Genomic DNA, 72,089 nt, shown 5'->3' with positions numbered 1-72,089 from the left:
TCAACGATCTTCTTCTGCTTCTCAATCCTGTCTCTGATCTCTCTGTTCCTCTCTCCGCCCCAGTGGGAGAGGCTCTGTCTACACTGACTGATCGCATCAGCTAAGCTCGGACTCTGATCACCACTCAGGCCCGTCCCCCAAGCTCTACGGATCCGCTCGTCACACTCAGGCTCACCTATCCAAGACTCCTCAAAGAAGAAACGCCTCGGTCTCCTGCTCCGCCGGCGATCTCTGGATCCCGCTGTAAGTAGAAGAAGCGGTCTATGATCCGAACTCCAGAACCTCAAGTGTCGAACAGTGGCCGAAGGGAAGAGATCACTCCACTCGTGACTCGCAAGGCATCTGTCTAGACGCTCCTCTATATCTCCTCTGCGCCAGGTGAAAAGGGTCTCCCTTGAAACCTAAGTCGTGGATGTCGCAATCCAAAATCATCTCTCTGAAAGCAGATAACTGGCCGGGACCTCTGTCTCTGCCTCCTCTAATCTCAGAGTTGGAGGCAACTTCGTTCATGTCACCCCCAACTAACCAAGGACCCGTACAAGAGCTCCGGAGGCTACGAAGAAGCTCCCAAGTATGCATCCTCTGGGCGCTCACTGGAACCCCGTAGATCCCCACAAATCTCCATCTCTCACCTAACTCGCTAATCAGATCTCCCTCAATGTGAAATCTCGAAAATGTCCCGAGTAGGAATCTCACAGGCTCTTTCCAAAGTAACATCAAGCCTCAACTCCTACCAAGACAGTCCACCGTCAAACAACCATCGAAACCCAACAACACTCTCACCCTTTCAGTCCCCTCTTGCTGTAGTCTAGTCTCCGAAAGAAAAATAAAATCGGGACTATGGTCTCGAACGTGAGCAAGGAGGGCTGACCTCGTCCCGGGGTTACCCAACCCCTGGACGTTCCACATAACGCCTATCATTGCGTTCGGCGGCCCTCGCTCTCGAGGGACGCCGCTCTCTCATCAGTAATTACTAAGGTCGAATCCAGAGAACTAGAAACTCCCAAAGTACGAGTAACAGAAAAAAGGTCATGTGACAGAAAGAACGTCACTAACCCTTAGTTCTTGAGAATCGGAGAAGAGTCTCTATCCCCTAGGGCTGGTGAAGCTGAAAAAAAAGTCTCTGTGTCCTATATCACACTGTAATAAATGAGTTTGAGAGGGGATAGGTGGATTTACCGAAGAGTCCGTCGAGGCGAGGAGGGGGAAGCTCAAGTTCCTAGGAGGGAGACTCCCTGAGAGGCGCGCCATTTTCTTCAGGTTTCCCGGTCCGCCCCGATCGTTCTCCAAAGGCCCCACGTGATCATCTCCACCCGGACCCGCTAAAATCAAGCTCATCTCTGTCCCCTTATCCAGGGTAGGAAGCTTCCTCTTGCCCAGTTGCCTATCATCCGAGGATGAGCGCACCGTCGCATCCGGGCCGCGTCGGGTTTTGCCCCCCGCTTCGAAAAGGCGCGCCATTCTCTTGACATTGCCAATTCTGAGATGCTCTCCGGACTCCCTCTTCCCCGAACCTGTCTCGCCTCCATCACTCGAGGTGGGCCCCGGCGTAACACCCGTATTAGCAATTAAATCAGCCCCCATCTGGGAGGTAGAGGCTGAATCCAACTTGGGCCCAATTGGCATAAATCCAGGCCCACGGGGAGGAGGGCCTTCCAGAATAGAGGAGGTAATAGGCGTGGCCCCCACTAACTTCCTTTGACCCGGAGACTTGGAGAAAGCCTCACTCTTCACCTCGCGCCTCACGCTCAAAAAGGGCTTATCCTTCACAGCGCATTTTTTATTCTGAAAAGCAACCCCCCCCTGCTTTCTCCAGATCACAAATGGAGGTACTGAATTCCCCAGATCCCGGGAATGTACCAGCTTATCTTTGCCAAATCTGGGGAGACACATCACTTCCCAACGGTCTACTGTGCACAGAAACCGACGCAAGCCCAGTCGCCGGATTTTCCTCCGCCTGGTCCATCCCCTTCGTCGAAGTCGGAGTGGTCGGAGTTTCAGCTCGCGTCGTCGCCTTCGGCTTCGACGACTCCATCGCGGTCTGAGTTTCGGTCGGAGCCGCCTCCTTCGTCAGCAGCATCTCCGTCGAGGTCGGTGATTCAGCCTGGGTCGTCGCCGTTGTCTGCAGTGGCTCCTCCGTGGGAATCGCTTCCCCCGCCTGGTGCATCTTCTCACCAGACCGACGTCGATCTGGGTGGGTTTCTTCGTGGGAGTCGCAGCCTCCAGCCAGCGACGTCGCCGTCATCTGCATCGGCTTCTTCCCGATCTGGGCCACCGTCTCCGGGGGAGCTCTGGTGTTAGAGTGGGTCCTTCTTCGCCGCCGGGGAGTGGGGGCTCCGCTTCCAGCCGTTGGGACCTCAGCCCCATCGGGGGCTGGGTCATTGGCGCTTGAACCGCTATCCCCATCGACGTCCATCTCCACCGTGCCCGGAGCTTTCGGGACCTTCTCCATCGGGGGTTGACGTGTTCCTTGGCCGCCTTATTCGGCGGAGTAGGAGAATGAGCATTCATCGTGGGAGTCGGAGAATTCCCCAGCCCAGCCCATCCCATCACCGACGATCCGCCACACCCCTTAAACGATATTGTGCTTCCGACCGTTCTGTTTGGAGCTTCCCCTCGAAGCCAAGCTCCGAACCTCAAGGTTTCAGACTCACCACTTTCCTCATTCTTTAACTGACAGTCAGAGATGCTATGCCCAAGGTTTCCACAAAAATAGCAAAAGTCTGGGAGTTTTTCAAATCTGAAACCCACCCATGTCTTCTCCGGTCCGATTGTAACGTGGATTCCCTTGGCGAGCGGTTTTCCGATGTCGATCGCCACCCGAGCCCGGATAAACTCCTCCCGGATTCTGTTGTCCTTATCTTTATCAATCCTGATCACACGCCTAATACGTTTTCCCAACAGTTCGCCCATTTTCACCGATCGATTCCTCATCAGAATTCCATGCATTTGGACCCAGAACTCCACGAATCTGAATTCGTCCCCTTCATCGTCTTTCATACTCGGGTCACTTAACACCACCAGAGATTTGTCAAATGTCCAGGGACCTGACTCCCAGACTCGTTTCTTATCCGCCTCGAGCTCGAACTTAAAACAAAAGCCTCCCCCCTCGTAGTCATTAATCTCGAGCTTCCCCTTGGGTCTCCAGATTTCGGCCAAGACAGTTTTGAGAGCATTACGGTTGAAAGATTTTCTTCTCAACAGCTTACCTAGAAGACAACCTGAGAGATCCACCGTAGTGCTTGCACATTCTTCCTCATCAAGAATGAGATTCTGCCCCTCTTCCTCATCACCAATGTCTAGTTCAGACCATTTGTCACATAAACCCTCCATGGAAATCGCTCAAGAAGGGCCACAGTGAGAGAACCTCTGACTCGGGAGAGCGGAGAGAATTGCTAAACTTTTAAATTAGAGCTAATGTTAGTGTTTCAAAATGTTATATATACATAGAGCAAATGCAATCACATATTTCACACGTTGTCATGCTTGCTTCCATTGAACGACAGGGTTTGAACATATGTAGTGTCGTCTGCTATGTGTGAAAACGACAATTATTCTTGTCAACCCCTTGAAATGGAACAAAATGGAAAGAAAAAAAAATGGGTAATTGGACATGCTTGTCCCATTTTCTTAAGCAATAGATATTCATGCCTTATTCCAAGTTTTTTTTTTTCCTTTCAAATCAATGTCTTTTTTAGTATAAAATTATATGTAAATACGTTGGCACCTTTAGGACAAAAACATGATATATAAAAGTCTACCGTCACTAAAGAAGGGACAAATGATGTCATTTTTTTTTCTTGTGAGAATGGAACAAAATGGGGAAAAGATGGAGATTTGGACAGAGTTGTCCTATTTTTTTGAGCTGCAATTTGATATATATGGTTTTAGTTTGTTGTTTGGGCATATACGTAGTCCCTTTATTTACTGCCGTTCAATTTTTTTTTTTTTTTTTTTTTTTTTTTTTTTTTATGTTCAATAGTATATTTTAAAATATAACATTTAATGATGCTTTTAAATACGCATTAAATTATAATTTTGAAGCATTCAGCTTAATTTGCATTAAAAAAATAAATTAACGTAACCTAATTAATGAAAATAAATTATTACCATTAATACATAAAAAAAAGCTCATTACAAAATACCACGTTCATACAATAATGACATATTGATGAGGTAGCTCAGATGAATAAATAAAACTAATTCAAATACACACACACACGCACACAAACCACATTATTCCACACTTTGATCATCAACATATCTCTCACTACTCACCACACTTAAATCACATATTCTTAATTGTTTCAACAAATAGCCTCAAAATCAACCCGATGCTCAAGGATGAGATGGGCTCTTAGGGCTTGAGAAAAATGGATGCTTGAAAAAGGGATGCTTGAAAAATGGATGCTTCTTGAAGACCGGAGTCGGCTCTTCACTAGGCTTCTTAGGGCCGTGATCCTCCGGAGCCGGTTGAGGCTTGGGCTCGGACTTTTTCGGCTTGGGCTTAGGCTTGTTGTCATCATCGCACCCGGGATCGGGATGAGGCTTAGACTCGGACTTAGACTCGGACTTGGGCTTAGGCTTGGGCTTGTCGTCTTCGTGATTGCCACCGGGATTCGGATGAGGCTTTGGCTCGGGATTTGAGGGTTTGTTTTTGTGGAAAAATGAAAAATGGTGTTTTTTGAAGATTGATGAGATCTCTTTGAACGTCTCTTCCTCTTTCACATCCTTTGAGGTTGTAGTCTCTTTTGTAACATTATACATGCAAAAAGAAAAAGAAAAAAAGGAGAGAGATAATGAGTAGTTATAAAAGACCTAGTGACTAAATTTTAGAAAATTGTATGAATATAATAAAAAAAAATTATATGTACCTGTAAAAGTAGCATAAGAGAGGCTGATCATAAGAGAGAACAAAAGTAGTCCCAAAAGTGCTTGGACATGCTTCTCCCACTTTCTTAAGCAATAGGTATCCATGCCTTATTCCAAGTTTTTTTTCTTTCAAATCAATGTCTTTTTTAGTATAAAATTATATGTAAATACGTTGACATCTTTAGGACCAAAAACATGAAAAATATATAAAAGCCTAGCGTCATTAAAGAAGGGACAAATGATGTCACTTTTTTTCTTGTGAGAATGGAACAAAATGGGGAAAGATGGAGATTCAATACTAATACATATCTGTATAATTCTATTATTCTATAGTTTATTATTGTATTATTATTATCATTATTATTATTCACATACATTAAAATAGGCAAGCAGAAGCTGAACCATAGCTTATATAATAAAATTAAGGTAGTTATGAAATATTATAGAACAAATACGTACGGTAATTACAGAAGTTTATATATTTTATTGACATTTAAGAAACAACTATTTCAAAAAAAGGTATACATGAATTTTTTTTCAGAAATTGGCCGGTGGCCCAGACCACCCTCAGAGTGAACGTGGGTCCACTGGACCAATACTTAAACCAGATCCCAAACCTCACAACTCAGTGTTTCCTAAGATCAAGACCCCTTGTTGATCTTCACAACACACAACAATGTCAATCTCTCTCTCTCTCTCTCTCTCTCTCTCTCTCTCTCTCTCTCTCTCTCTCTCTCTCTCTCTTTCTCTCTCTCTCTCTCTCTCTCTAGATCACTTTTCTTCAAAGTACAAGTTTATGATATGAAACACTAAGTAACCCGTGCTGTGTTTATATACTCACACATACACGGTTACAAGAAATACAAGAAATAAGAACTATAGAAGAACGACTCTAACTAACTCCAATTAACACTGACTTAGAGCGACGGCGTTGTCTCTTGACGACGCATGGCTCTCACACTTAATAATGCCATCTTTAGTTCTACGTATTCTTACACCATTCCTGCAGCTGATAATAGAAATAAACAACAAAATGAGTTAATGCCATTCATCAATATAGGAATAACATTATTGGATTAATAAATATGGAAGATTTACCAACACTAGGGTTATATGGATGGATGATATAACAGTAATTTAAATATATATGCAATACTATGATATACACCCTAAAGGTACGCACGGAAAATGAAGTTTAGATTTTTTTTTAAATTTTTTATGATTGGAATCAAATGGGAGGTTAAGCAAAGTCAGACAGAATCATCAACAGAAGCTTGAAAGGCGGAGTAAGTTAAAAATCCATGACGTTAGATTGAAGTAATAGTATTGATGAGAAGATTGCGATATTTATAATACCAACACTTACGACACTATACCTGATGAAAGATACAAGAAAGCCGCGACCAGTAAGAAAAACAATAAGCCCACCAGTAGCGCCAAACGGAAAAGTGGCATCGAACGAGAAACTTCTGCACGTGACATTTTCCTTGAATCAGAGGTAGAACTGGTTCCTCTGCGCGACCATTTTGTTTCATTAAATCGCGGGAGATAAAACTGAGGATGTTCATAATAAGCGTTTGAAGAATTTGGTGTGACTGGTTCTGGAAATCGGCTAGCCCATGCCCAACCAACATTTTCCACTTCTGCCGAGCTCGCGGAATGCTCCGAATCACCGTCCTCGCTGCCAATCAAAGGAAAACAATCATCCAAATCGCTCACTAAAACCAGAAATATCCGAAGCTCTAACGGGTGCCCGCTATTTTCCGCTTTGTCCCATTCTTCCATCATGTCTTGCAGGTCCTCGTCGCAAAACACGGAGACTAGGCGAGGTCTTCCCCGGGAAGCAGATATTTGATGACGTGTTCTTCGTTATTGCACATCGAAGAGGTCTTTTCGGTGAGTTCTCGCCACGACACGTCTTTCCTTATAGGGACAGTTCGGGTCTTGCCTCCAACATATTCGAGCTTCCCGTCGCTAGCCCGAGGTAAGACCTTACCGCCATAGCTGAAACGAACCTTCGTCGTCCTTGTTTCCCGTGACGAGCTGGCTCCGGAAGAATTATAGCCATGGCTAAGCCCTCTGTTGTTGATGCTCTCGAAGCCCGACAATACTCGTGGCACCGGATCCATGGACGTCGAGTAGATAATTCTGTCCCCTCGGGAAGACGAGTTTGCTCTTCCTAATTCTGTACCTCTCTCTCTTGTTGAAATATCAGTCTCAGATTCAATTTCAGACGAATGTGATTCCGTTTTCCTTATTCCCATTATTTGGAAATTAATTGCAGGCTGGTATATACAGGACAGGATTTTTGAGATGTAAGTCAGCGCATATGGAATTTCAGTTCAAGGTCAACCCAAAATTATTCGATCTAAACCAGTGCATAAACTATCATTACTCCTACTATTATCAGATCAATAGCCAGAAAAAATTTCCATAATTTAATGAACACGCATGTGACATGTCCTTCCTTCACTAGAACCCTATTCTAAATGGAGCTACAAGTTCATGCAGCTTAACCAATTTCAACACTGTTTCAAAAAAAAAAAAAAAAAAATCTTTTTCATTTCTAAATGACATTAAATTTCAGACCTTTTTTTCAATCAAATTTGCAACTGCATGGACGAAAATAATCACGAAAATAATCGCAAGCAAATATGATCAGTTCATCACAGCACATAAAATGATAATAAATAAAAAAACGCTAAGAAAAAATTGGAAACCTCTGACCCCAAAAAACAAGCAAATCAATATAAGTTATTTTCAAGTACCTGAAACAAAACGAAATGCTATATTTTCTTGCCCGAAAAAAAAATACTGGATCGTTGATCTGTAGCTAGCAAGAAAGCCAAAAATGAAAGTCAGAACAAAATAAAATGCCGAGAATGATTTATTGATGATGAGTCGTTGACTGATCGGTTAAATTAATGTTTCTTCCTCAGCTTCTTATAAATTGCAAAATTACATTTTTTTTTCTTCCTCTTATTATCAAGCAAAAATTAGTCTTTAAGGCTATGTTTAAGTGAATGTCTCAAAAAGTATTATTTTTCTTTTTCAGAATAGACAATTTTTTTTAATTTTATTGGCTGATTATATTCTAAATTAATGGATAATTTCAATTTAGCTACCCAAAATTCAAAAATAGGTGTTATACTTTAAAGATATGTAAATTTGCATAGATAAGCTATATCGCAAAAATAAAAAAGTATACTTGTTATTTTAAACAGCTGTTTTAGACAAACAGGAAGGAAACAAATTATTATTTTAATTTTAAATATATATTATTTTTCAGTTGGGAACTTTCAAAACCGCTCGTCCAAATCAATTCTGATTAGGAAACGAATAATAAAAAAATTCGATTAAATTTAAAACTGGTTAACTGTGATTAGCCTAAACAAAATTATATTAGTCAACCGTTTACCACTAATTCCTGTTAATGATTAAACAAAATTTGCTACAAATTTGTTGGTTAACAAATACCGAATCAAATTAATAATGCTGAGATCATGCTGTTGAAAAACTAAAATATTTGAGACAGGGATGAAAATTGATCTACGAAATAAGACTCTGCAAGCATTATTTAACTAATTATTCGGGTAAGCCTGTATGTTTCGCTACCTTGGTGGAAGATCTTCAATTTTTAGATTCATGCACATATTATTTAAGAGTTTCTTAATGACTCCGGGTCAAATAAAATTATATGTTCTAGTGATGTGAAATAATTGTGAACTCTTATTTTATTTTTGTGTGGATTAAATCGATTAAGAGAGTATTCTTGCCATTAAAGTACTGGTTAAAGAAAATTTCTTCTATATCTATTTAGTATGCCCCGCGCGTTGTTGTGCAATAATTAATATATTTTAGTCTGGAGAAAATAGTATGGAGAAAATAGTATATGAAGATGTGTTTAAAAATATTTAGGTTTGAGAAAAATGTATTTAAAATTTTTTAGAAACATTTTTATCTTCCTGTTAAAAAAAAAATCGATACGAATGAGCACTATTTGTGTTTAGGGTCCAATATTTTTTTTTAAGATATTTTAATTAAAAAAAATATTGAACAGTAAATATTTTGTGAGTAAATGTCATTCTTCTATCTTATCTATATAATATAATAAGCAATAATACTTACTTACTATTCATAGACTATTCCTTTTTGTTTTTAACCAATCTTAACTCGACACGTCACTTAAATGAATTATCTTTTTTGTAAATTTTTTTTTTTAAAGCGGTCGTTGATATAACCCTAAAACGAGGCAACATACGAGCTATTAACAAAATGGAATGCTATTAAACGTTTTGGCTTTTGGCTCATAGTCATTTATAAGTATGAATTTTCCATAAATCTCATTTATTGTGCTGAATTTTCCATAAATCTCATTTACTGTGCGGTTTTTTGACATTATATACAAAAACGGAAAGCCTTTGAATAGAATTTATTAATCTCCGTGCCTCTTCAAAACGTTTTGGTTCAGTCTGCTATATTAAGTGTAAAAGCTTTCCTAAACACGTTGTGGTGTCTCAACTGAGTCTTCGTCGACGACATTAATTCAGGCCTAGAGAGACCGAAAGAGAGAGAGAATCCAAGATTGAAGAATAAGATTCGTCGGATTTCATTTATCTCAAAGGTATTTGTTGAAGTATTTATGTGTAATTCCAAGTCTTTAGGCATTCGATATAATCTCTTCCGGTAGATTAAAGTTATTGTTATTTCATTCCTTGTATTTAGGAGTTGTTGGTTGTTATTATCTTGTATATATACTCTACCGTTCATTAATAAAGATTAGATCAATTCCTTCTTCCTTCTCTGATCTCAATTACGTTCATGGTATTAGAGCATGACCAAATACGGTAAAAACATGCAAGGTCTCACCTCTACCTCACAGAAATCACCACAATTCCTCAACCATCGCCCACCACAAACTTTGACCACTTCTCTACTCAAATCACCAACCACAAACTAAATGGCCAAAATTATCTTCAATGGTCACAATCAGTTCTTATGTTCATCTGTGGAAAGAGCAAAGATGAGTTCCTCAATATATATTAGTTTGCATAAAACAAAGTGTGACTAAATTATATGACGGTTTCATACATTATATATTCTCAGCGTTTTTGAAGCAAACTACAGTGAACCGACGCACAAAAAACAAGATATTGAGAAGACTTTGCTCTTTCAGAAGCTCGAAACCTGCCCTGAGGATGTGAATACTGGTGAGCGAATTTACACGTACGGGATTTGATCGAACTGATTCTATAATTTTTATCTACAGTTATTTTAGACTGGTTAATTAAACATCAGGGACCTCCATCATTAATTGCTCGAGTATCGCAAGCGTAAAACACCGAAATAAAAAAACAACAAAGTCGGTTTCAAGCTCTCTAGTAAGAACCCTTCTCCCATTGTATGAGCTTTCGCTTATCTTCACATAGAAGAGGTTGGATTCGAGTACGATGAAGATGTTGATGTGAGTTTGCAGTCGGTGAGCGAGCTTCTTCAGCGGGGCAACAAGCGGCCGAGGTGCTAATTCATGAACTTCGTTTCCTTCATGCAATGCTAACTGGTAAGTTTTAGTCGGATCGAGCGATATATAAAAAGACCCGAAATTTCTCTCAAGAGATTTTAACCTTTATATGTTGTTATCTGGCGAATACAGAAATTACAGAGCACAAGTTGAAGATCTCAACGTGTGAAAAAAAATGTTAGCTTTAGTATAGGACTGTTGGAAAGAGAGCGTGTGTAAAAGAAGATAATGGAAAGTTGTTGAATCAGCTATATAGATTTTGATTGCATCCTAGGAGTACTTGACTGCTGTAATTGCTACCTAAACTTGCTTAGTTTATTTTTTTCATCTATAAATTTTGTTTTTCTGAGAGGAAGAAAAAAGAAGTCATCCATTTTTCCGCTGGTTTGACCCCATTTTGTTTACCATTGTTTAGCTTAACTCATTTATGTATGATTCATTTTTCTTGTTGTTGTGTCTTTGATCCTGTTCAAGCCGATCTGTGCTAACTATCGAGAAACACATAAATAGCTTGAATTGCAAGCAACACACGCTAACACATTCAAGAACAGAAAACAAGCGAAAAAGACTAAGATAAGGACTCAGCGATTTTATCCTGGTTCGGTCTTCAATTGACCTACGTCCAGCCTTGGGGTTTCTTCACTATCAATGAGATCAAAACGTCTCTTGGAGATATTACAGATTACAAGTACTTCGAGAAATCTCTCAACTGTTCTTTGATCTCACAGCCTTTCTCTCTCTCTCAATACTTTCTCTCTCTACAAAAGTGTCTCTCAGAAAAACAGAATGAAAAATTACATTTGATGAAGCCAAGTCTAACTCTATTTAAAGACGCCAAGCGAGATAACTTCATGTGCACGTCATCAAGATCCAATGGTAGAATTTGCAGCAGATGTGCTAAAACCGATGCAGAACCTTCTCTTGAGCAGCTCGTTTTGTTTACAGCCTTTTAAGAAACAGTTTAAAACAAAACGTGCAGTTCACGCAAGCACCAAACCAGCTCGCTCAACTCCTCAGCTCGCAGCTCGCTCAGCTCCTCAGCTCGCTCAACTCCTCAGCTGACAGCTCGCTCAGCTCCTCAGCTCGCTCAACTCCTCAGCTCGCAGCTCGCTCAGCTCCTCAGCTCGCTCAACTCCTCAGCTCGCAGCTCGCTCAACTCGCTCAAGCTAGGATTAGATCACTTCATAACAATTCTCCACCTTGATCTAAGACTTCTCAAATCATCTAGATCAAAACCCCTTGTCCATTTACTCTTCTTTTTCACAGCTTCCAACATTGACTATCTTCAGACAATGTTGAAACTTTGTTGCTGTTAGAGACTTTGTCATCATCTCAGCCGGGTTGTTTTCAGTAGCAATCTTCATCACATTAACTCCACCTGAGTTAATCACGTCTCTTACAAAATGAAGCTTCACATCAATGTGCTTTGATCTCTCATGAAAGACCTGGTGCTTGGCTAAATGTAGGGCACTTTGACTGTCACTGAACACAGTCACTTGCTTTTGATTGTAGCCTAGCTCTGTCAGCAAGCCCTTCATCCAGAGTGCCTCCTTAACAGCCTCTGTGATAGCCATGTATTCAGCTTCTGTGGTAGACAAGGCAACCACAGATTGAAGTGTAGACTTCCAGCTCACAACTCCTCCACAAACTGTGAATATATAACTGTTGTCAATGGTGCCCACAAGAAGAGTTGTAATCTATATTTTGTACATTTGATGTAATAAAGTCTCATGAAGACTCTTGCTTGTAATTTTCTATTCATTCATTAATAAAGTTGAAACGTTCATTCATTCTTTCTTTGTTTGAAGCTTTATGATAAAACCTTAGTCTTTTAGTCCATAAACAAACTTAACAACTTACGAAGAGACAAATGTAGATTTGAATGAACAAACTCTTCGTAGTTTGCTTAAAACGATATATTCGCAATCTAAGGGTCAAAGAACTATTGACCTTAGTATGATTGTTAGAAGAATCTATGATGTCTGGTTATGAGGCATTGAGAGTTGGAGACTCTATAGTTCTTCTAGGTATCTTCCGAAGGTACTGAATTGACCAGTGCACTTCTAGAGACAAGATAAGAACAAACCATTTAACCTCTTATGTCTCGAAGTCACTACGTATGAATTGCATCATGCTTACCTTAATCCTGAAATGAGACATGCCATTACACAGCTTAGTATTCTCATTTGAGAAAGTCAGAGTTCGGGCTCACTATGTGATTCCGAACAGGGCCTATTGGTGAAGTACTAAGTTGTGAGTATGTCATGAGTAACTTTGTGAAGTTCTCATAGATATGGAATTCATGTACAAGATTGCTGAAATGCAATGTATGTCAGCTCATGCTTTGTTCCTTGGAGTGTGAATAAATGAACTGGCCAGTGTCCAAATTGAGTCCTGACTTTTTTTTGGATGAAACAATGTGACTTGTTAGCTCCTCGTCAATACATTGTTTCTAACTTATTCACAAGCGACAAAGGAGTTGAGGAAATAACAGCTAGAAGGGTAAAATGGTAATTTAGTAAATCCCGACTAGTTGATGACATTTATGAAGGGTAGCATAGATAATATTCAGTGGATCCACTCATCATAATTATGTCGAATTCTTGAGTAGAAAATAAATTCATTTGAACCGAGAGATTTTCAGTGTCAACTCTTTAGTGGAGTCAGTTTGCATTAAGCTAAACTTGGAAAAGGTTTGTGAAATTTTGAGTCCAAGTGTTTAGCTCAAGCTTTGTTCATTTGGGTCCATGAGGTCACTGTCACGAATCACATTGATAGGAATAGTTAAACTGGAAGCTAAGTCAAAACAAGAACGAAAATAGTCAAAAGGGTATTTTTGTCTTTTGAGACAAAGGATGAAATGAAAGTCAATAAATTTTTTGGCAAGTTCATTTGATGACTTAATGTCACTCGGCCATGACTTGATCATTGGGCCTTGTGAATTAATTTCGATTCATAAGAATTTTATTGAAAATTCTAAATGGGCCTTTTCTTATGTTGTCATGAACAAGTGAAGAAAATTCTAGAAGCCTTTTCTAGACATAATGGGCGCCCAACATACCCATAGGAAGAGAGAATATTTTGTGCATAAATGTATCAAGATACTTGCCAAAAGAAAAAGAGGAAACAAATTTGCATAAGGATGCTTAAGGGAATTCGGCCAAGTAGAGTCAAGGCAAGGCAAGGAACAAAAAAGGAAACAAATCCAAGCCTTCTAGAAGGCTGCCTTGGCCGTGTGACTTAAGTGGGAAAGAGGCAATATTTGCTCATGAATATGTGATATTCTATAGAAGAGGAAACTACCTTATTGAAGGTAAAACCTCTCTTATAAATAGGAGCCTCATTCCACACATTTCATTCATCCAAGTTTAAGAGATTTGAGAGACTCTCTCTCTAGAACTTTGGCCGAAACTCCTCTCTCTCTCTAGTTTATTTTCGATTTTTCTTGTTTTGGCACCTAGGTCCTCACTCGACCTAGTGTTTAGCTCTGCGACTTCAAGACTCGTTCTTAAGTCGTAGTGTTTAAAAGTGCCCATTCCTTTATTTCGAGTGATTTAGTGATAGAAACTTTCGTGGTTGCTCGAGGTGCCGAGGAAAGAAAGAGAGACGTGCTGCGAGGGGAGACGAGCGTTGCAAACTTTCCAAAAGCTTCTTCAAAGTTCAAGCGTCAAGAAAAGTTAGTAAACTTCTTAGCTCATATTAGTTTTTTAATTACTTGTACTTGCTCTTTTGTCTAGGTTAGTAAAAAACTGTTTTTACTTGTAAAAGAAAATTTTTAAAATTTCGCCGCTTCCCGAAGCGTTAATTTTTTTTCTTAAACCCTAGATCGATTCCAACAATAACCAGTAAGAGACTTTCTGGTGTCTATACTCCCAGCATAGTCCGAGTCTACATAGCCTTGTACCTGCACACTATCAGACACACAGTTACCATAAACAAGACCATAATCCATTGTACCTTTCAAGTATCTCAGAACCCATTTGACTGCACTCCAATGTTCTCTTCCTGGATCAGACATGAATCTACTGACCAGGCTTATTGCATAAGCTAGATCAAGTCTTGAGCAAATCATGGAGAACATCAAACTTCCAACTGCACTTGCATAAGGTATTTTTGCCATGAATCTCTTGTCTTCATCAGTAACCGGACTCTGATCAGCAGTGAGTTTGTAATGATTTGCCATAGGGGTAATTACTGGCTTTGATGACCCTGCTTCAAATCTGTTTAGAACCTTTGACTGATAATTCTTTTGATAAAGCCAAAGCTTCTGAGCTTTCCTGTCCCTTTTGATCTCCATTCCCAGTATCCTAGTTGCAGGACCTAAATCCTTCATTTTGAATCTCTCTTTGAGCTGAGATTTCAACCTGCATACTTCTGATTTATCTGGACATACAAGTAACAAATCATCTACATATAATAACAGATAAATCATGACATTATTGGATACTTTCTTGTAGTAGACACACCAATCATATTCACTCCTTATATATTGGTGCTGAATCATGAAGTCATCAAATTTCAGATACCATTGCCTTGGAGACTGTTTCAAACCATAGAGTAATTTGTGTAGTAGACAGACTTTTGACTTGGCATCTCCAACTTCATGACCTTCTGGTTGTTACATGTAGATGTCTTCCTCTAGGTCACCATACAAGAAGGCTGTTGTAACATCCATTTGCTCTAACTCCCAGTTGAAATGAGCTACAAGAGCCAAGATTGTTCTTATGGATCTGTGCTTGACTACTGGAGAATAAATCTCATTGTAGTCAATGCCCTCTTGCTGTGAGTAACCTTTGGCCACCAATCTGGCTTTGAATCTTGGCTTCTCAACACCAGGTATCCCTTCTTTGACTTTGAAGATCCATTTGGATCCAATGATCTTCTTTCCTGCTGGTTTGTTCACGACTGTCCAGGTGTGGTTTAGTTTTAGAGAGTTCAACTCTTCTGCCATAGCTGATTTCCACATGTCTTTGTTCTTGCTTTGACAGGCTTCATAGAAGTTTCTTGGCTCTTCATCTAGGATTTCTGAACCTGTCATGTAAGCATATGCAGTAAGATCAAAACCAAACCTTTGAGTGGGTCTGGGGACTCTCCTCTCCCTGTCTCTAACAAGGTTGTAGTCTTGTTGATTTTGAACTGCATTCCTTGGTTCATCATGTGGTTCCTGGTCAGCTCCACCTGGATTCTGAACTTCATCTTCATGCTCAATCACATGTTCAACTGGCTGTTGTTCTTGAGCAGGTTGGTTTGTGTCTTGAGCATTTTCTGGTTGAAGCTCCACTTCAATCTGATCATTATTGATGTGGTCTTGTGACACAAAACTGTCTTGTTCTGAAGACTCTTTTCTATTATGAAAATCTTCTTCATTGAACACTACATCCCTGCTGATGATGCATTTTCTTTGTCCTGGTTCTGTACACCAGAGCTTGTATCCCTTGATCCCATCTGGATATCCCACAAAGATGCATTTGATTGCCTTGTGATCTAACTTTCCCTGTTTCACATGAGCATAAGCAGTACATCCAAACACTCTCAATTTTGAATAGTTAGACTTATGACCAGACCAAACTTCCATTGGTGTTTTCAAGTCTATAGCAGTGGATGGGCATCTGTTTATTAGGTAACATGCTGTTTTGACTGCCTCAGCCCAGAAAGAATGAGGTAGTTTAGCATGTGATAGCATACATCTTACTCTATCAAGAATGGTTCTGTTGATCCTCTTAGCCAGGCCATTTTGCTATGGGGTATGAACAACAGTATGATGTCTTTGAATTCCTTCAATCCTACAAAATTCATTGAAGATATCTGCACAATACTCAAGTCCATTGTCAGTTCTAAGACACTTTACCTTTTTACCTGTTTGATTTTCCACAACAGTCTTCCAAACCTTGAAGGTGTCATAAGTCTCTGACTTGTGCTTCAAGATATAGACCCATACTCTTCTTGAGAAGTCATCAATGATTGACATGTAATATTTGCTCCCTCCATGAGAGACTATTCTTGAGGAACCCCAAAGATCTGAGTGGATGTAGTCTAGAATGCCTTCAGTTCTATGTGTGGCTTTGCTGAACTTGGCTCTTACTGTTTTCCCATAAACACAGTCTTCACAGAATTTCAACTTTCCTAGGGATTGTCCCTCAAAACAGCCTTTCTTCTCAAGTTCATGCATTCCTTTTTCACTGACATGGCCAAGTCTGAGATGCCACAATCTTGCCAGATTTTCCCTGTTAATCACATTTGCACTACCCACAGCAGTAGATCCAATCAAGAAGTACAAACCATTTTTTCTAAAACCTTTCATATGAATCTCAGATTTCCACTTAATCAAGATATGACCATTCCATGAGTTGAAACTATAACCAAGGTCCTCTAATGTTCGTAGTGAAATCAAATTTCTTTTAAGATCAGGAATATAGCGAACATTGGTTAAAACCCTGTCAATACCATCATACATCTTGATTCGAATGTTATCTGACCCTCGAACCTTGCAAGCCTTGTCATTTCCGAGTAGCACTGATCCTCCATCTTCGAGCTTTAGATCCTCGAACCATGATTTGTTTGGTGACATGTGGTATGTACAACCACTGTCAAGAACCCAGTTCTTTGATGGATCTTGGTCGGAGATGTTCAGAGCTTCAGCACTTTCATACCCCTCTTGAGCTATGGCAGCAGTGGCGTGTTTCTTTGGCTTCTCGAAGGTCTTGTCTTTATCAGGGCAGTCTTTCTTCATATGCCCTTCCTTGTGACAGTGATAACACTTGTACGGAAATTCCTTTTGTTCATCGGATTTTGAGTCCTTGGAATCTCCGCCTTTAGGTTTGAACTTGCTCTTCGAATTTGATTTCAAATTTCTTTTGCCTTTGCTGTGGATGTTCAAGCCTTCAGCGTTGGATCGCTTATCTGATCTTGATTCCTGATCTTTTGCTTTCATGGCGATCTGCACTTCTTCAAGGGTTAGGGATTCTTTAGCAAATTTCATAGCTTAGACAAGATTTGAAAACGATTTTGGCAGTGCATTCAGAAGAAGCACGGCTTGATCCTCGTCATCAATCTTCACTTCGATATTCTCGAGATCAAGGATGATCTTGTTGAATTCGTCGAGACCTTCGCTGAGGGATTTGTCTTCTTGGATCTTGAATCCATAGAGTCGTCCTTTCAAAAGAATTCTGTTGGAGAGTGATTTGGTCATGTACAGGGACTCAAGCTTTGACCAAATTCCAGCAGCGGTCTTCTCTTTTGAAACTTCCCTCATCACCTTATCTCCGAGGTGAAGAATAAGGGTGCTGTAAGCCATTTCGAGGATGTCCGATTTCTCTGTTTCCGACATTGTTTCAGGCAATCCATTCTCGCCTTCCAATGCCTTGGCGGTCTTCATCTGGACAAGTATGGCTCTCATTCTGACTCTCCATAGTGCAAAATCACCCTTCCCATCGAATCTTTCGATTTCGATCTTCGTGAGTCCCATCTCTGTTCTTGGTGCGTGTGAGGTCGGCTCTGATACCAATTGTTGTGTCTTCGATCCTGTTTAAGCCGATCTGTGCTAACTATCGAGAAACACAGAAATATAGCTTGAATTGCAAGCAACACACGCTAACACATTCAAGAACAGAAAACAAGCGAAAAAGACTAAGATAAGGACTCAGCGATTTTATCCTGGTTCGGTCTTCAATTGACCTACGTCCAGCCTTGGGGTTTCTTCACTATCAATGAGATCAAAACGTCTCTTGGAGATATTACAGATTACAAGTACTTCGAGAAATCTCTCAACTGTTCTTTGATCTCACAGCCTTTCTCTCTCTCTCTCAATACTTTCTCTCTCTACAAAAGTGTCTCTCAGAAAAACATAATGAAAAATTACATTTGATGAAGCCAAGTCTAACTCTATTTAAAGACGCCAAACGAGATAACTTCCTGTGCACGTCATCAAGATCCAACGGTAGAATTTGCAGCAGATGTGCTAAAACCGATGCAGAACCTTCTCTTGAGCAGCTCGTTTTGTTTACAGCCTTTTAAGAAACAGTTTAAAACAAAACGTACAGTTCACGCAAGCACCAAACCAGCTCGCTCAACTCCTCAGTTCGCAGCTCGCTCAGCTACTCAGCTCGCTCAACTCCTCAGCTCGCAGCTCGCTCAGCTCCTCAGCTCGCTCAACTCCTTAGCTCGCAGCTCGCTCAAGCTAGGATTAGATCACTTCATAACACTTTTCATAACATTTTAACATGGGTTCGCAACAACAACAACAAAAAGATCAAACCACCAGATTTTTAAGCCACTCGTCTGTTCTACAAAGCTTTTTATGAACCGGTCGTGTTGGTTTTTTTAAATCGGTCTCAAATTGTCCCACGAAGGTTTAAATCGGACATAACCAGTTCCGTCTATTTCTTCACCTTCGGGTATTTACACTCTTAAATTATGTTGCACTTACTTAGCATGTATGGCTGAAATATATTTGAAACCCATTCCAAACGGGACGGAACCGAACCGGTCCTGTACACTTTCAATCTGTTTTTTTTCCTTTCATTTATTTGGTCCTGTTTGGTTCTGTTAGAAGACTGGACATAACCAAGAACCACCCGACCATGATACGAAGCTTATCCAAAAAGTAGTCCACTCGAAATACTTTCCCTAGCAAGACATGAGATCAATATACCTTTCAAGAAAGAAGCGGGTACTAAACAGATCAAACCACCGTATAGTTTTTATTTTATTTTTTTAATTGTATATATTTGTTAAATATTAATACAAATCCCCTAGGTATAGTACTTTTTTTTTTCTCTTTATAGTACCACCACCTTCAAGGTATTAATATAAACCAAATCCGCATAAATAAATAATACAAATCTAAATGTAATGATATTTCTGGTCATAATATTAAAATCCCATAATATATAATATATTATGATCACATAGGTTGTATTTAATGAGTAATAATGAGTTCTAATGAGCAATGTGGTCCATCGAACTCAAATAATTTTGTTTAATATTTTCAGGTGGCGTAGTTTTATCGACAAATTGGGGAGCATAATTTTCATCAATCCTGAATTTTCTGTTGCCAAAACACTTTCATTTATGGTATACACAAATATGTATATATATATATATATATATATATATATATATATACACATATTTGTTTCATTTAAATACATTTCAAACTTATTATTTAGATCGTAACATTGTTTATATATATACAAATATGTGTATATATATATATATATATAAATATATATATATATATATATATATATAGGAATACTGCTAATGCATTAACTCTAATGAGCCATGTGGTCCATCAAACTCAAATAATTTTGTTTAATTTTTTCAGGTGGCGTAATTTTATCAACAAACTGGGGGAGCACAATTTTCAGCAATCCTGAATTTTCTGTGGCCAAAACACTTTCATTGTGGTATATACAAATATATATATATATATATATATATATATATATATATATATATATGCATATATTTGTTTCATTTAAATATATTTCAAACTTATTATTTAGATTGTAACATTGTTTTTTTATATATAAATCTAGGAATACTGCTAATACATTAACTCTAAAAAAGTTGGCAAAAGAGCAAAAGAAGAATCTTACGACGCAACTAATTACGCCACCCAAAGGGAGTGATATATTGATAATTGCTGAATTCATAAATATGACAACAAGATATCACATAATTCTTTTTTGTCAACTACCAACTATATGTTCAATTGCTATTTGTATATATTGTCTAAACAATTAAATGTTAACAGGAGGATAAATCGGGAAATTATTGGATCAAAGCAACGGCACTGGTCGAAAATTATGAGCAACGTTTCTACTACAAACACCACGTGCGAAGCACGTGTTTCAGACTAGTATATAATATAATTTCGTATATGACTACACATCCACAACCTTTACATAGAGCATATGCAATCATATCTTTCACCCGTCGTCATGATTGCTTCAATTGAACGACAGGGTTTGAACATATTTGGTGTCGTCTGTTGTATGTGAAAACGACAACAATTCTTGTAAGTATACTCAACCCCTTGAAATGGTACAAAATGGAAAAGAATGGGGACTTGGACTATTGAGGCCACTAGCTGATGTGGCACTTTACTGCTTTCCTAGTGTGTTACTTTCCTTTCCTTTATGCTTAGTCATGTCATGCGCGGCCTCTCTTTACTCTCTCTAGTATATAAGTATCTTAGACTCTGTATTTGGTTCATTATGTTGAGATCTATCCAAACACTATTCCATTGCTCTTCTCTCTAAACCTTATCATGGTATCAGAGCCATAATTCCGGTGTCGGAAAAAGGTGATCCAGAGCATGGCATCGTCAACTGTGTCCATGGAAGATACAACAGGTTCTTCACTTGCGAGAGGAGCTCCAATTGTTTTCAACAATTCAATTGGAATAAAGTTCAATCTCAGTAATTTTCTTGTTTGGCGTAAACAAGTTCTCTCAACAGTCAGAGGCCATGATCTACACGATTTCCTTCTCGGCACCGGTGTAGTTCCAGCGAAGTACTTGATGCTCGGAGATGAGCAGCTCGAGAAGGTGAATCCAGTCTACAGAATGTGGGAGAGGCAAGATCAATTAATGGTCTCATGGATGATATCATCAATGACTGAAGGTGTTATGTCTCGCACGGTCAATTGCGAGACCTCTGCTCAGATCTGGAAAACTCTACAAGTCTACTTCACACAACAAATCAAAGCGAAGGTTTCACAGTTCAAGACTGAAAGAGTAAGACAATGAAGTTAGATATGTCTATGAACGAGTATCTACTTAAGATCAAAAATATGGAAGATCTACTTCTTCTCGTCAGAACTCCGTTCATTGCAAAAGATCATGTGGAAGCTATTAGCGAGGGACTTCCAGATGAATATGAGAGTTTCATATGGCAACTATCACTCGCACTGGTGATTTCTCAGTTGAGGAAGTTGAGGCTCTTCTCCTTGCTCAAGAAGCTAGGATCGACGTGAAAAAACTCGGAGCTAAATCTGCCTCAACAGAAGAGTTCATCAGGAATCTCAGCGAGCTACTCCTCCTACAATGATCGCCGTGGTGCATCCTCAAGTGGCGGCGGTTATAGCGCTCAGCGTAATCATTTCAACGGAGGAGGTCAAGGCTATTCAGGTGGTCAAAGTGTTGGCATTGATGCCCACAGGAAGAGTAATAGTTGATGCTTATATGCATTTGATGTAATAAAGTCATGAAGACTCTTGCTTGTAACTGCTGAATAATTAATAAAGAGTTGGAACTTTCATTCATTCTTCCTCCTTTGTTTGAAGCTTTATGATAAACCTTATTCTTTAGTCCTTAAACAAACCTAACAACAAATGAAGAGTCAAATACAGATTTGCATGAACAAACTCTCCATGGTTTGCTTAAAACCGTATATTTACAATCTAAGGATTAAAGGGCTATTGATCTCAGTATGATTGTTAGGAGAACCTATGATGTCTGGTTATGAGACATAAAGAGTTTGAGACTACTATTTAGTTCTTCCTAGATACCTTTTGAAGATAGTAAATTGACCAGTGCACTTCTATAGACAGTATAAGAATAACCATTTAACCTCTCATGTCTCAAAGTCACTATGTATGAATTGCATCATGCTTACCTCAATCCTGAAATGAGACATGTCATTTCATAGCTTACGTACTCTCATTTGAGAAAGTCAGAGTTCTATATTCACTATGTGATATAGACAAGACCTATTGATGAAGTATTAAGTTATGAAGATGTCATGAACACCTTTGTGAATATCTCATAGATATGGAATTCACGTACAAGATCACTGAAATGTAATGTATATCACCTCATGCTTTGTTCCTTGGAATGTGAATAAATAAACTGGCCAGTGTCCAAATTGAGTCATGACTCTTTTGGATGAATCAATGTAACTTGTTAGCTCCTCGTCAATACTTATTCACAAGTGACAAATGAGTTGAGGAAATAGCAACTAGAAGGATAAAATGATAATTTTATAAATCCCATTTAGTTGATGATATTCATGAAGGGTAAACATAGATAATATTCAATGGATCAACTTATCTAGTTGAACGAAAAACTTTTGCGTAAGAGGAACTAGGAGCGATATCCCAATCCATATGTAACTTATAATTTCCCATATTCATGCTGCAAGATTGAGAAGGGAAACTTGATAAACCAAGCATTTTGTGACACCACATTTGAAAATAAAACCATGTTTTGGTACTCTTAGAAAAACCAAGGATTTTTGCTTATGAAAAATAAAAAATGCCCTCACCTTCCTTCTTCTTTCTTCCTTCAGTAATAGTTAAATGAGTTCACGAAAATCGAAACAAAAACACGGAGCAAAACCCACGGGACCAAACCCACGCACGGCGAGAAAGGACGAAGCACGAACCGACGAAGCCCGAACCAGAGCGCCGACGCAAACCAGTCCTCCTCGTCGCCGCCATTTCGCTCCTTCCTCTTCTTGTTCACGTCGCTTCACACAGCTCCCAAGCAGGAACGGACGATGCCCACGCCCTAATTTCTTTAAACTCAAATTTGTTGGGCCTTCTATGTAGTTAACCACTTGAGAGAAGAAAAATGGGTAAATTTCGATCCCTAATTCGATGATATTTTGTAAGAAATTTGTTTGATTTGCTGAAAAAATAAGTGTGGGTTCGTCATTTGGGATCCAGAAAAAAGTTCGAATTTGTTGTCTGTAATTTCGAACTTTATAGTTGTTATTTCGATTGCATTTCGAACTTTTTAACTTGTACAGATTTGACTTCTAATGTATACTTTTTAACTTCTTAACAGGTCCAAACGTTAATATATGTTGTTTATTTGATGGTACTTGGGTGAACAAGAGGATGGTGAGGAAGACGACGATGATGATATCGGTTTATTTAATGGTTTATTTTCTCAATTTCAAAGTTGTTTGTGGGTTTTAATTATTTTATGTTGGATTGTGTAGTTTCGAGAGAATTGGGTTTTTTTGGATGAAAATTGGGTTTGTAATGTTTTGAAATCAAAGACATAAAATAACTGAAATGTCTGAAATCCACGACATAAAATAACTGAAAAGTCTGAAATCCATTACATAAAATACCTGAAATGTCTGAAATCCAACACATAAATAACTGGAAGTTTTGAAATCAAAGACATAAAATAACTGAAATGTCTGAAATCCATTATATAACTGGAAAGTCTGAAATCCATTACATAAAAGAACTGAAATGTCTTAAATACATAAAATAACTGAAAAGTCTGAAATCGAAGACATAAAATAACTGAAATGTCTGAAATCCAAGACGTAAAATCCAATACTACTGACGAAAAGTACACGACGCTATGGCTGAAGGCGTACTTCTTATTACCGATATCATCATCGTCGTCTTCCTCACCATCCTCTTGTTCACCCAAGTACCATCAAATAAACAACATATATTAACGTTTGGACCTGTTAAGAAGTTAAAAAGTATACATTAGAATCAAATCTGTACAAGTTAAAAAGTTCGAAATGCAATCGAAATAACAACTATAAAGTTCGAAATTACAGACAACAAATTCGAACTTTTTCCTGGATCCCAAATGACGAACCCAAACTTAATTTTTCAACAAATCAAACAAATTTCTTACAAAATATCATCGAATTAGGGATCGAAATTTACCCATTTTTCTTCTCTCAAGTGGTTAACTACATAGAAGGCCCAACAAATTTGAGTTTAAAGGAATTAGGGCATGGGCATCGTCCGTTCCTGCTTGGGCGCTGTGTGCAGCGACGTGAACAAGAAGAGGAAGGAGCGAAAATGGCGGCGACGAGGAGGACTGGTTTGCGTCGGCGCTCTGGAGCGGGCTTCGTCGGTTCGTGCTTCGTCCTTTCTCGCCGTGCGTGGGTGTGGTCCCGTGGGTTTTGCTCCGTGTTTTTGTTTCGATTTTCTTGAACTCATTTAACTGTTACTGAAGGAAGAAAGAAGAAGGAAGGTGAGGGCATTTTTGACTTTTCATAAGCAAAAATGCTTGGTTTTTCTAAGAGTACCAAAACATGGTTTTATTTTCAAATGTGGTGTAACAAAATGCTTGGTTTATCAAGTTTCCCATTGAGAATGTTCAGAAGAGGGTCAAATCCGTACCCAAACGAGATCGTCCACTCCTTCTGAAGCTTTTTTGGAGCTTGCGAAACGTGCATTGGAAACTTTTTTTTGGAGCCAATGGAATGAGCCTCTAAAAAATGAGTAAGAATGACATTATCTGCCCCCTTCTTTTATAATAATAGATTTTTTTTGTCCTTTTTCATGTCTCTCTCATAATAATGTACATTTACAATATAATTTGGGTCCAGTATATATATATATATATATATATATATATATATATATATATATATATATATATTTATGAAATATTAAATTTTTTCATTTAGCTAATTTTTTGCAAGTTTTTAGTAAATGAAAACGAAATGTTATATACAAGACTAAATTAACATAAATACCCTATAACACTTACAAAAATTAACGTGAGCCACAAGGACAAATCTGAAAAATAAAAAACTATCCAGAAGATGTCATGTCATTAGCTATTTATTTAAAATTTACAAAATATTGAATATTAAGCAAATCTGTTAGTTTAAGTAGCTTAGTTAGTTATAAAGTTGACATAATTTAACACTAAAAAAATACCAAGCAAATTTGAAATGAAGCATAGAAACTTACGGCTCAATAAAATTGGGTAACTGTGTCCAAATCTCTCTGAATAAAATTGGGTATTTAGCTGTTTCATACAGTTTCTTCTTAACCAAATTATAATGTACTATTAAGCACAAAGACTAGTAGTTTCGAGCGGATATCAGGCATCGGATGAGAAGTAGGATTAGGCTCGATATCGCAAGCCGACCCTTGTTCAAGGTTAATCTTCGTGCCGTAATATCGAGGATGGTCATAATTAGCGTGATTAGCCGGTGCCCAAACGCCATGGTCCACACATTCTTGCTTCCAAGCATGTGTCTCTTGCTCTAGAATGAATCTTTGAATAGCCCTCCACGCTGCCAAACCCGAAACTAGCATCCTTATTATCATCGCTGTTGCGATCAAAATCACTCTTCAAAGTTAGAAATATCATCCTTATTATCATCCTTATAATGATATATATATACATAAATATTTATGTATATATATATCATTATAAGGATGATAATAAGGATGATATTTCTAATGTATATATATAATCCATAATTAATACCATGAATATAATACCAACCATTGCGTTGTTTTGTTTTTTCTGTCTAGTATTCCATGAAAATTCTTGCATTACGAGTTCATTATAATTATGCAATAGTTAAAAAGACTACCGAACGACTAGGCTTGACAGGGCTTAGTTTGGGGGAAGACCTCCTACTGTGACGACTTCTGCGAAAGGATGAGGGTTCAATATTTAGGAAACGCAACAGTGACGTTTGAAGATTATATATTGAGCTTAAATGCTTAATGTAATTGATGATATGCGTATGACATTGAATTATTAAAAAAAAAAAAAAAGAGAACAGCCTAGATTATCCTCAATCAGTTGTTTTTGAAGTGATAATTAAATTCTCATGTAATTAAAATAAGTAAATAATTACGGTGCGTCATAATATATATTTAGGGTGATTTGCGCCACTGCTATTTAGTTTCAACAAATTGCAAATATGTCACGTGCAAAAAACGTGTTGCAAGTAAGTCACTCTTACCTACCATAGAACCAAAATACCCATGAGTCAAAGACCGAGTTCGAGTGCAGTGAAAGATTGAAGAGATAAGAGAGGGTAATTTAGACATTGCATAGGTGACACATTTGTAAAAAAGTGACACGAATGCAATTTTGACAAATAAATGACATAATTGCAAGGAAACGCTGAATAAGTGACTTTTGGCGCAAATACCACTATATATTTATTGTTTAGCTAGCCTGCAGTCGGCACTTGGATTTAAAAAAGGGATTATTCCTATTCTATGACTTGTACAAAGATTGTGGACCAAAATCTACTAAACCCAAATAAATCCTAAACTATGACTACTTATTTTCACTAAATACAAAAATACCCTTACTTTTAATAATATTTGATTTTCTTTCTTATTTAATTATTTGACTTTCTTTTTTTTATTTTTGGATTAATGAGATGTGTTATTCACGTCCCTCTCTCTTCCCTCTCTTTTCCTGCGTATTTCTATTTCATGTCTATGTGTCTTCCCTCACGTCTCACGTTTCTGGGTTTTCGTTGAAGATTTATTGACATTGATGTCAATAAATATGCATTTTTATTGACATTAATGTCAATAAATCTTCAACGATTCTGGGAAATTCCTTTGAAGATTTATTGACATTGATGTCAATAAATATGCATTTTTATTGACATCAATGTGAATAAATCTTCAACGATTCTGGGAAATTCCTTTGAAGATCTTCAACGATTCTGGGAAATTCCTTTGAAGATTTATTAACATTGATGTCAATAAAAATGCATATTTATTGACATCAACGTCAATAAATCTTCAACGAAAACCTATAAATTTTCAGAGCTGATTCAGGCCTCCCAAACGACGTTACCGAGCTATGCCTCTTCCGACCACCGCTGTCGTGCCCTCGACCCCGGCCCACCTCAGCTCCTCCCACCTCGCCGTCGACGGCACCGAAACCCTCTTCGTCCATGCCCAACCAAAAGAGTCGAGAGCGACGGCGAGTTTCGAATCCCGCCAGGCGTGACAGAGCAACAAACGCGCTGGAGCTCGACGATCGTCTCCGTCGAGCTGGTTTTCGCTCGATTCGGAAGCCGAGCCGCACCGCTTCCTCGCTCCGTGTTGTGCGTTGACTCCACCTTGTTGTGGACGTCGTTGATAAGCTTCTTCAAGTAGTACCAGCTTTCTCCAGCGAAGATTTGGGTTTTGATTTTAGGGTTTGGCCACATATTGAAGAACACACATCAAAAAGAAGAAGATGGAATCATTGTAGCAGAGAGAGAGAGAGAGAGAGAGAGAGAGAGAGAGAGAGAGAGAGAGAGAGAGAGAGAGAGAGAGAGAGAGAGAGAGAGAATGAAAAATGAGTGGAGAGTAAAAAAAGGGTAAAAGAGTAAGTTAAACAAAATGAAAGTCACATATTTGGATTAATTTAGACATATTGGATTTTGGTCAAAAAATAGTGTAGAGGTAATAGTTTAGGAATAATCCCTTTAAAAAAATGATGTAATAGGGCCGGTCCAAATTCACTTAAATTCATTAATCCTAAAATTTAAGTGGTATTTGCATCTTATGTCACAAATTGACAATCCAATTGCAAATAAGTCACACGCACAAATTTTAGAAAGTTTTAGCGAAAGATGAATTGATTTTTAATGAGGTATTGTAAAAATTCAGAAGACGTGAAGTAACTAATAAAAAGATTAAATGATGAGAGAGAGTAATTTGAAATTTGCACATATGACACGAATGTAAATACGTGACACAAATGCAATTTTGACAACTTTGTGACACAAATGCAAAAACCCGACGAATTTGTGACATTGACGCAAATTTCCCAAAATTTAAATATTTAAAACATAAATACAGAATTTTGGGATCCAATCGATGAGGCCCTAGACCCGTACCTTGCTTGTCTGGGCCGGCTCTAAAACATGTAACGTGCACACACTACACACTACGGTAGTATACTATATGTTAAAAATAAAAATAAAAACTCCTCAAAATCAATACACACAAAAGTGTTTTATTACACGCTCACTAAACCTATGCAATAAATAGTAAATACCTGATTTTTTTTCGAAACTGAGTAAAGACCTGATTTTACTATTCTGATTTTTTTCTTGTATAATTAAATTATATTATGTCACCCGAGGAAATATGAAAGAAGACAGCTGCCAAGAAGCAAAGCAATACGCCGAGTAATGCCAACCGGAAAAGAGGTATTGAACGGAAAACTTTTGCATGACTAGGAGCGATATCCACACCCGATTGTAACGTATAAATGCCCATATTCATGCTGCAAGATTGAGGATGTTCAGAAGAGGGTCCAATCTGATTGTCCACTCCTTCTGAAGCTTTTTTGGAGCTCGCGAAACGGGCGTTGGAAACTTTTTTGGAGCCAATGGAATGAGCCTCTGAAAAATGAGTAAGAATGATGTAACTAACCCTTTTTTATATGTGATAATAAACTTTTATGGTTTTTCTTCATGATTCTCTCGTAGTAATAATATTTGTACATCTACAATATAATTTTGTAAATATATATATATATATATATATATATATATATATTCCCATACGAAATATTAAATTTCATACGAAACAGAGCCGGCCCTACGTAGAATGTGGCCTAAGGCGAAAATTAAAATTAGGTTTTTTAATAAGTAAAAAAAAATGATGTATTAAAAAGAGTATTATCTTCAACCATCATTGTTCTTACAAAAAAACAAAATATTACAAACTCTTTTGTTTTTTTTTTTTAAATGTGATACTATTGGCCAAGATTACATGATATTTTTAAGCAGTGCAAGTGCATGTGGCACTATCGATCAAGATTACATGATTTAGAATAAATTATAAGGAGACATGCATTTCTTTAGTCCAGAGGGTTCGAATCCATGACCTCTCCGTCGATGTATGTGTGAGATTATCACTAGACCAAGTTAGCTACCACAACTCCTTTGTTAAATTATAAGCATACTCTCCATAAATAAAATCAAATTAATTCATCTAGAGATTTTATCATTTGCCTACCTAAAAAATAATTTTTTTTTTCTTCAAAAAATAAATATATTAGTCCACAAACTCTTCAAACATAAGGGATATGCCATTTACAAGTTTTTTTTTTACTCCTACTTATCTTATGTTGCATATTGTTAAATGAAAAATGACATACAATAATAGGTTGTATTCAGTAGTGGTGGTTATTGGTTTTGAAAATTATTAGTGCGTCTATTGATGGCAAAGAATTGCAAAGAAGTTAGTCAAAGTCTAACATTTGTTTTAATAGTTTTCCTTTTTTGCTGATTTTAATTTTGGGATCTGGGCCTTCTTAGTTTTATGTAGGTTTTATCTATGATAGACTTCCATAATTGGTGGCATTTTATTCATTTTACATTTGTTTTGTCTCTACTTCATATATAAAATCTAGATTTAAAATGAGGCCTTAATTTTTGTTCAAAATTAGGAGGCCCTAGTTGGCCTAGGGCATGCGTCGGGCCTGATACGAAATACAAACTAATAATTGAGTACAGTATATACCCAATAAAACTTACAAAAAATTAATGCGAGACACAGAGGCAAATCTGAAAATCTAAAGTTATTCCGAAGATTTCATGTCATTAGCTATTTACTTAAAATTTACGAAAGATTGAGCATTTAGCAAATTTCTTAGTTTGAAATTTGATACAATTTAACACTTAAAAAAACGGGCAGTGTAGCAAAATAGTCAAAATTTGTTTTTAGCCTATATTTCACAACTTTTAGGGAAATAGCCAACAGATTTTACGTGGCAATAATTAAAGTCTGATTTGCCCTTATTTATTAACAAATTCGTCATTTTCTCTCTTTTACTTTTTTCCTATACTTTTTTTTTTTACATAAAAACTTCAAAAAACCATATCTATCTCATATGAGCTCGAAATTGAGTGATTCAAAATCCTACGGATTCGTGACGCCGAGATCTTCAAAAATAGACCATTGTGTTTGATGAAAAATCATGTTTAATATAAGAAATGTAGAAAAATCACGTTACTACCTTAAATATGGAAATAATTGAAATTTTTTAAATTATCGACATAAATATAATTTTTCATCAAACACAATGGATCTATTTTTGAAGATCTCGACGCCACAAATTTGTAGGATCCGAAATCACTCAATTTCGAGTTCGTATGAGAAAGATATGAATTTTTGAAGTTTTGATAAAAAAAAAAATTATTTGAAAAAAAAATAGGAAATAGAAAGTGACGAATTTGTTAATAAATAAGGATAAATCAGACCTTAATTATTGCCACATAAGCCATTTGGCTATATCCCTAAAAATTGTCAAACATAGGTTAAATCCAAAATCACATGTTTAAAGTGACCTAATTACTTACAAATCTCTAAAAAAAACACTAATCAACAAATTTGAAATGAGGTATAGAAACTTACCACTCAATAAAATGGGGCATTCGTATCCAAATCTCTCTGAACAACCGTCTACGCTCCCAAACCAAGCATCATCATCATCCAAATCGCTCATTGAAATTAGAAATATCCTAAGCTTTTTTCGCGGGCGCGCCCCACGGTTTTCTATTTCGCCCCATTCGTCCATCATGTTCTGCACTTCCTCATCAGAGGACACGGTGACGAGAGCATCGAAATCCTCCCTGGGAAGCAAATATTTGATGACGTGGGTTTCGTTATCATACATCGAAGAAAAGGTCATTTGCGTGAGTTCTCGCCACGAGACGTCTTTCCTTACACGTACAGTGTGAGTCTCGCCTCCAACGTAGCTGAGTTTCCCGTCACTAGGCCGAGGTGAAATTTTACCGCCATAGCTGCAACGAATCATTATTACCTTAATCTCCGCCGGTGATGACGTGGCTCTAGGAGAAGCATAGTCATGGCTAACCCTACTCACAGAATGCCCCGACGAGTGGACACTTTTGTCTCCTCGGGAAAACGAGTTTGCTCTTCCGAATGGTGCCAGAATTTCCTCAGTTTTGGACACATAAGACTCTGTTTTCCTTGGAGCCATTCTTTCCGGGATTCTTCACAATAATTGCAGGCTGGTTTACATGACATAATTTTGAGATTTAAGTCAACGCAGATGAAATATTTAGTTCAAGGTCAACCCAAAGTTTTTGACAAAAATTACATCTGAATTAATCCATCCATAAATCTCAGATCAATAGCCAGAAATTTTTTCATAAAATGAACATGCTTGTGTTTCAATAGATTATCAAACAAATCAAGGCATGACCTTAATAACTCTAGAATTTTAACATATTTTGGATTGGGCTAAAAATCCATAGAGCTTGACCAATTTAATCACTGTTTCAATATTTTTTCTAATCAGTCACGAATATAATAATCCATAAACAAAATAAAAAACCAAGCAAATATAATTAACTAATCACAACACAGAACACAATACACACTGATAATTAAATAAAAATGTATAGATCAAGACGAAACGAATGGCTGTATTTTCTTGCCCAGAAAAACTGGATCGTTAACAGAAAAAAAAAAAAAAAAAAAAATTCAGAACAATTAGCGATACCTGTATCAGTGATGACTTACTCGTTGACTGAGCACATAAGTTTCATCTCCTCAGCTCCTTATCAATTTCAAAATTAGTCTTTTATATTAAATTAAGACTATGTTAATGGGAATGCCTTTTTTGAAAAGCCAAATATTTCTTTATATTAAATTACGTGACTATATTCTAAATTTGTCTCTACTTAACATATTTCATTCTCCACTTGTTGTGAAACTAACCCTGTTCTTGAAAATAACATTATAACATTCGAGAATTAGCTTCTATGTAGATTTAGTATTACAAGATAATTGCGTATAAAACACACTCTAACTTGAAACTATCTTGTAGTTGTTTCTCTCTTTTGTATTACTAAGCTTAATGTATTGGATTTCTCAAATATTGAATTTATTATGTTCCTCTCACTCTAACTCATCTACATATGTTAATCTCTATGTATTAACAGAGAAATTCGCATTACTCTTCGCTAACTTGCCACCTAGGCAATACAAATAAGATCCAATGATTATTATTATTTTTTTTTTTATCTACACTTGCTGCTGACCTAACCAATTAACTAATTGAGATATTAATAGATGTTGTAACGTTCTATGTATAATTTATACGGAAAAAGGCTTGTGCAACATTTTGCGTGTAGTACTTTTTAATTGGTTAATAATCATTTGCGTCATATTATGATTTTCTTTCAGCGATTATATATGGATTTCGAGTTTAAAGCCGGAAGAAGCATCGGATTTTGCTAAAGGCACCGGTTTTTGATGAACCGGTGCAGGTGCTCACTAGAAAGGGGGATTCCGGTCAGAATCCGGCCGGAATCCCCGAAAAGTCGAACTTTCGTTGAGGCAAAATAGCCATTTACAATGTGTATATATGTGGATAATTTGAGAATTTTATCATATCTTGGCTAATTTGCTGTAACTTATAAAACCTTGACTACTTTACTAAACCCAAATAGTCAAAGCTGCTACTTTGCCACATCACCCATATTTACTTTAGTTGTTGCTATTTTTTTGTGGTACATAGTTTTCCTGTTTAAAATACTATGAGCCATATATTATTGGAATAATAACTAGAATAATTTGCCCTAAATATTGCAGTATATTCATAATTATGTATTAAATAACAACTATTTGGTACTTTAGCCATTTTAGTTTAAACATTATTCAATCAAATTAATCTTCCATCCTTTCAGACCAATTTTCTTCCTCTAGTAGCCTATTTTCTTCCAAAGTGACAACTCTCTCAATCACATCACAAAGCAGTTATTTGGCTAATTCATACGGTTTCTTCTTAACAAACTTACAACATATAATTCATATCCAACATTCTTCGGCTAGTTTTGAGCTATAGATCAACGCAGATCACTACTATAGTTTTTGGATTACACAACGGTACAAAATCATTGTGGAAAACTTCTACAACGGTTCCGTACCGTTGTGGAATCCTCCGCTCTGTACACTACTACAAATTTGATTTTCTGAAACGCATGACTATCAGATGCGACTAGTCGCATCTAAATGACTTTCGGATGCGACTAGTCGCACCTGATTGTCGACCAGAAGTCCCAAAAAATTTCGCTGAAATTGTGTTTGATTATGACCTAAGGGTGAAACTGGATCGGTTCGGTTCGGTTTTTGACATTTTTAGTATCCGAATCCGAATTTTTGGTTTTTAAAAACGCGGTCCAGTATCCGGTCCAATTTAGTCTAAAATCGAAATTCGGTTATCTGGTTTCTTAAATCCAGTATCCAGTCCAGTATCCAATTTTTAAAATTCGGTTATCTAGTTTGTAAAATTTCAGATCCAGTTTAATATCCAGTTTTATAAAATGGAGATCCAGTTTCTAAAATCCAAATCCGGTTTGTAAAAATTCAAAAAACGAGTACAAACGATTCTTATAAAGCTCCAAAATGACAATACATAATCTAAAAATGAGTAAAAAAATAAAATTCAAAAGGACACTCGTCTCCAACTACCTGCACATGTAAATATCATAATATAAAATTAAAATTACAACTCTAATGATCATAATAAACCATACAACAATTGAATTTGTATGTTACCTTTATAGATCACATAATCAAGTTGTAATAGCAGTAAGAATTGATATATGAGAAGAACGACGGGAAGAAGAAGAGTGGAGACCACGAGGCAAAGCAAAATCTGATTTGGGAAAAAAATAAAAACGCTAGGTCTGTCTCAAAATTAGGTCAAGTCTTTTTTTAATATATATTTATTTTTAATTAAAAAATCGGTTAAATAACCGATATCCAGATTTTTCCAAAATCAAATTCGATATCCGGTCCAGTTTTGTAAACCGGATCAGTTATCCGAATCCGAATTTCGGGATGCTGACGTGGCTCCAAATTTCGGTTTCGGTTCGGTTTGGATATCGGTTTTATCCGATTTTCGGTTCGATTTTGTACACCCCTAATTATGACTATCGGGTGCGACTTTTCGCACTCGATAGTTAAACAAACTTTCAAGTGCGACAAAGTCGTACCTGATCGTTGAAATTTTTAGGCGGGCCAAATCTCCCCCTCATTTTTTCGTCCCGTTATATAACGTGGCATTTCGATTTAATTTTTTTTAAATATTAACAGATGCGACGAGTCTCACCCGATGAATTATCGGGTGCAACTAATCGCATGCGAAAGATCCTTCACGTGCGACTTCTCGCACCTGTTTTATAGGTTTTTCTATAAAACCAAATCTTCTGCACTTCGTTTTCTTCGTAACTTCCGTCGATTTTCTCCAAAACAAAACTTCTCTCTCTCTCTCTCTCTCTATTACTCTGCTCCGACCTCTCCACCACCACAAACCACCACAACACCTCCACGAACACCAACGCCTCCGAAATCCACCAAAGCCACCCCAAAACCTCTGCCTCACTCTCTCCGACCTCTCACTCTCCGCCTCACTCTCTGCCTCACTCTCACTCTCTCCGACGGCTCTCTCTCTCTCTGCCTTACTCTCTCCGACCTTTCCGGTATTTCTCTAACTCTATCTATCTCTCTTTCACTCCCACACACTGTCTCATTCTTTCTCAATCATTCTCTCAGGCTTCCTTCTCTCTCAACTCCCTGACGGAGCTCACGGCATAGCCCAGCACAAAGGCATTTCCGTAATATCCAACTGGAATATTCGGTCTCACTTTTTCTCACACATTCACACTAAAGAGAAGCTTCAAACTCTGGTTAGCTGGGTGATTCATCGCCAAAGCCCAGCTCCGCCACACGTGCGCTGATAAAACCTCAAACGACGTGAACAACCCCGACACGTGCGAGTTTGTCTTGAGCTCGGTGAGTGACTTTTTGTCGAACGTGCTCAGCCTCGGCGTCTCTGCCCCGACAGCCCCGCTGCCTCGACACGTGCTGAACCTCGTCGCTGCAATCCCGATAAGCTATCCCTCTCACTGCCTCTCTCTCTCTCTCTGACTGAATCAAGCTGATTTAATTTTGTAGGCTGAACTCTCTGCTGCCCGTGGTGTCGTGTCCCAAACCTCATCAAGCCGCTGTCCCGAGCGTCGACACGTGCTCAGCCTCGTCGCTGTAATCCCGGTAAGCTCTCCCTCTCACTGACTCTCTCTCTCTCTCTCTCTGATTTTCTCTCTCACTGAACCGAGCCGACTCTCACAGACTTTGTCACTCCCTCTCTCTCTGTCTCAGTTTAGCCCCGAGGCCGCTGTCCCGACGTGACACTGCTGTTTCGACGAGTCCTTGTCCTCGACGAGTCTCCGTCCCCGCTGCGTTGTCAGTCCTCAATCCTCTTCCGTTGCACCGAGCCGTTGCTTCCTCGATCCTTCCTCTGCTGTTTCACCAAGCCGATTCGGCGAGAGATTGGTCGGTGTACACCGACCAAGTAAGTCTAGCTTTTCCCTTTTTTTTTTATTGTTTGTTATATAATCTGTTAGTTTAGTTAGGCTAGTTGATATAAAATGTAATGTTAGTTAATTTAGGTGTAAATGTTAGTTAGTTAATTAGTATGTAAATGTTAGTTAATTAAATAGATATGCTAGTAATTGTTTAAAATGTTAAGTGTTAGTATGTGAATGTAAATGTTAGTTAATATAATTGTAGTTAATAATTGTAAATGTTAATTAGATAGTTAGTAATATGTTTAGGTTGTTTAATTTAAATAGATTAGTTTATGTTAATTGTAATTGTAATTAAATTGATAACATGTTTATGTTTAGTAATATGTTTAGGTTAATGTTTGGTTTAAATTTGTTTTTTTTTTGTTTTAATTAATTTTGATTTATTCTAATTTATCAATTAGAAATTGTAATTAGTCTAATAATTACATAAATATGTTGTTTAGTTTAGAATGAAACTGAAATTGTAATTGTAAGTATAGGCTAGTTTGAAATTGATTAGTAGTTTGAAATTGATTGTTAATAATATAATTGAAATGGTAATATGTTAGTTTAGTTTAGTTTAGTTTATTGATATTGGAATGTTAAGTTCAAATGTTATATCTTTATTTTTCTTTTGATTATTTCGATTGTTCATGTATAAAATATTGTGACCGTGCCACGGAGGCTCGGTTTAGAGCTGAGTTAATTGATAGGATAGTTTCTGGTTGGATTTTATATGTTTTTAAATTAGTTTGCAGGTTTTGGTTTATCAGTATTTTAGGGGAAACTCTGCCAAAATTTCGGTAGAGTTTTGAACTAACTAGTCTCGAAATCCATTTTCAAAATCGACATACATTTCACAATCTCTATCTCATTCTTCTAAATTAGTTCTCGGTCCTTTAATAATATCAACCTTACAATTAGAGGTCAATTAATGATTGTCATTTTCTCTTCTGTTTAGCAAGTCAATGTCTATTCCAAGTAGAGATTGGATCACGGAGAACAATCGGTCGACCTTGGAGTATAAAACCGGGGTCAACGAGTTTATCCGTGCTGCAAGAAGATTCCCTAACGAAAATGGAAACTTTCGGTGTCCTTGCAAGCCTTGCAACAACGTGAGATAGCACGACATCGGGGTTGTTAGGAATCATCTGCTGAATAAGGGGTTTACCCCAGGCTACATAGAATGGTATCATCACGGCGAGCTCGATCGTCTTGTCCTTCATCATGAAGAAGATGCCATCGGAGGAACATATCAGAGAGGAATAGGAGCTGTGGAGGATATCGGGGATCACGAGGATTTCGACGATCCTACAGAGCCGAACCAGAGCGAGGTGCTTGCAAAGGAGCAAGTGGAAGACCTCTTCGCGAAGTTGGAAGCGGAATTGTACCCTGGATGCAAAAAAAAATTTCTTCTTTGTCGTTCTAAGTTTCGTTGATGCACCTCAAAGTCACGAACCATTGGACGAACAAGTCGTTCACAGAACTCTTGCAACTCTTGAGGAAGTCTCATCCAGCTGGTAATCGAATTCCGGAGAAGCACTACGAGGTAAAGGCGAAGTTGAAGCGTTTTGGCATGGGATACGGGATGATAGACGCGTGTACTAACGACAGTGTCCTATTCCGAAAAGATCTCGCGAAAGCCGACGTGTGCCTAGTATGCAACGAGAGCTGATGGAAGCCAACTGGGAAAATGATACCGCAAAATATTTTGCGATATTTTCCCCTGAAAGATCGATTGAAGCAGTTGTAGACGTCTCGACACACGTCGCTTCTGATGCCGCGGCACGAAAGAGATCGCGTCGGGGAAGCTGGTGTTATGCGATATCCTGCGGGCGGTACGACGTGGAAAAACCTGGACGAGAGATACCCAGTCTTTCCTGCAGAGCCTTGAAACGTGTTGGCTTGGACTAGCTACGGATAGGTTCAACTCGTTTGGACAAATGAGTCTATTGTACAGCATGTGCCCTATGGTATTGACTAGATACAACTTGCCGCCACCGTTATTGATAGGTGCGTTAATCACGCGGAAAACTCCTATTTTCCCGACTAAATCCGAGCTTGTTCTCGAGTATTTGTGATATTTTTTGTGTGTTTTTTGAGAGACTTGTAGGTTTTAGAGGCCAATGAGGTATTAAAGAGGTTAGTAGAGCATCACGTGAAGTAACGGAGCCATTTTGAGAAGATTCGAAGCTTTTCGCCAACTTAGAGCAAAGAAGAAATACAGCGTCCTCTTGTGAAAAATTCTGAGAGTTTGAAGTAAATATTTTGGATGATCCAATTCCATGATTGGATAGACCTCTCTCTTAGCTTTCCAACGCATATTTATTTGCAAGAATCGGACATCGGAGCTAGGAGTTATGGCCGTTACAAAATCGGTGCGGGGGGGAAGAAAAAGCGCGCGGCGCGACCCTAGGGAGTCGCGCCGCGAGGTTCCGAAAATCGCCGAAATCGATCTCCGAGCATGAAGCGCGGAACGCGAGGTCTTCCGGAATGTCAACATCACGGCGCGACCCTCGAACTGCGCGCCGCGAGGTCCGCCGAGACAAAAAAAGAGGAAACACGGATTTGGAGTCGATCTGAGCCGTTGGATCACTTTTAATTACCCAATCTGCTCCGAAAATTAAGAAAAACCCAAGGATTTCGACCTAGGCCTATAAATACACCTCTCAATCTCTTGTTTAGGACTTTTGGCACTTTTTCATTGTTTTTCTTAGCGTTTGGGAGAGATAGAGAGAAAGAGGAGAGCCATTCTTCATCAATTCGCGCCAATTACAGTTTTCTTCTTCTCTTTTACTCTTGAACACCCGTATTTTAGTATTTAATTTAGTTTTCAATTATGGTTTCTTCTACTTCTTTTTCTTTTATTTTATTTTTGTTTTCTCGCTACGCCATGAACTAATTCCATTAAGGACTACGGCGTAGCGGGTTTAGGATGCGGTTATGGATATGATTTAATATATTGAAGTTCAACTTCCATTCTCTACTACTTTGCTTAATTCAAATCCGTTTTTAATGCTTGTTCGAGATTAGCTACCTTGTTCATGATTTTTATACTTCAACTTGATGCTTGAGAAAGATTAGGTTGTTAGTGTTTTGGTTTGAATTACTATGATGCATGCCTAGGCTAGAGATAGTTAGGTTGCCATAGAATCGTGTGAATTCTCTTGTTATGAATGCATGTTTTTGTTAGGGATTGAGATCGAGAGAAGATTTTCCTAATTTTGACATAGGTTGTTAGATGCTCGAGAGAGATTTAGCAATATTATTCTGTGAGTATGGTTAGCAAAGAGTAGTGAGTTGTTTATTGATTGTGCGTCAAATTCGTATATCCAAACCGTTGAATAAACCCGTGAAGCCTTGGTCCTTAGCATCTCTTTCTGCTTACAACTTTTATTTGATTATTTTGTTATTTAATTGTTTTAAAACTTGTCAATAATTTGTGACATCTTTCCATCTTTCCTTTTAGTTCAATTCGTGCTAGTTGATTCGTTTGCTAATTAAACTTGTTCCTCGTGGGATCGACACTCGTACTTAATTCACTATATTACTTGAGCGACACGTGCACTTACGCGCGTAAAAATCGCAACAGTTATGCATGAAGAAAGAGTACCTGATGCTGACGCTTTTGATCCCGGAGCCTCACTCACCAGGAAAAGACATGGACGTGTTCTTGAAGCCAGTTGTTGAAGAGCTTAAAGAACTGTGGGAGACTGGATTCCACGTTCGAGATGGTGCCAACGATGAAGTGTTTCGATTGCGTGCCGCACTACTCCGGACAATAAACGATTTTCCGGCTCGATCATATTTATCGGGATGGAGTGGCCAAGGTATCTCGCTTGCCCCACGTGCAACCTTGACACGCCGTCTCTGCAGTCAAAATAGGATCGTCTACTATGACCATCGTCGATTCTTACGTACGCGTCACCGATTGAGGAAAAGCACCGATCACTACAAGGATCGCCACGAGAAACGCAGTAAACCCAAGAATTTGACTCCGCAAGATATACTCGCTCAGTTGGCTAGTGTGTCTTGCACGTTAATTGGCAAACACGTCGGCTCTGTGGGCAGAAAATGAAAGCGAGCCGAGTGCGAACTAAATTGGGCCAAGAAAAACATCTTTTACGAGTTATCGTACTAGTCAGATTTGGAGTTGAAGCAAAACATGGACTTCATCCACATAGAGAAGAACGTGTGCAAGAATCTTCTCGGAACTATGCTCAGCTTAGAAAAGAAGAACTACGACACCAAGAAAACGAGGTTTGATTTAATGGACTTGGACATCAAGACCGCTCTCCACTTAAAAAAAAAGAAGGGGATATGTTGTACAAACTGAGAGTATCATACACTCTAACCCTTGATCAGAGGCAGCGATTTATCGAGTTCTCCAATCTGTCAAATTCAGAGATGGCTGGGAATTTGAAGAAAAAAGTGACTGCTGACGGGAAACTCACAGGTTTGAAGTCGCACGATTGCCACGTAATCTTGCAGAGGTTGTTGGTTGCTGGTATTTACCCTTTTGTGCCAATGGAAATACAGGAGACGATCTCTGAGCTTTGCAACTTTTTTAAGTTGATAAGTTAGAGAACCTTGAGAGCAGAAGATCTTGAAAATGCGCAAGAGTCCATCATCGAGATCTTGTGTAAGCTTGAGATGATATTTCCACCTACTTTTTCACGATCATGGTTCACGTGGAGATTCATTTATCAGAGAAAGCATTGTATGGTGGCCCGGTGCAAATGCGGTGGATGAACCCATTTGAGAGATACCTTGGGACGTTAAAACATTTTGTCAAAAATAGAGCTAGACCAGAAGGCTCTATTGCGGAAGCTTATGTTGTAGAAGAAGCTCTAACGTTCGTTGCAAGGTATCTTGAAGATAAGAAAAGTGTCGATGAAGTTCAACTGCGAGAGCTCGTTGTTTTTCGATCCGAGATGTGCGTGCCTTATGGGATGATGAAGCGAATAGTATTAGACGATGAACAGAAAGAGAAGGCGGAGTGGTTTATCTATACCAACTGTCCTGAAGTGGATCCATATTTGATGTAAGTTATTGATCCACGTGTTTTCTAAATCGTTTCATTGTTGTATTTATTGCTATTTGAGTAATGTTTTTAACAATAGTGAGCATTTGGATCTCTTGATCGAATCTAGAGTTCGAGATATTGAAGCGGAACATAGAAAGAGATTCAAAATTTGGTTTGAGAAAAAAGTAATAACACAATATCAGTTTTTTGATAAACGTACAAGTGCTAGTCAATGCTTTGTTTCGTAACCAAATTTTTGATATAATGGCTCTGACATGTCTGACGAGCTCTATTCGCTTTCTATCAGTTCCCTTCAAGTTGCCTATCAATATCCGAGCTGCTTCGTAAACGGCGTGAAGTTCATCACTTGTCGTCGCGATAACCAACGAGTCACTCAGAATAGCGGTGTATGCGTGGTTGTGGATGATTTCACTTACTATGGTCGAATGGAAGACGTCATCGTGGTGAACTGTATGCATAACTGTAGTGTTGTATTGTTCAAATGCATTTGGTACGGTGACAAATATCATGCAAACCGACTAGTGCACACCGATAAGACTACTTGAGAAAAAAGTGCTTATACCGCGAAACAGTGGTTTACAGAGGAGCCGTACGTACTCGCGACTCAGGTGAAACAAGTTTTTTACATCGAAGATCTTGTTAAAGGCGCCGATTGGGAAATCATCCAGGAATGCAATCATCGAGGGATTTGGGACATTCCTGAAGTTGACCCCTCCACCTCAGCCTCGATCCCATTGAAAATAGAATTGTCAAACATCGAGCGTCTGAATAATCAACACGAAACCGATGAAGCTGAGTCAGTGACTGTCGTTGACGATGATGAAGAAGACGATGAGGAATATGAGAGACGCGTCATTTTTTAGTGAGAAGATGTTGATGTCGATATAGAAGAGAATACTAACATTATAGGCAGTGATGACGATGAATGAGTAATATCTTTTTAGTATGTAACCACGGTTTTCCTCCGCCATATGTGAGGTTTGTTAATAATAAAATCCGTGGTGCCGTCTACGTTTCTTTAAAAAAACAGAAAACTAATTTTTATTTACTAATATTGTTTTCATCTTATAGGATGTCAGATGCAGGTGAGTCTCTGCTACATACTCCGGGAGCAGGTGGAGGTGAGTCTCCGCTAAAGACACCGGGTTCCCAAAGTCCTAAGAAAACAAGGGGACCAACGACCGGCTCTACTTCGGCAAAAGCAGCACATGGGGTACTCGGTGCGAAGGTTGTTAAGTGGGACCCAATCAACCAAACCTTCTACCAGGATGTAAGGAAAACAATAAAAAAAAAGGTAGAAGTATTCAACAACCGCGTCGGCGCTTTGGTGAAAGTCCATATCCCGGTCACAGTTCGTGATTGGAATGAAGTGACGCCCCAGATGTTGTGCAATATTCTGAGCGCATTTCATTCCGAGTACACTTTCGTGTACAAGGATGATGAGACCGACGAGCTGCTACTAGCAGATTGCTTTCGCCATCAGATTGACCAGACTATCATTCGCGATGCAAAGCGAATGAGGCGTAACAAAAGTCTAGATTATCAGGGACGTTCTTAGGCAAATTTTGCGGGAAAATAAATGTCGCCAAGAAAGAAATCCCAAAAGGATATCAGAAAGACGATTGGGAGAAAATGATAAAGGAGTTCACAACCGACAATTGGAAGGTAATGTATAATTCAAAAAAATTATGTTATCTTCTATCAAATCGAATTATAACGCAATTTAATATTTGCAGAAAAAGTCTAATCGCAACAGGAATAATTCGAAGAACAAGAAAACGAAGTCCACACAAGGGTCGATTTATTTCTTGGCTCATCGACATTTGAACGTAAGTTTATTCTAATTTTGTAATATTTATTTTGCAATAGATACATTACTCATATTTTGATAAAAACTGCAGAGTAGGGAAGATAGGACCTTGGGCTCGGTGTTAGACACGTGGAAGAAAAACCATCAAGATGATGAAGGCAACTGGACGACAGATTGGGCAAAACAAGCATTTGTAAGTTACTTGTGTTAATTACTTAAGTTAATTACTTAATAATCAATATTCGATAATCTTAATAGTTTTTTTTAACATATGTTTAAAGGCGCGAATCAGAACTCAAGTCGAGGATATTCAACGACAAGCAACAGAGTCAGGCCAAACGTTTGACATAGACCAGGTGGAGCAGTATGCGATGGATACAGTTCTCGGGCAACGTCAAGATTGGTATGTCGGGATAGGTCCCTCGATCTCGAGATCCTCGTATCTCTTGGCTCGGGCTCAGGACGATAGCTCGTCATCAGGTTCGTCATCGAGGCGCGTTCTAGATCCTACGGTTAGCGAGCTATAAGAAGCGTTGGTCGCACAACAGGTCGCGATGGAAGAGATGAGGCGTGAGCAACGAGCTCAGATGGAGGCCTTTCAGCAACAGTTCTTCGCCTACACACAGCATCATCCGTCTCCCATGCAGACGTCCCCCAGATGACGCCGCCATCAACTTCAATGACGAATGCTCAGATGTCAGATTCAGTAGAGTTTCAGCGACAACGTCCGAGCGGCAGCGCACCAGAACGCCAAGGTGCACGAGGAAGTTCGGGCGAAAGAAGAGGTCGTGCAATCAAGGATTGGTACTCTCAGAGTGGAAAGGGGAAACAAAAGGAGTAGGATTGTAATTTTTTTAATTAATCGAATGTAAATTATCAAATTTCTATTATAATGATCTAATTAATATTGTATATTAATTAATATTATATAATTATTATTATGATTACTATTATATAATTAATATTATATTATTATTATAAATATTATATAATTAATTTTAGAATAAAAATTATATGCTGATTCTAATAGAATCAGCATATGAAAATTAAAAAAAAAAAAAAAAGAAGGATATAGAGTATCAGATGCGACTAGCCGCATCTGATACTTTATTGCCAAAAGTATCGGATGCGACTAGTCGCATCTGATACTCTTGTATCCCGCCAAAATATTAGGCGGGAAAGAGCATCGGATGCGACTAGTCACGAGCGATACTTTTGGCGCTAAAGTATCAGATGCGAATTGTCGCATCTGATTCTCTTTATCCCACCTTTATAGAGTGTTTTGGAGTTAATTTAGGTGCGACTTTAGGTGCAAAAAGTCGTACCTAAATGTGTTGCACCTGATAATCATGACTTTCAGGTGCGACTTTTCGCACCTAAAAGCATTAGGTGCGGATTTTCGAGAGCGAGTTTCACTAGTACAAATTGCACGACACTTAATTTGTGCCGTGCAAGCCTATGTCGTGGAAGCTTACACGACAAGTTTTTAAAACTGTCGTGCCAGCTTTGTTTGAACGACATTTATAAACTGTCGTGCAAGACTTCATTTTTTTATATAAAAAAAAATTGGCTACAGCGACTGCTTTGAGTCTCTGTTGCCGTTTTTAATAATTAATTCATTTAATTTTTTATTACTATCCCAAAATAAATAACCAAAATAAGAATCAAAGGAGAACAGAAGTTTGACTTCGAATTATTTTCACCATCTATAACAAAATGAGACTAACTAAGGTTCAACAACTCAATACCGATTAGTCGAATGAAAAGAAAAATCTATACCAATTCAAAATTCTCTTGAGACAAATTCAGGTTGTGAGTTTAACCCGGTTCCTTCTTCAGTGGAGCAATCGGTTCCATAGACTGTCAAGTGAGCACCTTCCTACAACAACTTGCAGGATTTCTTCACTCCAACGACTCCACTCGCGTTCGCACCAACGGGTTGAAGTAATGCAGCAACATTCGAGTTCGACATGTCGATGTCCCGGCAGATTTCTTCTATAAAAACCTGAAACAAAAAATACGATGAATTAACTATTTTTATCAACAAAAATACAGAATAAAATAATTTTCTGCAAGATTTAAAGATACAAAATTAGAATTCTTTTTTAAAATAAGCTAAAAACACAAACAAGTTAGACAGATATAAGTTGGTAATTCTGTGAGTTATATATCTAGGCAAACTTACTGATATAATATTATTATAAAAGTCTAAACAAGTTGGTATTTCTTTGAGTCGTATATCTAAGAAAACAATGAAAAATTAAGCTAAGAGCTAGCATCTACCTTTGGCTATTTTTAAATGAAGACTACGCTCACATTGTCAACAGAGATATCAAGCTCCCCGTCGAAAAAGTTATTTACCCACTGTAATTTTTATTCAAAACATCCCTGAGAAACAAGTCATCGAGCCAATAGGAAAAAAAAATACAAGATGGAAAAAGGACCAAGTATCCATGACATGCGATCAAAAAAGCAAAAAGAAAAATTAAAACTTCATAACAAGAATGATACTAAGGAAAGGAGTTAAAGAGAAAACATATGTAGTAGTCAATTGCCCACTGTAGTTTTTATTCGAAACATCCTTGAGAACAAGTCATCGAGCCAATAGGCAAAAAAAAAAAAAAAAAAAAAAAAAAAAAAAACAAGAAAGAAAAAGGACCAAGTATTCAAGATATAGGATAAAAAAAACAAAGGAAATTAAACCTACATAAAAAAAAAATGATACAAAGGAAAGGACAAAGGAGATTACATATGTAATAGTCCATAGGTCCAAGAATATATCTAGGCGATGCTATGTACTTGAGGCAATCTACAAGCAATTATATATATATATATATATATATATATATATATATATATATATTTGTTGTGGCATTTAAACAAACAGATGTTGGGTGTGAGTAAGCAAGAAGCTGAAGTGACGCGAGAGCTGAGCAGCCTAGAGATGGGGCTCAATAATATGTGGCGTCAAAAGTCCCGGAAATTGTGGTACAGAGACGGCGATACCAATACCAAGTTCTTTCACACCTCGACGCTCATCCGATACAAACGCAACTTCATCGACAACCTATGCACAGAGAACGGGGTGTGGTTGAATAACCGGGCAGGTATCGCTAATCACATTAATGCAAAGTTTCGTGAGTTTTATTCGGCAGGTCCAACCGAGGAGCCAGAAGGGCTCGAGTATTTGATCTCTCCGATGATCTCCCAAGAGGAGAACGCAGCCTTGGAGGAGGTTCCTTCCCGGGAAGAGATTGAAAGCACCATTTGGAGTATGCACCCGCTAAAGGCACCGGGCCTCGACGGCCTCCAGGGAGTCTTTTTCCGATCATACTGGAAGGAGATTGGCAATCAGGTGGTATCCTTTATCCGAGACTTCTTCAGCCATGGACGCATGCTCAAATCCATCAACCATGCGTTCGTGGTCCTTATTCCGAAAGTCAACGGGGCGACGATGCTTGATAAATACCGGCCGATCAGCCTCTGTAACCGGATTTTATATATTTGTTGATTTGGATAATATAATTTGGTTTTTATTTGATTTTTCATTTTAGAATTTCATAAACAAAAAAACCATAAAAAATTAATAATTAACGACGAAAAAAATTAATAATAAAAAAATAATAATTAGCGACGACTTGCGGATATCCCTCCCGCTGTGAGGGTCTGTTTGTTTCTGGTTCATTTTAATGAAGCTCACCTCCTTCAAAAAAAAAAAAAAAAAAAGCAAGAAATAAAAACAAAAAAGAAAGTGAAAGATGAGTACTCATTTTTATACCATCCCTGTAACAAACAAGAAACATGTGATCTTATTTATAGTCTAAGAAACACTTTTAGTAAGATAAAAATTATCCACATGAGGTGTTACTTTGGTGATTTCAGCTTTCTCCAGCACGGCACAGAGCAAAAGGAATCCCCTTGTGTGCCACTATATAGCCTTTTATTGATAGTCCAATCTTCATAATTGCTTGATCACACAAACAGTATAATCTAAGTAAGTTTCACAATCCATATACCATTTATTATAACATATATGATAAAGAAAGAAAAGCTTAAGAACGAGAAGATCTTCATCAAACAAAAATAAAGAAATAAACACTCATCCATAACTCTCGTATATCACCATTAAAATCAAACCATTTTCTTTGCCAATAGGCCCATGAAGCTTTTTCCACGACACATCCCTAAGAAATTCAAGTCAATATCAGCATGAGTAGAAGCTTTAGTAAGCACTCTGTTCCAAATATAACATATTTGAGAAAGTGAGTCGTTTAAGGTTTCAAATGCAAAATCGCTTTCAGAGAGAATGAAATCTATAATTGATGAATTTATGAAAGATTTAGACCCAACACAAAACTAAATATGCACCGAACACCACAAATTTGAAATAAGGAACTACTATATATGTTTATTTAAAATCAAGAACCCTAAAAATAAAAAATAAATCCTCAATTTCGAACTCAAATCTGAAACCAATCAGCATTGACCGAAATCCCTATATTACATACCTAACTGGGATTCAATAAATGGGATTTTAAGGTTTCTTACCAAAAAACGAGAACAAGGAACACTGTGATGTCAAATCCTCTTCTTCTTCATGATCAATGTTCAAAATATCGATATCGATATCGATACCCATACCGAAGTTTTGATTTTACGGATATAACGAGGATCGACGGATATTCTATAACAATTTTAATACCGACTACCGATTATATCGGTGATATATATTGACGGATGATTAGTACACAAAAGTGTGCTATTTTTGTGTTTAATTGTTAATATTTATTCAAAATAATTTGGATTCATTTGAATATTCTCTTGATATTACTGATTATAATTTTATTAGAGAATATCTATATTTGGTCTACAAAGATTTGATATGATACATTTATTTTGTAGGATTAATTGTGATAACATAAATATAAAAGATTCATCACGACAACAAAGTATTTGACAATCGCAAGCCTGCATCTCACCTCCTTCACGTGCAACCATTGAGTGTATATACCACTTCCAGGATTCAAGGAATAATTAAGTAATTGTGCTCTCCAAATCAAGCCATCAAGAGCAGAATTCACACAATCATCATTCAAGGCATTTAGTACATTCTCCAATTACTTTGTGCCACGTCTCAATCATCTTTCAAGGAAACCAATGACAACAAGGCACATGGCAATGAATGACAAGGCAATATTCTCTTTCTCTTCACATGATCAGCGTATGAAGCTTCAAATAATACTCAAATCAATCCTCAAAATAACCATTTATGTGTGTAATATTTAGTTTCCATTTTATTTTAGTTTCCCTTTATTTTGCCACCTCTAAAACACTATAAATAAGAGGTTTTGGCTTAGTTTTTGGACACCATATATTTTATTCCGAAAATTAGTTAAATAATATCATTTTATTCTCTCATATTTTCTCTAAAATTTTGTAAGAATGAGTTGTGTTCTTGGCTAAGTTTCTAGCAAGGCTAACGGCGATCTCAATTGCATAAGTTTACCTAACCGATTATGGTTCCACTTGTTGTGCTTTAATGTTTAAATTATTTATGAATCAAACTCTTTTCTCCTCTCATAAAATTATACTCTTTTATTTTTCATATGAATTTAGTCATGTTTGATTTATGTGATTTTTAAAGAGTATCAATTTCTTATAACACTTATTTTGTTGCTTTTCTTTTATTACAATTCTGTCGATTCGATATATTGTAAGTTTAGGGATTGCCTATGAAATTTGTGAGAAGAATATTATTGTGTTAGACTAATTCTTTACTGCGTTATAATCAATTTGATATATCGTCGTTTTGGTTTAGTCAACGAGATTTTATTCACGGTTTTAATTGAAAGAGTTTGTTCTTAAATTAATACATGAGTTTTTTGGTTGATCTTAATGTTGATTTTCCGATTACTTGTTTGGGATGTGAAACTTGTAATTGAGTTATAAGTGTGGAACCGTATTGGTAATTGGTAAACGGAGCAATTGAGTAACCCGACGCCTTGTGTTTTCCTCTCATTGATTTTATAAACCTTTTAATCTCTAAACAATCTTCTTCATTTTTATATTTCATTTACCACTTGACGTTTGGTTTTAGTTTTAATTTTCAGTTTTAGCCTCCTCGTGGATACGACTCCGCTTTCTTTGTGCTACCAACGACCGCTTAGCGACTGCACAATTTGGGCGTGATCAACGGATATATCGACAAAAATCTTATAACAAAATATAATAAAATATGTACCACTATTTATAATTTTAAATTTCTAATAAAAAAATCAAATTTAAAATATACCTATAACTTTTTTTCTTATAGATATACATTATTAATATTTACATTACTTTCTCAATATTAAAAAAATGTAATGAAATAAATTTTTTCAAAGAAATTGTAATATTTTTTGTACTACATTACAAATCTTCTTTAAAATAATAAAAAAGAATAGTATTATATATTTAATTATTTAGTCTATTAGTAATTTAGTATAGATATTATATATATATATATATTACGTTATTTGTCATACATATATTTATATGTATTATAAAATATAAATAAGGAAATATTGATAATATCATTATACTAAGTAAAATTAATAAGTAAAAGATATAAATAGTAAGAAATAATAAATAAAAAATAAAGAAAAAAATAAAATTAAAAAACAAACAAATAAAACGATATTTTCAAATTTTGACGATATTTTGTCGATATTTTGGAATTTTTAACTACTAAAAAAACGATATTTTGTCGATATATCATCGATATTTTAACGATATTTATAAAACGATAACGATTACAACGGATATTTTACCGAGACTCTTCAAAAAACGATATATCGGCGATATATCACCGATATATCCCGATATTTTGAACATTGTTCATGACTTTATGCCGAAATCCTCAAATAGCAAGCCAAACCGAAAAGAAATAGGGAAAAAAGATAAAAGCTCAAACCTTAGAAATTTCTCTAAACAAATCCAAGAAAGATAGGGAAGATGAATACTGGAGTCGTACGTCACTCGCACTCCGGCATGGTGTAGAAGAAATTCTAGTTGGAGATCGTGTGGTCGAGAAAATAAGGGCAAACTTGGAAAATGCAAACAATGCCCTAGAAAAAAATCGGAGAGAGATAGAGAGAGGGCAAACCTGGAAATCGAGGTCTTTCGTCTAGGTCGGCGGTGGTAGAGAGGTTGTGCGTGCATGACGAAGACAGAGGAATCGATGGTGAAGAAATAGAATTGACGACAAAGATGAAGAGGAAGAAAAGTAGAGGGCGAAGGTAAAGTAGGAGAAGAATCTAGACTTAGAGAAAAATGAAAACTGAGTTGAAAAATTAAAAGAAGCTTTAAAATATTTTTGTTATTGCACAACAATTACTTTTAGTGTCGTACCAATCGTGAACTTTTAAGGTTGCACGACACAACCAGAAAATGTCGTGCAAACTGAGAAAAAAACACCAAGGCCACGGCAAAGAAAAATTACGCCACGGTTCGAGTGTTTGAACGACATTGTTTGCACGACACTTACACAAAGTGACGTGCAAACTGGGAAAAACTCAACTGGGCTGTGGCAAACATATTTTACACTGCGGTTCGGGGGTTTGCACGACATTTGTATAAAAACTGACGTGCAAATAGTGTCATTCAATCTCATATTTCTACTAGTGTTTGTCGCATCTAAAATCGTGTCTGAAAGTATCATCGGGTGCGACTTTTGCACTTTTAGGTGCAAAAAAGTCGCACTTGATGCTATATTTTGTATTTTGTACTAGTGGTAAGGTTTCCACAACAGTACTCGTCCCGTTGTGGAATCTTAGGGATTCCACAACGGGACGAGTACCGTTGTGGAAACCTCCACGATTCCACAACAGGTCAGTCCCGTTGTGGAAAATTGACTAAATTTTTTAACGGCAAGACCTAGTTTCGGCCGCATATAATTCCGTTTCCCTTTGAACCATTTCTTCGGAAATTAGGTCAACGTAAATGGAATATCCAGTTCAAAGTCAACCCAACAGTTTTACAAAACTGAAATTTAGATCTGTGGATATATCTCCATTCCTACTTCATGCATGTCTTTCAACAGGTTTAACACTAACCTAAATAAACATATTGTGCATTGATCTATGTGTTTTTTTTTTTTTTCATTTCTGAACTACTAGAATCACGAATGTAATCAATTCATAAACAAATCGCAGACCAATAAAATATTATCAATTCATCATCACAGATTTAAACCATATAATTACAAATAATCACAGGTTCAGGTACATAAATGGAACACCCGGACCCTTCAGAACTAATAAAGCTAGATCAAAACAAACAAATCATATATATATATATATATATATATATATATATATATATATATATATATATATGTATATATATATATATATAAAACAAAAATCCATCAACATTCAATAATGTATTCATTATTAATAAACCAAATCTCGCGACCATTATATGATTATATGGTAGAAAATAATAACAATACATGACCTATAATACCCATAGTTTTTCTTTCACCACATGCTTATTAGAAAAAGATAAAGAGTTACTCACTCGACTCCCTTATTTTAGTATGCTTTAAATTACATTACGATATTATTCCACAGAAGAGATATATATGTAATATACATTCTTCTAGAAATGTGGTGGAACTTGTACTTCGAGATGTGGGACTTTTTTGTTGAAGTAAAGAAGAGTTGGATCTCTAGAAACTTGATGCGCTAATTTCTTTAGAAAGCGACCCTTTAGTTTGAGAGAATCTTCCTTCATTTCTGCAGCTGATAATACAAAATAACACCAACAAAGAATGCGTTGAAAGGGAAACACAATATGCATTTAACTCTTTTAATAGCGGTACGTACGTACCAGTTTCTTTTTTTAATTATTTTCATAGTTGTGCATGAAAAAACTATAATCGTTAGTACCTAGCTAGAGGAATACTGGGCCTGCAAGAATTCATTATTTATTGTATATTTTATAATTTTTATTATAATTTGATTTTACAAAAAGCAATTTATAAGAAAAAAAATAAAAAATACTACAACTACTCAAGAGTTTTTAACACCTCGCTTAACTAAAGCCATAAAATAAGTTTAGAAAACTATAAAAATCTATTTATTTATTTTAAAGTACAAATAATTATGATCTCATTTATATTACCTGAGGAAAGTTGAAAAAGGGTCGTGGCCAAGAGACAAAGCAATAAGCCCAGCACTGCCAAACGGAAAAGAGAAACTTGTTTCATCATACTTGATATTGTTGATTGTTTGGTGCTTTTTTTATTTTTATTTTGGTTGGGACTGTGATAATATACTGGGTATTCAAGCAAGCCTTAAAAGCCCTATTATATACAAAAAAATATGATCTTTGAGTAAGCTCTTCAAGGTGGATTGATTGACCAGTTGTTAATATAATAAATGGGGTTGAAAAAATAACAGTTTGAGAGAGTCAAAGTTTGTAGCTTGTGTTTTAGTCAAAAGAACAAGAATAATAATATAACAACTGGTTTTTTTTTTTTTTTTTTTTTTTTTTTTTTTAAAAACTGTGTATATGTATGACTTGGCTGCTCTTTCCTTTTCTCTCTCAAAAACTTCAATACTTGTGTTTTCAATATAGGGTGCAGTCGCCTCTTCTGGGAGACGGAGACTTTAGTGCTCTCGATCAATAGAAAACTCTCGATATAGGGAAATGTATCTTTTATCTTTATTTTCCTTTTTATGTTTTGATTTTTTGTTTCATTATGTATCAATTATCCAGACTTAAAAGATCTGGTTTTGTACTGTCCGATCTTCAATATCGGAGTGTGGTTAGTTTTTTCATATCTGAATCTCATATCTAAAGTATGATTTTTTTTAAACGTGGCTCTCAGTCGGGCAAGGACCCTGAAACCGCAATCTACAACAGGCGAAGACCGACGTTTCCATTCGTGATTCGTATAGTATTCTGAGAATGCTTGATTATCTGCATAGACGGGTAATCCACATGTTATTTTGTTGTATTTATGATTGTTTGTGATCCATATTTCATCTTGTTCATGTAGAAGTTTTTGAATTTCATTTGTGCTATTTTTGTAATCTAAATATTTGGTTTTTATCAATATATTATCTTGAGGAGCACTTCTATAAAAAAAAAAAAATTATACGTATGTATATACATAAATTAATTTTATTTTTGTGGATTGAACTCACGACCTCCACACAGGATGTGCTGTGAAATTACCAATAGACTATACTAGGTACCACATGAATAAATTAATTAATACACACAATTTCCTATCCGTCTAAATTGACTGCGGGGTTTTGAATAAAGACGAATTGGTTCCCTATTTGAATTTGATGTATCCAAAAGAAGAAGAAGAAGAAGAAGAAGAAGAAGAAAAGTCAAAATTAAAAAAATATAGTTGTAATTATAATAGAGGATTATAAACGGAAACATTTGTTTTAGTTGAGAGTATAGACAAACAAGAAGAAAAACCAACTGTTACTACTTTGACTATATATTATTTTCGAAAGAGAACTTTAAACCGGTCGTCCAAATTTATTTTCAGAAGGAAATGAATAATTAAAAAAAATCGATATTTAATTTAAAATTGGTTAACTGTGATTAACCTTATCGAAATTATTTTTGTAAACCGTTTACCGATAGTCCCTGTTAATGATTAACCAAAATTTGTCACAAATTTACCATTTGTTGTAATTGTTGGTAAACAAACAGAATTAAATTAATAATTTTGAGATCACGTTGTTGATTTTTTTTTAGACAGGGATGAAGATTGATCTATTGAAATAAGACTGCAAGCATTATTAACTAATTATTCGGGTAAGTCTGACTTGGTGTAAGATCTTCAACTTTTAAAGTCATGCTCATATTATCAAATAGTTTCTTAATGACTCCGGGACAAATAAAGTTATGTGTTTCAGTGATATAAATAAATTTTGAGCTGTTATTAATTTTTTTTGTCAAGTAAATTCATTAATAAAGCATTCTTGAGTTTAAAGTTAAACAAATTTTTTTGTTAAAAGTCAATTTTTTTCTGTATCTATATATTTCGTATATAGTACACATGCACAACTTTTATATAGAGGAATCATGTCTCTCACACGTCGTTTGCTTGATTCAAATTAACTAACGACATGGTTTAAACATATGTAGTGTCGTTTTTCTGTGGATAAAAACGACATTCTTGTAAGTATATGCTCCCTTGAAATGGAACAACATGGGAAAAAATGGGCAGGCATTAAGGATCAACATAAATTTTAATATATACATATATATGATATTGCAATGGATTTTATAGTTTTGGTTTTGGGCATATGCATGCATGCAGATTTTGCATTAAAACAAATATACGAACGTAACCTGATGAATGTAAAAAATGAATACCATTAATACATAAATAAAGTACCACGTTCATACAATAAAGCCATATTGATGAGGTCGTGGGTTCCTAAGCATAGTATAAACTAGTCGGTAATTCCACACCAATTTCACGTCATTTTCAAATTGAAGGTCGTGGTTCAATCCCACAAGCACAGGTTAATTGATAATTACACACTAGCTCCAAAAGTTTTTTAAAGTCGTGGTCCAAACCAATTCAAATACACACGCCCATTATTACACACTTGATCATCAACATATCTCGAACTCACCTCACTCAAATTATATATATATTCTCAATTGTTTCAACAAATATAGATTCAAAAGAAACACCCAATGCTCTCAGGGTTTGAGGAAAACGGATGATTGAAAAGGGATGCTTGAAAAGTATTATATAATTTTTTTCTTCTTCAAAATAGATAGTATTTTAAAATTTTAAATGGCTAATTATATTCTAAATTAATGGGTAATTTCAATTTGACTACACAAAATTCACAAATATGTGTTATACTTTCAAAATATGTAAACTACATAAATAACCTATGTTTAAAAAAGTATACTTGTCATTTAAAACAGCTATTTAAACAAGTTGTTATTTTAATTTTTATAAATATATTATTTTTTAATTAGGAACTTTCACAAGTCACAACCACTCGCCGAAATCAAATCTGATACGGAAATGAATAATAAAATAATTCGATTAAACTTATAACTGGTTAGCTATGATTAGCCTAAACAACATTACTTTAGTCAACCGTTTACCAATAATTCCTGTTAATGATTAACCAAAATTTGCCACAAATTTGTCGTTTAACAAATACATAATTAAATTTATAATGCTGAGATCATGATGTTGAAAAACTTAAATATTTTAGACAGAATGAAAATTGATCTATGAAATAAGACTCTGCAAGCATTATTTAACTAATTATCCAGGTAAGCCTGTAAGAGCATCTCAAATCTCACTCCATTTTTTGAGTGGGATGTGACAAAATGAGGTTAGATTTGCTCCGACCCAATCTCATTTCTCACTCCATAAATGAAATGAGGAATAATGAAACTCCAAAAGCTCCAAATATGGAGTTTCAATATTTATTCCACTCCATTTTGGAGTGAGATTTTAATAATATAAAATCAATTTCATTAATTACAAAATGACCCCAAAATTTAATGTATTTTAATATTATAGAGGTAGTCATAACAAAATCATTTTAGATCATTCTAATTTTGTATGAACATAGATCAAAACTCATGAAAACATGACATATATATAAATTTAAACTTTAAAAATAAAATTACTAAACTATAATATTTTACAAAGACACATAATTAGTACTTGCACTTCATTTTATAATTGTTTGCCAAGTATTTAAATGTTATTTGTAATGTGTTTTTTTATTAAAAAAATATTACTTTGTATTTATTGAGAGTCATATAATTATTTTAAATTTATATAATATTTATAAAATTGTATAGCATGATTGGATATAAAAAAAGTATAAATTAAATATGTTGTAAAAAATGGAGTATTGAGTTGGAGATGAAATACTGGTTGAAGTGACATAAACTGCATTTTGAAGTGCAATAAACTGCAAATTTAGCTAATTTGGTGGAAGATATTCAACTTCTAATAAAGTCATGCACAATTTATCAAATAGTTTCTTAATGACTCCGGGTCAAACAAAATTATATGTTCTAGTGATGTGAAATAATTTTGAACTCCTATTTTATATTTGTGTGGATTAAATCAATTAAGAGAGTATTCTTACTATTAGAGTAAAAAATCGGTATTAAAGACAATTTCTTATGTATCTATTTAGTTCGTACGAAACTACACATCCGACCAACTTTTACATAGAGCAATTATTTACACGTCGTTTACTTGCTTCAATTGAACGACAACTTTTGAACATAATATCTAATGTCGTCTGCTATCTGAAAACGACAATTATTGGTATATATAAGTAAACCCTTGAAATGGAACAAAAATGGGAAAAAAAAATTAGGGATTTGGAATTGTCCTATTTGAGCACTATTTCAAGTTTGTTTTCAAATCAATGTCTATAAAATTATATGTAATTGTAGAGCATTGTTAGGAGAAAAATATGAAATATGCTAAAAATCTACCTCAATGGAAGGAACAATAATGTCATTTTTTTTCCCTAATTGAACAAAATGGGAAAAGATGAGGATTTAAACAGGGCTAGTCCTATTTTTCTGAGCTGGTATACTTTATAAAATAACTAATGAAGCCATTAAAATAGGCATTAAATTGTATTAGTTATAAATTTGAAGCATGCAGCTCATAAAAAATAAAATAAAATGAGCTTAAATAAAATTAAATTAATGAAAGAAAGAAAACTACTACCATTAATACATAATAAAAAGCTCATTACAAAATACCATGTTCATACAATAAAGTCATATTGATGAGCTAGCTCAGATGAATAAATCAAACCAATTCAAATGCACACACACAAACCACATTATTACACACTTGATCATCAACACACTCACCACTCTCAAATCACATAGTCTTAATTGTTTCAACAAAAGCCTCAAAATTAACCCAATTCTCAAGGATGTGACGGGCTCTTAGGGCTTGAGAAAAACGGATGCTTGAAAAACGGGTGCTTGAAAAATGGATGCTTCTTGAAGACCGGAGTCGGCTCTTCACTTGGCTTCTTAGGGCCGTGATCCTCCGGAGCCGGTTGAGGCTTGGGCTCGGACTTTTTCGGCTTGGGCTTAGGCTTGTTGTCGTCATCGCACCCGGGATCGGGATGAGGTTTAGACTCGGACTTAGACTTCGACTTGGGCTTAGGCTTGGGCTTGTCGTCTTCGTGATCGCCACCGGGATTAGGATGAGGCTTTGGCTCGGGATTTGAGGGTTTGTTTTTGTGGAAAAATGAAAAATGGTGTTTCTTGAAGATTGATGAGATCTCTTGAAATGTCTCTTCCTCTTTCACATCCTTTGAGGTTGTACTCTCTTTATAACATTATACATGGAAAAAAGAGAGATCATGAGTAGTCATACTATTGGTCAAGTTATAAATGTAATGCAAGCTAAAAAACCTAGTGACTGAATTTAAGAAAATTGCAAGGATATAATATAAATTATTTGTACCTGTAAAAGTAGCATAAGAGAGGCTGATCATAAGAGAGAACAAAAGTAGTCCCAAAAGTGCACCATTGAATAGATGAGTCCTCATTTTGGAAACAATTTGATGTTTTTTCCTTCTTTCTTTGGGGACCTGTTTATGAGATGTGTTTGGAGATCATATTCTCTGGCTTTATATATAGCCATATTGTAGAAGCACCATTGAGCCTTGATGATCTCTAATAACTTTAATTGATGAGTTTCTCAACTACTATCTAAACCTAATGATTATATCGTGAATATTTATCTTTTATTTTTATTTTTATATGAAATTAAAATTTCATATCCATCAACTGATCATTTCTTAATGTGTTGAATTAATTATGATGTAACGACTAGTTAACAACTGCATATGCTTAATTTTTCCTAATAAGAAGTTTCTCTCTAAACAATATCTGGCTATATCCACATATGTTGGATTTGAGTAGTGACCATATATTCCTTGCATGCATGCAAATTCACATTCCTTATTTCCTGATTACGAATACCTCAACATAAAAAATTTAACTTTTCTACCAAGGCAAAGTCTCCAAGATTAACTCTAGAGACGCATGTGAACATTTCTAACAAAAAAGAAAAGAAAACGAAAAGACATAAATTAGAGGCAACGAAATTCTTATCAGCAAGAAAAGTGAGCATGTATAAAAGCTATATACCAAACAAAAGAAGATCATAATGTCAAGATGAGTTGTCTCGTTATTACGAGTTATTTACGAAACAAGGAATGCACCGGTGGTCACCATAAATATTATTAAAGATGGAGCACTAATCACACATATAAATTAAAAAGAGATGAAAGTAATGAAGATTATTATTACTACTTACTAGGTTCTCAAAAACAATTGATAGTGGGTAGAGACAGAGTATATTGAACTTTTCTGTCAGAATGTTTGTGTGCTCGATCAAACTATGGCAAAAGAATGCAAAATTGGGATGGGCAAACACAAAACGACAACGTTCATGAAAAATGACAATAGTTCATGAAAAAACGACAATGGAAAATAGACTGGATTGTCCCAATTTTTTTTAGCAGTAGGCAATTACGCCCCATTCTCTTTTTATTTCCAAATGCATGCCCTCCTTTTTAGTGTAAAGTTTTATGTAAAAGTGAGACATTTTTTAGAAAAAGAGATGAAAGTGGCATAGAAGTCTACCAATCTCAAAGTAGAGATAATATATGTCATTTTCTCAATGATAATTTTATGAAAACAATAACTTTCTTGAAAACGGAAACTTTATGAAATGACAATTTTCATGAAAACGACAACTTTCATAAAAAAACGACAACTTCGTGAAAAACAACCAATAAATGTTTAAGCATTGAGAATGGAGAAAATGACATATATTGCTTCTACTTTGTGATAGTGATAGGTTTTTATGTCCATTTCATCTTTTTCTCTTTAAAATGTCTCACATTTGCATAAAATTTTACATTAAAAAAACATTGATTTAGAAACAAAAGTGGAATGGAGCATAAATTTCTTACTGCTACAAAAAATGAGACATTAGAATTCCCAATGAAATACTCCACTATGTGTAACATGTATATTTACGGGTTCCATTAAAAAAAAAAAAAAAAAAAAAACATGTGTACATAGGGAATTTCTGTAAATAAAATCACTAGCCATACTCGGACAGTATCTACATGAATTTAACCAAATATATATTCTCAAATCATGTCATTGGCTGATTATTGTGGACTCTAGAATGATGAACCTAATAATTTTTTGTACACCCGCCACTTTAGTTTCTAATTTCTATATTAATCAAATATGTATTTATCAATTATATGTTTCGACATTAATTAATTTTAAATTTCTGTTTTTACCATTTTTATATGTTTATTCACAGAGATCATGTATATAAAATGTCTAATTTTTCAGTAATTTTTTTTCTTCCATATATCATTTGTATTTTAGTTTATAAATATATTCGTTCGTAAATGATTATACCAGTGGCATATTTCAGGTTTCTATAGTAGTATATTCATCGATATTTCTGTTGACAAGCAATATCTCTAAAATAAAATCTCATGTACACCATTCGTATCAACTCAAAAGATAGTCTATATTTTTCTTTCAAAAAAAAAAAAAAAAAGGAAAAAAAGAAGAAGAAGATAGTCTATATCTTCAACTCGTGAAATAGAAAGTATAATTTTGTAACTTCCTACCTATACACTTGTGAGTCAATTTGTAGAATTCCGTCAGCGAGCTGGAACGAACTGGAGCGAGCTGGAGCAAGCTGGAGCGAGCTGGAGCGTGCTGGAGCAAGCTGGAGCGTGCTGGAGCAAGCTGGAGCGAGCTGAGGAGTTGAACGAGCTTGAGCAAAGCTCGCTGAGGAGTTGAGCGATCTGCGAGCTGCGAGCTGCGAGTTGAGCGAGCTTCGAACTGCGAGCTGCGAACCTTGTTTCATTTTTTATTATCGTTTATTATCTGCTATTAGTGTTGCGAATTTTCTCGCACACGCAAGTGCACGTGGTCGCAATAGTAATAAATCGTAAGAACGAGTCGATCCCACGAGGACTAGCTAAATTGAAGATTCAAGATTCACAAGTTTGAATGAGAACCCAAAAATAATGATAGAAAGTTTGTCACAAAATTATCTAGCAAGTAAATAAAATAAACAACAAAACTAAAGAACGGTTTTACAATTATGAAGACGGAGGACTATGGTTTCACGAGTTCAATCTACGGTTCGGATTCACGGAAATTACGCACGATTATTGTTGTTCATATATTACTACTCGTACTCACGCTAATCGTATCACTAAATCTCTCTCGAGCATCTAGCAACCTAAACTCAATGCCGGAGTTTTATCTCTCGATCCCAACTCCTAAAAAGCACGGCAAGCATTCACAACAAGAGTACACACGAGTCTAAAACAGCCTAGCTATCTCTAGCCTAGGAATGTATTTTAGTAATCCAAAACAAAAGCACAACAACCTAATCTTTCTCAAGCATTAGATCGAACACATATCATGCATAAGGTAGCTAATCTTATACAAGGCATTAAACATGGAATTGAACTAAGCAACATGACAAGAACAACAACAATAAAATCAATCTATTTAGGAATCCATAACCGTCAAGAACTCGCTACACCATAGCCCTATGGAGGCTTAGTTCATGGTGATACAAAGAACAAAGCAAACATAAATCAAGAACAATGAAACCAACATAATCTTCATAAATAAATGGAGTTCAAGAGATAGAGGAAGAGGATAAAACTATGGTGGTGATGGCTGGACGAATTCCGGCGAGATGGCACTCCGACCTCCTTCTTCTCCATAGCAAAACCAAGAAACTCTAAGAAAACATGAAGAGAAAAGAAAATTACTCTCTCTCAAAGATGAGAGATATCCTCAAACCCTAGCATTTGTGTTTTTAAGGCTGAATGGGGTTATTTTCGGAGCCATCTGGACCTTTAGTTTTGATCCAATGGCTAAAATTCGCTCAGAAACGCAACATTGGAAAAAGCTGATTTTTGGACCGCACGGCGCGCCCTTTTGTCTGCGCGGCGCGCAGACCATTTTTTCGGCTTCGCGCGGTCCGCGCGTACGACTCTGGAGGCGAAAACGGCGAAATTTTCGTCCGCGCGGCGCGCGCTTTTTTCCGCGCGCCGCGCGCTTCCCGGTTCACTGCACACCGTTTTTTAAACGGTCGTAACTCCTAGCTCCGATGTCCGATTTCTGCAAATAAACATGCGTTGGAAAGCTAAGAGGGAGCTCTATCCAATTATGGAAGTGGATCATCCAGAATAATCATTTAAAAATCCCAAAATCCTGCCGAAGAGGACGTCGTTCCTTGTTTCGCTCCAAGTTGTCCAAATGTGTATGAATCTCCTTGAAATTGTTCGGAATCGTCACATGATGCGCTAATAACCTCCTCAAGACCCACTTGACCTTTTAAACCTGAAAATCACTCACAAACATACCAAAGCTATCAAAAACGCTTGAGGACTCGTTAGTTTTTAGTCCGGGAAATAGGAGTTTTATGCGTAATAAACGCACCTATCAATTAGTTAGCCTGTTGTTACGTTACCTATTCTTTAGGCATGATTAGCTCCGAGTATATTGGCTATTAAGCTATCGAAATAGTAGGCTATTATTATGGTTTTTAGTTATTACGTTTACCTTTTTTTTCCCTGTATAAAAGACTCATTCGAGTATCTGAAATAATATCGAGTATTCTCTCATAAAACACTAGCCTAAATTCTATATGGTATCAGAGCAGTGTTAACCTCGATCCAGAAAATGACTAAATATGGTCAATCACACGCCCTAGCTTCCTCATCCGAAACCCCTTCCCTAAACACCTCCATGGCCGATCAAAACCCTCACACCATCACTTGTCACAAGCTCAATGGCCAAAACTACCTTCAATGGTCTCAGTCTGTCTAAATGTTCATCTGTGGTCGCAGCAAAGACGATCACCTCACCGGAGAAGCCAAAGCCCCGAAGAAAGATGATCCAAAATTCAAAGTTTGGAAGGCTGAGAATAGCATGGTCATGTCATGTGGCTTGTTAATTCTATGATGCCTGAGATAGGTGAAAATTTCTTGCTTTACTCTACTGCATCTGAAATTTAGGAAGCTGCTCGTATCACTTTTTCAGATTCAGAAAACACATCGGAGCTATTTGAGACAGAAAATCTTCTTCATGACTCAAAACAGGGAGATGCTTCTGTTACTCAATATTATAGCACTCTGACAAGATTATGGCAAAGAATCGATGTATATGATCAGCACAGGTGGAACTGCCCTGAAGACTCGCTGCTCTATGCAAAGATCTTGGAAACCAAGCGTGTATTCAAGCTCTTATCAGGTCTCACCAAGGAGCTAGACGAGGTCAGAGGGAGAATCTTGAGCATCAAGCCACTACCAACACTTCGTGAAGCTTTTTCAATGGTCAGACATGAAGAAATCCGTAGAAAGCTCATGATGACTACCCTCCAATCCTCTCCAAATCCTCATGATGCCTCTGCCTTGATAGCTCACGAAAAGTCTCATGCCCTGGCTGCTAAGGCACCCTACAACAAGACCAAGAAAGGAAGACCCTACTGCGAGCACTGCAAGAAGCCAGGACACACACGTGAGACATGCTGGGAGATTCATGGAAAACCTGCAAACTGGAAGCCTTCAAAGTACTCAAGAGACCAGGAGACACAAGCCAATTCAGCATCCTCAAGCCCCTTCAGTCCTGAGCAGCTTGAGATGCTCACATGCCTCATCAGAAAAGCCAGCCAACAAGGTGACTCGCCTACAACTGGACTGATGGCTCAAAGAGGTACAATACATGAGGCTATTCAAGCCTTAACAGCATACCATGTGATTACTAATCTCTCAATTGTGTGGATCATGGATTCCAGGGCATCAGATCACATGTCAAGCAGTTTCCATCTATTCACCAATTATACACCATGTAATGAGGATTTGTATGTCACAATAGCCGATGGATCAAAGGCCTTGGTAGCTGGGATTGGTTCAGTAAAAATCACCAATCAACTCACACTGAGTTCTGTATTACATGTACCTAAGTTACACTGCAATTTACTATCTGTTTATAAGGTAAATAAGGACTCATGTTGCCTAACTATCTTTGATGATGTGTCTTGTGAAATTCAGGAAAAGAAATCAGGGATGACGATTGGCAGTGCTGAAATGTGTGGTGGACTCTACCTCATCAAGACAAGCTCCGAGACCAGTAAAATTGCCTCAGCTTCAATCCTCAAAAATAAGTCAACCTTTTCTCAAGCAGATAGAGATATCATGTTGCATCACTATCGCTTAGGCCACCCTAATTTCGTGTACCTCAAGAAAATGTTTCCCAAATTATTCATCAATAAAGATACAAATTTGTTTCAGTGTGATGTGTGTCAACTATCAAAGCATACTCGTAGCTCTTATAACCCTAAGCAATATGTCCCATCAAAACCATTTTCTGTTTTACATAGTGACATTTGGGGTCCCTCAAGAGTGAAAAATCTAAATGGTGCTAGATGGTTCCTAACCCTCATTGATGACCACACTAGAATAAGTTGGGTATACCTTATGAAAGACAAATCTGAGGCTAGCTCAATCATCATCCAGTTTCACAAAATGATAAAAAACCAGTTCACCACAGACATACAGATTATACATTCAGATAATGCCAAAGATTATTTCAATGCACAACTCAACACTTACTTTCAATCTCAGGGCATCATTCACCTTAGCTCGTGTGTCCAAACACCTCAACAAAATGGCATTGCAGAAAGGAAAAACAGACACCTATTAGAAGTAGCTAGATCCCTTATGTTTACCTCACATGTACCAAAATACCTATAGGGAGAAGCCATTCTAACTGCCACATACCTCATCAATAGGATGCCCTCAAGAGTCCTAGGATTCAAATCCCCATGTGAGAAACTGAGAGAATCTTTTCCAACAACTAGGCTCATATCCACCATCTCACCTAAAGTCTTTGGATGCTCTGTCTTTGTACACACATATGATCACAACAAATAGGATCCGAGGTCCATCAAATGTATCTTCATTGGTTATTCTTCCACTCAAAAGGGATACAAGTGCTACTCACCTCAAAACAAGAAAACCTATATTTCCTATGATGTTACCTTCCATGAGACCACACCATACTATGACTCCTCTGAAGGACTCATAGAAACCTCAAGCACACCAATCCACCACACTCAGTCTATGTCTACTACCATAAACATCATAGACACCATACCAGATCCACAACAAGAGCCTCACCTCACAGATGAATCTCACCAAGATCAGATACCACAAGAGACACACACACTTCAGTACTCCTATGAGACATCACCTGATCGATCCTCAATCAACATCACAGATGAATCAAATCAAGGTAACATTAGTCCTGAAATATCTGCAAATAGTACAATTGACAGTGAAACAAGTCTTAAGCTTCCCATTGCCTTGAGAAAGCCATCACGAGCATGTGGTCCATACCGGATCGAAGAATTCATCTACTATGGAAATCTCTCCAGCAAGTATCAAGCCTTCCTGACTCACCTGGATCAAGTCACCACACCAGATACAATTCAGGAAGCAATGTCAATCCCAGAATGGAGAAAAGCTGCAATGGAGGAGATAGAAGCCCTAGAGAAAAACAAGACGTGGAGCATTGAGGAACTGCCAAGAGGAAAGAGAACAGTGGGGTGCCGATGGCTGTTCACGATCAAATACAAGTCAGATGGCTCAATTGAAAGGTACAAAGCTCGACTTGTAGCCAAGGGATATACTCAGTCCTATGGAATTGACTACCAAGAGACATTTGCACCTGTGGCTAAACTGAATACAATCAGGGTCCTTATGTCCATTGCATCAAACTTGGATTGGCAGTTGTACCAGTTAGATGTCAAAAATGCCTTTCTTAATGGCACACTTGAGGAAGAAGTGTTCATGGACTTGCCCCCGGAATTTGAAGGTGATCATGGAAGCAAGGTCTGTCACCTCCACAAGTCCATCTATGGACTCAAACAGAGTCCACGAGCCTGGTTTGGGCACTTCACAAGAGTCCTCAAGAGCTGCCAGTTCAGCCAAAGCCATGCAGATCACACCTTGTTCACCAAGCATTCTGCTCAGGGGGAATGTACCATCCTCAGTGTTTATGTGGATGATATAATCCTCACATGTGATGATGAAGAAGAGATCATGAAGGTCAAACGTGTTCTGGCTACTAAGTTTGAAGTCAAAGATCTTGGAGAGTTGAGGTATTTCCTCGGCATGGAAGTTGCAAGGTCCAAGATTGGAATCTGAGTGTCTCAGAGGAAATACACACTAGATCTGCTCAAAGACACAGGTATGCTGGGGTGCAAACCTGTGGAGACTCCAATGGATTCAACTGTGAAGCTACTAAAGAGCAGCACTGAGAAGAGAGTGGATAAGGGTCAATACCAAAGACTTGTTGGGGAGCTTATCTATCTGGCTCACACAAGACCAGATATAAGTTTCTCAGTAAGCATGGTAAGCCGCTTCATGAATGACCCCTCAGAGATTCACCTGGAAGCTGTAATGAGAATCCTCAGATACCTCAAGTCCACACCAGGAATGAGATTAATGTTCAAGAAACAATCAAGCCGTGAGATCCAAGTCTTCAGCGTGCAGACTGGGCAGGCTCAAAGACTGACTCCAGATCAACCTCAGGCATGTGCTCATTTGTCTGGGGAAACCTGGTCACTTGTAGGAGCAAGAAGCAGTCAGTTGTAGCCAGAAGTAGTGCTGAGTCAGAGCTGAGATCCTTAGCTCATGGAGTGTGTGAAGGAATGTGGCTAAAGAAGCTACTCGAGGACTTGAAGATCAAGATAGATGGCCCAGTGAAGATATTGTGCGACAACAAGTCAGCAATAAGTATGGCTAAAGACCCTGTTCAGCATGACAAAACAAAACATGTCGAAATTGATCGCCATATTCTGAGTGAGAAGATTGAAGAAAAGGTGATCTCCCTGTTATATGTGAGTTCTTCAGATCAAGCTGCTGACATATTTACCAAGCCATTGCCACGACAACTCTTCACCAACAATTGTTCCAAGCTCGCCTTGTTTGACATCCACCGGCGAGCTTGAGGGGGAGTGTAGAATTCCGTCAGCGAGCTGGAACGAACTGGAGCGAGCTTAGGAGTTGAGCGAGCTGGAGCGTGCTGGAGCAAGCTGGAGCGAGCTGGAGCGAGCTGAGGAGTTGAGCGAGCTGGAGCAAAGCTCGCTGAGGAGTTGAGCGATCTGCGAGCTGCGAGTTGAGCGAGCTTCGAACTGCGAGCTGCAAACCTTGTTTCATTTTTTATTATCGTTTATTATCTGCTATTAGTTAGCCTGTTGTTACGTTACCTATTCTTTAGGCATGATTAGCTCCGAGTATCTTGGCTATTAAGCTATCGGAATAGTAGGCTATTATTATGGTTTTTAGTTATTACGTTTACCTTTTTTTCCCTGTATAAAAGACTCATTCGAGTATCTGAAATAATATCGAGTATTCTATACAATTAATGAAATTTCTCCATACTACATGTGATTTTGACACAAATGTCCGTTACAACGATGGTTTGGACTTTTCTGCCATTTCTTATATTTTTGTCGACAATATAATGTCTCAACTAAACTTTAATTTATTTATTCCTTTCTCCCTCAAATTATCTTTTGATTTCGATTCACACGGCCAAATTATTTTTAGAAGTTCTCCTTATTACATTATGTGGCAAGTATCAAATGGAAATTACATGTTTTTCCTACATCCGAAGAAATTTAGTTAATCGTTATTGGCACAGTAGAGCTGTCAATTGGGCCGGACCGCCCGCGGGCCACCCGGCCCGGCCCTTATTTTAATTGGTTTTGGGCCGACCCATCCCGGATTAAAAAGGGCCGGGCCGGCCCGATTTTCAAATTGGTCCTGGTTTGGGCTTTTATTTTAGGCCCAAAATTCGAGCCCGACCCAAAACCCTTAAAAGCACAAAACAGACACGGCCCAAGCACAGAACCGGCACGGCCCGGGCACAAGCCTGTCAGAGGCCAAATTAAAATTTTATTCTCTAAATATATGTGTGTGTATATATATATATATATATATATATATATATATATATATATATATAATATTATCAATAACACTTACACTTGTTTAAAATAAAGTAGAAAAAATATATAATGTTCTAGCTCTTGGTGTTTAATTATCTAAATCGTTCATTTTGTATGTAATATTCTCTATATAAAGTCAAGAGATTTATTTGATAATGTTGTACATCTTTATTTCTCAAATTGAAAACTACGAGTGAGATCTGATTTATTACTTCCATAGATTTTTGGAAGTATTTTGCAAATGCACAAAAGTATTATCAGGTGAATACTATTTGGAAGTATTATATGATTCATAATTCGAGACATCATTCATCGTCGTCATCTTCTCAAACATCATCTTTCGAGCTTGTGAAATATTTGAAAACTGAATTTTACACAGAGAATCCAGACGAATTGGATATTCTAGAATGGTAAACAAACAAACAAGGGTGTTTTCCGACATTGTCCTTAATTGCCCGAGACATTCTCGCTACTCTGGTATCAAGTGTTGCGTCAGAGCAAGAATTTAGTGCAAGCAACCATGTTTTCGACGACATAAGATCAACAATGAGTTCGGATATTCTAGAAGGCCTACTGTGTTTTAAAAGATTGAGACGATACAAGAAGGCGAAAACAAAACAGTGATGAAGACTCGATTGCGACGTACTTTACAATATTAGAGAATGGAACTTCTGCTTCTTTAATTAGTCACATGTAATTTTTTATTTATTCAAACCGTACTCTTTTCCTTCACTAAGTTTTTATCTCGATCCTCTAGGTTTTACTTAGAAAAGTTTTTAATGAATATGGTTAAGTATTGTAATTTTTTTATATTTATATATATATTTTTACAATTTATCAGTGTTTTATATACAAAAGAAATACAAATCAATCTCAATATCAAAATAGCCCATTTAAAGTGCCAAAACAATTAAAAAAACAAATAGCCCAAAAAAGACCTTTAAAAAAAGCCCAAAACGGCTCAAAACAGGCCCAAAATAAACCCCAAACAAGGTCCAAGACCAAGCCTAGGACCAAGCCAAAACCCGGCCCAGGACTAGACCCGGCCCGTGAACTAGAGGGCCTTGTGCCTGGGCCTAGGTTGGTCCTGATGATTCTCTACTTTGGGTTGGGCCGACCCGGGCCCCTTCATTATTGGTCCGGGCTTGCTAAGGGCCTCATTTTTTGGGCCGGCCCGGCCCAATTGACAGCTTTACGGCACAGTAATTATAATAAATAAATAACACTAACCAAGAAACAAAAGTCCAACGAAAATAAAATTTAGGACGAGTAAATACATGGAGGAAGAATCAACATTGTGAGAACTTTTAAAATATAAGGGCAGTAAATGTGTTAAAAATTGCGAGGAAGAATCCCTACTAATAAAAGGGCAGTTACGTTAAGAAATGACAACTCTCATTAAAAAACGACAATAACAAATAAACGACATTTCTAAATCTTACCCAGAGAAAGAAATGAAAATTCTGATACCAGGCTGACTATTTGGAAGAAAATGTATTAAATATTGCGAGGAAAAATCCTTCATTACTAATAAAAGGGCAGTTGCGTTAAGAAATGGCAATCCTTATTAAAAACGACAATAACAAGGAAACGACATTAACACAGAAACGACAATAACAAAGAACGACATTTCTAAATCTTAGAGAAAGAGAAGAAAATTCTAATACCAGACTGACTATTTGGCAGTAAATGTGTTAAAACATTGTGAGGAATCCTTACTAATAAAAGGGCAATTACCTCAAGAAATGACAATCCTCATTAAGAAACGACAACAACAAAGAAACGACAATAAAAAGAAACGACATTTCAAATTCTTACTCAAGACTGACAATTTGGTATAAAATATCCAACAGAAAATCAACAATATTGTCCGAGAGAGCCACATTCTTCATAGGAAAAAAACTGGAATCAATGCCAGTAAACGACAACAATAAATGAAAACGACATCATTTAGAATCTTCCTAAAAAACGACAACAAAACATGTCAAAACATCATTTAAATACTATTATTATTATTATTATTATTATTATATATTTTGCTTAAGATAGTGACAGTTTTCAGAAATAATTTTGAATAAAAGAGAAGCTTATAATAACTGAGAAAACCAGACAACAATTTGAAATAAATGGAAAAAAGGATTATGAATTCCATGGGGTGAAAATAGAAGAGAGTATAGAATGGAAAAGATAATAAATATATATAGTGTTGGGGTTATACTTATCGTGCATTGAATATCATAAAGGTACTTCACATGGCCAGTGAAGCACATAGTGATATCAAGTCTCCGGTCCCAATAGTGAGATTTTTTTTTTTCTTTATGACTTGAAAATAAAAATATTAATAAGTAAAAAAATAAAGAAGTACCATCCATTCTTTTTGTAGAATGGACAATTTAGGGACAAGCCATCAATGCTTAGCCTTGCTCAGTACATGATTGCAAAAGTAAATTTCTTGCAGAAAGGATATTGGATCTTGAAATAAAAAATATAAGAGCATTTCAGGGCCACAAAATTCATCTGAACTCTGTAACATAGTACAAACCGATATAAATAATTTACATTGAATATTGTTGTTCTATATCATCAACAAAAAGTACAAAATAGTTCAAGAACTATATATTCAATATGTTTAACCATACATCATGAGCACAATAGTACAAAATCCTCACCACATGAAATAACCTTATAAAAATTGCATAAGCACAAACATATATCCTCACACACTCAAATATATCAACTGTAAAAATAAGCAACAAACAAGCTTTTATTATATATTGGAAATACTAAACTTCAAATTTGGTTTGTGAAATTATATTATTTAGGGAGTGATTGGAGGGCATGGCTTCTTGGGGTGAGAGAAGTATGGTGACAAAGATGGCTTCTTCTTGAAGATAGGGTGTGGCTTGTAAATAGGGACCGAGACCGGGGTCGGTTTCGGAATGTAAACCGGGACCGGGACGTGGATCGGCTTAGGCTTGTAGATCGGGACCGAGACCGGGACGGGTTTTGGCTTGAAAACCGGGATCGGTTTGTAGACCGGGACGGGCTTTGGCTTGAAAACCGGGACCGGAATGTGCTTGAAGTAGGGCTTCTTGAAGAAAGGCTTCTTGAAGTAGGGTTTCTTCAAAAACGTCTTTTCGTCTTTGAACTTGGAAGCTTGATCTTCGGTTTTCGATTCTTTGATTTCACACGAAAGAAAAAGAAGAAAAAAATTAAATGTAAATCAAGATTATTACAAAAGTACAAATGTGAGATTTAATGACTTAATTATTTACCTGAAGAGGCATGAGTGAAGCTCAAAGCAGCAAATAGGCAGAGCCCAATGACCACAAATGAAATCTTCATTGTGGAAAAAACCCTTTGATTGGAAATAATGCAAAGCTAGCCTTAAAAATGCCTTAAAAGCTTTGATGAGAGATTGATATATAATATCATGGGACTTGTGGTATTTATATATAGCAGGCTTTGAGAAGCTGTTTTTGAGGCTAATTAATTGTTATTTCCACTTTATTTAGGAAAGAAAATAGGAAATGAAATGGACCTACGTACTTAGCTTTAATTTTTATTATTTTATAATTATTTAACTTTTTAGTGTTATATAATACATCTTCATTTATTTTGAGTCGTCCCAACCGTTATCTGCATATCTATTATCTCCAGAATCTATTTTGTTTTTGCCAGATAATAATAATAGTGAGCTGTGATTAAAGGAGGTCGTTTTCTCTTTGTTTAATTACTTGTTATATAACAAAAATGTAAAATAATATTCATGTAGGAAAATCATTACCACAGAGCAATTCCCATTTGAATATTTAATTATACAAGGAAATAACAAGCACAAGATTATGTTTTAAGAGCTTAAATCATCAGCATATAGATTTTTTGTAATGAAGCATATAGAAAACTTAGATTTTAGAACATTATAACTACTCACGATATAAGAAAAAGTGGCCACAGAAACTACCATACAAAAAGAAGATATCATAATATATACATAAACGTTTTAATGTCGTCTAGGTTAGGAAATTGTGAAACAAAAACAATAAATTAGCACCACATAATACTACAACATTTAATAGCATTGCTGGACTGTATTTGTCGTTAATTTTTTACCAACCATGGTGTCATCCATATATTAACAAAATGTCACATCGATTTCATCGTTGGCACTAGCTATTTTTTTTTAACAAAACTTGCCACAATTTATTTTTTGCAATTTCAAATCATTAATTGACGACCAACTCATCAATATTATTTTTTTTTTCTCTAATTTGATCTATTTTTTTAGTTAATGCGCAGCTGACAGTAGCATCGCCGTGATATTATTTACTCCAACGGCATGTTTTTGGTGATAATTCCATGACCTATTTTGTAGTAGTTTATGTGTGTATATCATTATACATACAGTTGTAGAAGTGTATGTGTGTTTGTCATCAATATGCAGTTGAAGATACATAACAGCTATACATTATCATAAATAAATCAAGGATTTTAAAGAAAAAGTTGGAAACCCCTGTGACGATCTTGATAAGTGTCTTCACAATGTCTCACGTTGCATTATTTATCATGTATCTTGAGCCACACGAAACTGTATATACAAACATGAGTCACTACTTGAAGTAGTCCACTAATAGCGCTAGTATTCAAGTTCAAAATGTACCTTAAGGAACAAGGTTAGTCTCCTAAAGTAATTAATGTCGCTACATTTCTAATATATGCACCGACAAATAAGTTATTAGTTGGTGTGCATGTATTAATATCTATACCTTGACTTAGTGCATTTTAGTTTTAGACCACATACATTTCAAAACACATCATTTTCAAGGGGTAACTAAATTTAGTTGCATAATAGTAGACAATGGTTTATTGGAAAACCAAACTTTTTGTCTTTTATTTGTTGATCTTGAAAATATCTTTCGTCAATTCCGTTAGATTCGAGGAAATAACAAAGATCCTATTGAAACACATCAATATTAATCATAATTAATTTAGTTATAATGTCTATATGTACATGTGATGATTATATAATTCCTCGATCTATTTCATCTTAAAATTATTTGGTTGCAACGACTCGTCTAATTCTAAAAACAATGCTGGATTAAATATCCCAAAAAATAGGGAGAAAAAAAAATGGCTTGAAGAAAAGCATACAAAAATAAGAACAATTAGATAATAACGAAAGGTTGTGTTGAAGTTGACAATTCCATGAAATCTAGAGGCTGTAGGCAAGGCGGCGAATACGCATCTTTTGCTTTCTCGTAGTTCTTCTCCAACTCGTCGTTCTCGACGTCAAGTTCATCGTTTTTCATCGCTGCCTGCGATTTTAACATCGTCTCATAATTAACGTCAATGTTACGTTTACGTTTCTAATAACGCGAATATTGATTCGGTCTTACCTCAACAGAGAAATTGCGAAAAGAAGGAAGAAACCGGATTTTGCAGTACTCGTTGAACATCAAGGTGAGAACAAGCAACGGGACAGTGGAGATCGAAGCCGCCGGTTTCGATTTGAGCCCGAAGAGACCGATCATCGTGATTTGCATGAGAACGACCGATATGATTATGTAGTGGTGAATGTATGGCCAATACCCTCCACACGTCTCATATACAATGTCGTACACGTC

The 72,089-nt window shown here is 36.8% G+C and overlaps 6 protein-coding genes across 6 annotated transcripts in view; 1 reads left to right on the top strand and 5 right to left on the bottom strand.

Annotated features, from left to right (window-relative positions):
- Positions 1-4,304: 4,304 nt before the first annotated feature.
- Positions 4,305-4,977, bottom strand: LOC149383035 (uncharacterized). Its single transcript, XM_089627664.1, has 2 exons — positions 4,875-4,977; positions 4,305-4,748 (listed from the first exon to the last, which is right to left on the bottom strand). The coding sequence occupies exons 1-2, from the start codon at positions 4,975-4,977 to the stop codon at positions 4,339-4,341; spliced, it is 513 nt and encodes a 170-aa protein (XP_089483790.1). The 3' UTR covers positions 4,305-4,338.
- Positions 4,978-27,829: 22,852 nt separating this feature from the next.
- LOC149383034 (RAF-like serine/threonine-protein kinase 20) lies at positions 27,830-31,702 on the bottom strand. Its single transcript, XM_089628570.1, has 3 exons — positions 31,629-31,702; positions 30,515-31,134; positions 27,830-28,494 (listed from the first exon to the last, which is right to left on the bottom strand). Exons 2-3 carry the CDS (start codon positions 31,101-31,103, stop codon positions 28,214-28,216), a joined length of 870 nt encoding a protein of 289 aa, XP_089484696.1. The 5' UTR covers positions 31,104-31,134; positions 31,629-31,702; the 3' UTR covers positions 27,830-28,213.
- A 24,365-nt stretch (positions 31,703-56,067) lies between these two features.
- On the bottom strand, positions 56,068-57,007 carry LOC149383033 (uncharacterized). The gene is made up of 2 exons (XM_089629209.1): positions 56,845-57,007; positions 56,068-56,706 (listed from the first exon to the last, which is right to left on the bottom strand). Exons 1-2 carry the CDS (start codon positions 56,927-56,929, stop codon positions 56,297-56,299), a joined length of 495 nt encoding a protein of 164 aa, XP_089485335.1. The 5' UTR covers positions 56,930-57,007; the 3' UTR covers positions 56,068-56,296.
- A 4,270-nt stretch (positions 57,008-61,277) lies between these two features.
- On the top strand, positions 61,278-62,535 carry LOC149383032 (uncharacterized). The gene is made up of 3 exons (XM_089627663.1): positions 61,278-61,382; positions 61,466-62,162; positions 62,501-62,535. Exons 1-3 carry the CDS (start codon positions 61,278-61,280, stop codon positions 62,533-62,535), a joined length of 837 nt encoding a protein of 278 aa, XP_089483789.1.
- A 6,409-nt stretch (positions 62,536-68,944) lies between these two features.
- LOC149383031 (uncharacterized) lies at positions 68,945-69,886 on the bottom strand. Its single transcript, XM_089628231.1, has 2 exons — positions 69,741-69,886; positions 68,945-69,642 (listed from the first exon to the last, which is right to left on the bottom strand). The coding sequence occupies exons 1-2, from the start codon at positions 69,808-69,810 to the stop codon at positions 69,284-69,286; spliced, it is 429 nt and encodes a 142-aa protein (XP_089484357.1). The 5' UTR covers positions 69,811-69,886; the 3' UTR covers positions 68,945-69,283.
- Positions 69,887-71,500: 1,614 nt separating this feature from the next.
- LOC149383030 (Early-responsive to dehydration stress protein (ERD4)) overlaps positions 71,501-72,089 on the bottom strand; it is a 4,087-nt gene continuing 3,498 nt past the window's right edge. Inside the window, exons 9-10 of the mRNA XM_089629304.1 lie at positions 71,862-72,089; positions 71,501-71,780 (exon numbers count right to left, since the gene is read on the bottom strand). The exon at positions 71,862-72,089 is cut by the window's right edge and continues 6 nt beyond it. Of these exons, the coding sequence (XP_089485430.1) occupies positions 71,631-71,780; positions 71,862-72,089 (378 nt within the window). The 3' untranslated portion in view covers positions 71,501-71,630. The remainder of the gene's footprint in view (positions 71,781-71,861) is intronic.

Source organism: Urtica dioica, chromosome 10, assembly GCF_054948205.1.
Source record: "Urtica dioica subsp. dioica isolate 48M chromosome 10, U.dioica_male_clone48M_v1_H2, whole genome shotgun sequence".
Lineage (NCBI taxonomy): Eukaryota > Viridiplantae > Streptophyta > Magnoliopsida > Rosales > Urticaceae > Urtica > Urtica dioica.
The sequence above is the reverse complement of the archived record's forward strand: the minus strand, read 5'-3'. Positions and strand labels throughout refer to the sequence as shown.

Bases quoted from the DNA above. Each gene is read 5' to 3' on its own strand.
- LOC149383035 (XM_089627664.1), bottom strand. From the start codon at position 4,977: ATGGATACCTATTGCTTAAGAAAGTGGGAGAAGCATGTCCAAGCACTT. The intron at 4,749-4,874 runs GTACATATAATT...ATGTTACAAAAG, and splicing joins CTCTTATGCTACTTTTACAG to AGACTACAACCTCAAAGGAT.
- LOC149383032 (XM_089627663.1), top strand. From the start codon at position 61,278: ATGTTCATCTGTGGTCGCAGCAAAGACGATCACCTCACCGGAGAAGCC. The intron at 61,383-61,465 runs GTCATGTCATGT...TCTGAAATTTAG, and splicing joins GGAAGGCTGAGAATAGCATG to GAAGCTGCTCGTATCACTTT. The intron at 62,163-62,500 runs GTACAATACATG...TGTGAAATTCAG, and splicing joins TGGACTGATGGCTCAAAGAG to GAAAAGAAATCAGGGATGAC.
- LOC149383033 (XM_089629209.1), bottom strand. From the start codon at position 56,929: ATGAGGACTCATCTATTCAATGGTGCACTTTTGGGACTACTTTTGTTC. The intron at 56,707-56,844 runs GTACAAATAATT...AATGTTATAAAG, and splicing joins CTCTTATGCTACTTTTACAG to AGAGTACAACCTCAAAGGAT.
- LOC149383034 (XM_089628570.1), bottom strand. From the start codon at position 31,103: ATGGCTCCAAGGAAAACAGAGTCTTATGTGTCCAAAACTGAGGAAATT. The intron at 28,495-30,514 runs GTAAGTTTCTAT...CTCATTTTTCAG, and splicing joins ATGCCCCATTTTATTGAGTG to AGGCTCATTCCATTGGCTCC.
- LOC149383031 (XM_089628231.1), bottom strand. From the start codon at position 69,810: ATGAAGATTTCATTTGTGGTCATTGGGCTCTGCCTATTTGCTGCTTTG. The intron at 69,643-69,740 runs GTAAATAATTAA...GTGAAATCAAAG, and splicing joins CTTCACTCATGCCTCTTCAG to AATCGAAAACCGAAGATCAA.